The sequence below is a fragment of the Sceloporus occidentalis genome, unplaced genomic scaffold, assembly GCF_023333645.1.
Source record: "Sceloporus occidentalis isolate IW3139 unplaced genomic scaffold, rSceOcc1.0.p SCAF_61, whole genome shotgun sequence".
In the NCBI taxonomy this organism is placed as follows: Eukaryota; Metazoa; Chordata; class Lepidosauria; order Squamata; family Phrynosomatidae; genus Sceloporus; species Sceloporus occidentalis.
The window spans coordinates 5,717,591-5,789,679 of record NW_028317041.1 but is presented as its reverse complement, the minus strand read 5'-3'; the positions used below and the strand labels follow the sequence as shown (position 1 = coordinate 5,789,679).

The following is a 72,089-nucleotide window of genomic DNA, read 5'->3' as shown; positions in this document are numbered from 1 at the left end:
CAGATGTCAGGCTCCCACCACAGGACCAAGGCAAGAGAAAATGAGAAAGGGGATCAAAGAAAAAGAGATAAAAAAGAGATAAAGAGACATGGGAGAGGGATAAACCGAAATTCTAGGGATAGGGAAAAGGGTGAGGCATAGAGAAAGAGGAGAAGAGATGAAGAGAAAGGGGTTATAGAGGAGGAAATAAAGAGAACACAAAGAGATAAAAAATGGGGAGCAGTAAAGAGAAAATACACACTTTTGTAACATGAAAAATATTTGCACAGCATAAGATTTCTGCGTACACCAACTACTAAAAATTAGAGAGGACATTGCCTCCAACTCATCATATCCAGTGCACTCATCATTGGTGAATGTTGTAGTTACAAGATGTTGTAATTTCTGTTGCATTAACAAATCAAGGTGACCTTGCATGATGTAGAATATGGATTTTATATGTGGAAAATAAAGAGCTGACAACTCTATATTTTTATGTTTTGTATGCAGGTAAAGAAATTAACTTGCCTATGGTCACAAAGCCTTCCAAACATCTACTACTGAATTTCACTTCTGGTACATTTACATTTATCACACATTTTTAGGGATATATCTATCTATCTATCTATCTAATTTTACCCATGTACGTAACTGCCTGTAAAGACATAAAAATATGATGGAAAACTGCAGCTGATTTCATAAAAAACATGGATTTTATGTCAATCTGCACGTGAATATGAACTGCAGGAAATCTCCACCGATAATTCATTTCTTTGCTTCAAACTGTGCTTTAAGGAAAGTCACACAAAAATAACATAGTGTAGAGTAGAAATGTTAAAAAAGAACTGCACACATAAGAAAAAAATAAATCAAATAGGAAATGAATAGTTTAAGCGACTACCAAAAAAATCAATTTTCTTTGTTCTGTTCATTTTTTGTATATGGTTAAATAAACGTATATTAAATATATATTTTATAGACATATAATTGTGGCACAAAAGGTTCTCTCTGAAAAGAAAATGAATCATTTTGTTATGCTAGATCAAAGAGCTATTTGCACGAACACAGCCTTCCAAACATCCTGGCCAAACCATGACATTGCAATTTGTGCTTCTGTAGAGAACACTCATATTAATTCTAATTCAGGTGCTTTGATGTTGCCTGAACAAGGCAAGAGAGATGCTTTTGAAATGCCTGAAAGTCACATTCTGTCTCATGGAAAATATACTGATTATTTATGTAATATATAATATATATATATATATATATATATATATATATATATATATATAAACTCGCATTATATATATATATATATATATATATATATATATATATATATATATATATACTGCTAGTGACATGTACCTTGTCTTGTATATACCGTCTTTATTCATAAATGTCAAATTTTCATTCATTTTCTAGAAACCATACAGGACAAATTGAAATGAAATGTATTTTGGTTTTATATCTAGCTGGTGCTACACAATCTTTTTTGTGTTGTACAAAACAAATGTTCATTGTGATATTATAATAACAGCTAAAGTAATTTGCAATAGTTAGTAATGAATAAATTAATTTAGTAATGAATAAATTAATTTAAAGTATAAATTACGCAGATGATTCCATCCTTTATTATGGTATTTATTTTAACTACCTTTCTTCAGATGGTTAGTACACGTATGGTAAAAAAATATATAAAACCATCATGACTCTTTAACATTTATTTTCATTTCTAAAGTAATGCTTTAGGAATATGTAAACATCTAATAGGGATTATTCATTAAAGTGAGATTTTGAAAGAGAATGGAAGTTTCAATTTATGACTTATCTATGCATTTTGAAGAGTCAAGCCCAGTGAGCTTCCCCTGCATGAAGATAATATCTGGCCTTATATAATTCAAAGCTAATTCCGTGTAATTTCTCAAAAAATGCTTTCCTCAGGGCCGTCTATATAACTGAATATGGGGCCTGGGGAAAGGTTTACCCTTCTGTGTGTGTGCGAGTGAAGTCATGTTACTGAAACGGCATCTGTCCTGGAGACTACCATTTTAGTGAATAACTCCCTATGGTTGAATTTCGAAAACAACACAGGTAATAATTAAATGATATTTGTAAATGAAATGGCAGATATTTAGCATCATGACAGGTGAGGAAAGAATAGTTTACTTCCCTGATCTCCATTGTTTTACTTGATGCTTTTCTACTATGGTTAGGAGAAGTTAAGTAAAGCTATACAATTGTGGTTATTTTTGTGTCCATAATACTGTATTTCATTGTTTCCCTTTAATTATATGAATTACTCCAGTCTTATGCTTTATTCACATATATATAGCATAGCTTCAATAAAATGTATTTTATTTTTTTATGAACAATTGCTTTCATCCAAGTAGGGACAATATTTTCAGTATTAATAGTATGTTAATAGTTTACTTGAGAAATCTCAGGTTCTCTGAGTATGCTTATTGTCTGGTAAGGGAGAATGGTGAACCTTCTCCCTCTCACCCATGTTAAGCCCAGACCCTCTCACTCCTTGCCATTTTTCCACCACTAACCGTCCCTTTCAAGCTCCCGGGGGCAAGCTCTGCTCCTGTGTGTTGCCAGCCCCACCAACTTATCACAACCATTACCTCCTATTGAGTACAGGAGAGTGACAACCATACATATTGTCCTCATATAGTCATTATATATTATTCAAATTTTGTTTGTTATTATTATTATTATATTATATTTGTTCTTTCTTTTATTGTGCAAATGTGCAAAAAAAAAGACAGGACACAGTACTGCGCTTCTCTACAACCGTTACCAACATAATACTATGAAATGTATTCAATATTATTTGTTATTAAATTAAAAAAAATCCTTCTTAAAAAAATGCCATTTATTCTAGCTAGCTATGAGTCCGCATGTGTATTGACAACCCCTCCCAACCACCTGCTCTGATATTGTTTTTCACCCATCCCAAGTCCAAAATTCACTTTCCCAATTATAGCTCATCTCATTTTTCTTAATGATGACATTTCCCACTTGAGCTAATACTGACAGGTTCCCTCCCATCCTTCTGTCAGATTATTTCCCTTACTGCTACTCACATCATGTCTATGTTACATCAGAGCTTTTTTGTCATTAATACTTACTGCTGTTATATCCTTTTGCAAAAGTTCCACTAGATGCTAAAAACCAACATCAGAGGCCACGAACAGCATATATAATTCATCTCTGACTGGTATATGTATGTATTTAAAATGTTGTCAGTAATGCCTGTGTTGCATGGAAAAAATACTGTGAATCTATGTAATTATTTTGGCAAAGGAATATATTCTCTAATCAGGAACGTTTTAGCTTTTTGATGTTTATTCTCTAAAGAAAGTCGCCAGGAGAGTTGGACATTTCCACTAGCTGATATCACAATGCATTATACAGGGCAAAATCACTCTAGTGAGTTTCACCTGTGAGAAGGATTGGGTTGGCCCTGCATAATGCATGGGTTATATGGGAGCCTTCTTAAAACTGGTGTCACACATTTAGGTGTACATTATGAAGGGCCAAGTCAACCCTTCTTGTAAGAAATTCCCTTTGAGATTTGCCCTTGATAATGAATAGTAATATCAGCTCCACTAAGACACAAGACATAAGGATTGGGCTTGTATCTCTAAATAAGAAATGATACCTCATACATGCACAAACCAATGCTAACAAAAACAAGAAGAACTGAAGCCACAGAGAGTCGAGTGCCACTCCAATACTGTTAAGTATTTCTTTTCGACACATTTTGGACATCAGTGTTTAGTCATGAGCTTATGACTAAGTACTGAAGTCTGAAAGCTTTTTTTTGTTGCTGCTGTGTTATAATTTATTCTATGTGCCAGTCAGGGTCTAGTCAGGCATATATGTTTCAAAAATGGATAAAATGCTCAAGAAAATTTCACTTTTGTATTATTCCAATCAATACCTGATGTTTTCTTTGCAGTTAATTCTGGGAGCTATTATGTATTGCTATTTTGTATGTATATATATATATATATATATATATATATATATATATATATAAGTATTATGTTGCACAATTTTGTACATATTGTCACATTTAGGCACCAATGGCACTAAATTATAAAACTATTAATTTATAAATTATTCTTGACTGTGGCTGTAAGATCTTTTGTACTAAACAGTGGCATAATCAGACTCACCAATATTAATAAAATAATTTTTGATCCATTCAGTATAAGTGAATTGAGGCATACAGTTACACAGCAGAGAGCAACATTTTAATAGGGATATAGTAAGTGTTATATATACCCAAACCAAAATGTAAGGATACAAGCAAAAACCTAAAATCTTTTGGGCAGGATTGAAAAACTGTATATACAGTCATGTGAAAAAGAAAGTACACCTTCTTTGACATAATAACAATCATCTGTTCCTTATGAGGTCTAAAAATTAGGTAAATGCAACCCCAGATGAACAGCAACACATGACATTACACCTTGTCACAAGTTATTCAACCAAAATGGAGAAGCCATGTGTGAAAAACTAAGTACACCTTATGATTCCATACATTTGTAGAATCGCCTTTAGCAGCAATTACTTGAAGTAATTGTTTTCTGTATGCTTTATGAATCATTGTGAAGGAATTTTGGCCCATGCTTCTTTACAATGTTGCTTTAGTTCATTGAGGTTTATGCACAACTTTCTTAAGGTCCTGCACAGCATTTTGATTGGTTTGAGGTTTGGACTTTCACTGGGCCATTGTAACACCTTGATTTTTTTTCTTTTTCAGCCATTCTCTTGTAGATTTGCTTGTGTGCTTGGGATTAGTGTCCTGTTGCATGACCCAATTTTGGTGAAGCTTTAGCTGTCGGACAGATGGCCTTACATTTGACTTCAGAATTCTTTGCTACACAGAGGAGTTCATGTCGACTAATTTAATGCAAGGTTCACAGGACCTGTGGCTGCAAAACAAGCCCAAATCATAACCAATTACTTCTCTAAGATCATTGTTGATGTCTTTTCTCATTAACATTGTATTAACACACACCTGAATGCTCCAGACCAACAAACTGCTAAAATGTCTGCTGATGATCAGTTAATCAAGGACATTTGATCAGCAACAGTTGTTTTCCACTCAGTTTCTAATTTCCTGTGGAAGCAGTAACGGTGTACTTTCACACATGGCTTCTCCATTTTGTCTTTATTTTTACTGAAAAAATTATGACACTGTGAATTTTTATCATGTGTTATTGTTTGAGTTTGTATTTATCTAATTTTTAGATCTGCTAAGAACATATGATTATTATTATTATGTCTAGAAATGTAAAACCTAGAATCCAAAGAGAAAAAAATGCTTACTTATTTTTCAATTATTAATGTAAATATAGTACAATTTTCTCTGACTATATTTTAACTTCAGTAAAAAGTGCTGTACTATGATGCTGTTCAAGTTGAGTTCAATAAAACCTTATTTCACGCATGGATGGGGCAAACCTTTCATATCATATCACATTCCAAATGCAATGTGCTCCAAGTATGTCTGATTCACTTAAGATTGGTCACACAGTGAGGTCATCAATAAATCCATGTTTGCTTCCAAGTGTCATGTCCTTCATACATGAAGAATTTTCTTTGTACATATGACTTGAGAATGAAACCTGATAATAATACATGACAAATTAATCATCAAGCTCTGATTTTACATTTGGCTATTTGATTGATTATTGATTTGCGTATTCTACAGACCATATATGTGAATAATTTACGCAGGCATGAATGAATAAAAACAGAGTGCTCATCAATCCAGTTGCCTTTAACTCCTTATTGGGTTATAGATCAAATTTATGTTTTCAAGTAAAATACTCCTTTTTCCAATTACATAGATCAAATCAGGTTCCTGGCATTTTAACTTAGTTTGTGAAAGCAACCAACAGTTCTGCTTGATAACCTTCTGGTTATTGAGTTTGGTTGTTTTTAGCTGAATCCATGGTCTGCACTGCCTTTGGGATGGATTGGAAGGCCAGGCCTTCTCATCCAAAATAAGTACCTGACCTCACAAATGCTTTTGGTTGAAAGGGCACAATTTCCCTCCAGACAAATTATGTCTTGTGGAAAGCCTTGACAGAAGAGTTTTCAGCCTTGTCCAATAAGCTCATATATGAGTTATGCTCGGGTCTGCACATAATTTTGATCATATAGTGTAGTTGAGCCAAGAAACCAACAAAAACACTTTATGATGATGAAACCTATGTACAAAGTACCGTATTTTTCGCTCTATAAGACGCACCTGCTGATAAGACGCACCTAGATTTTAGAGGAGAAAAAAAAGGAAAAAATATTTTGAGCTAAAAAATGGGCTATAAAAAAAGGACATCATCCTCCCGTCATGCCTGCACAGAAAAAAGCTGGTCAGACATGATGGGAAGTGTAGTTGGACTACAAGCGCCGTACTGCGCATGCGCCGGCGCCATACGTGACACGGCGCTTGCGTCAAATCCCCCCGTCCTCTCCATCCAGTCCGCCCTTAGCCGTCGCAACGGACCAGAGAAGAGGAGAGGCGGCGACAGAGGCGGCGGTCTCCAGATGAAGACCTCCCCTGGACGGCGAAGCGAGACAGAGACTGTCCGGGACACTTTTGGTGAGTACCGTATTGGCTCGGATATAGGCCGCCCCCGTATATAGGCCACACCCTAAAAGTTTGGTGCTTTTTTAAAGAAAAAGTTTTTTTCTTTAAAAAAGCACCAAAAAACATACTGCCACTCTGCCCCCCCCGCCCCCCGAGATATGCTACCACTGTCCTCCCTCCCCGAGATACGCTGCCACTGTCCTCCCTCCCCGAGATACGCTGCCACTGTCCTCCCTCCCCGAGATACGCTGCCACTGTCCTCCCTCCCCGAGATATGCTACCACTGTCCTCCCTCCCCGAGATACGCTGCCACTGTCCCCCTCTGCCCCCCCCTCCCCAACTTACCGGAGCAGACTCCCGGGTGTCTTGCGGGGCCGGCGGGGGACATCTACGCAATACAACTTCCGGTGCGGCACATCCGGCACCGGAAGTTGTATTGCGTAGACGTCCCCCGCCGACCCCGCAAGACACCCAGGAGTCTGCTCCGGTAAGTCCGCGGGGGTGCAGAGGTAAAACGCATCCGCACGATGCGCTTAGACAACCTCCCGTGCCGGCACCCCCCCCCGTGGGAAGTGCTGGCAGGGGAGGCTGTCTGAGCGTATCGGGGAGTAGGATGCAGGTCCCCTGCACCGCTGTGGGGGATCTGTATCCTAACCCCGCTGCCTGCCCGGCGCCCGGGACTGCATGTCCCGGCGTCGGGCGCTAGACCCCGAATATAGGCCGCACCCCCACTTTAAAGTCTTAAAGTGGGGGAAAAAAGTGCGGCCTATATTCGAGCCAATACGGTATATCGTTGCCCCCCCCCCCTCCCTGCCTGCATCTTCGCTCCATAAGACGCGGCTGATTTTTCATCCTACTTTGGGAGGAAAAAAACTGCGTCTTATGGAGCGAAAAATACGGTAAGTAGCAACAAGAAAATAATGTACTGCTTTAAACAAATCACGTTAGATGCTAGCATGGCGGTGAACGTGACACAGCCTGGCTTGTGAAAAACATGTCTAATAGCAGCATGAAGGGTGAACCCTGCTCCCACTAAAACCATGCAGCCTATGTACTGGGAACAATAACACTCAAAAAAGTAATACTTGCTAACAGATTTTAAAGATCCTTGTAGAAATAAGTGCATGTCAAATATATTCAAATACTACATTAAGGTTTTCTAGCGTGACCACATGTTAGTATAGTAGTAGTGACACATTGACCTTGGGAGTTGTCTTAGACCTGACCCATGGAATCACTTCCAGTTCCCTCTCTGCTGAAGTCCTCACTGCTGAGCACTGGGATATGATGTCATATCCTTGGGGGTCTTAAAGTCGCACAGCTTTTTTAACTACATGCTATGGAGGCTGTTCTCACTCAACACAGTCCTTCGTACTGTAAAGTTCTGAAATCTCCCTATTAACCAGCACATTTCTTTGTACAATTTTACATAACACCAGAGTAGCTATTGTTAATTACCAGGATATTTTTATCCATGGAACTTGAACTTTAGTAAACAAAATGCTTGGAATTTACTATTTTTCATAACTATTTCTCATTTAAAGCGTGACATTCCCTCATGTCATCATTTTATATTTAATAGTCTTTTTGGACTGTGTAAAACTTGGCAATTGGGCCTCTCTGATATTAGATTTGTTAAGTAAGAAAAAACAGAACTGACCTTGCTATTTGGACACAATAGCCAAAACAATAGAACAAAGAATACATCCTAGGGCCAGAATCCAAAGATTGCTTTCTTTGCAGACAACAGCATTTCAAGTGCAACAGCTGCTTGCATGTTTACCTAGTGAAGTATGCAGCAGGAGCTAAAAATATTTTGTCACTTTTGAACCTTTAAATTCAGCAATTCTAAATAAAAAATTATGAATCTATATTATTATAATTTTTTTTTTTTTATATAGCACCATTAAATTCCGTGGCGCTGTACAATGGGTAGACAGGACATAACAAGTAGTATGTAACATATGACGTACAGAAACAACAGGTGAGGAGGGCCCTGCTCAAAGGAGCTTACAATCTAGAGATATTTGTATATTTACTGAATGCACTTAAAAAACACATCGACTTTACGTTACAACACTTTTCTTGTTACCCTATTATAGAATATACGTGAATGTGACTAAAAGCAATTATCATTTTTTTTTTTTTTAAAGTGTATATTATATCCCAGATTTTACAGTAAGTGTCCATGCCCATGAGGTCAGTCATATCCTGCTTTATTTGAACTAGCCAAAAAAACTTTTTTGCTCCAAAACGAGAAACATGATTTGTGGTTGATCATACTTGACATTTTTTTAAAGCAAGGTCACATAATGGTAGACATTAGATATTAGCTGCCCATGCATTCAAATGTTCACCACAATCTGTTTAACCCTTACTGCACATTCCAAACTGCCATTTAAACTTCACAGACTGGTTGAGAACGGACAAAGCTATAAACTAATTTTGTGTCATGAAAAGTCTCTAAAAAACATAGTACTTTAAACATGTGTCTACCATGTGTAACGTATGAGAAATTGTGTCCCCAGACCCATGTTGGTGTTCCAATGACCCATTCATTGTTTGGTGCAAATAAAGATTGCAAGTGAACAAATTAATTGTTTAGTATTATGGAACAAATGGAAGAAACTGTAAATACTTCCGTTTTTTCAGAGGGGGCACGTCTCAGTCCTGTTTGAGAACAATAATCACATTGTCAGACTTAGTGGTTCCTGCAAGTGACAATAAATTAGGAGAAATAACCAGACACAGTTACTCATATGCATATGTAAAAAAAATAACAATTTGACAATACAATGTATTTCATAAAATATCCCTGTGTATTTATTATGTTTTAGAAAATTATCATTTTTTACCACATTTGTATGCAAACAGCAGGTACAATGACACTGCGTGTTATTTTTATAATTATATATGATCCAATAATCTCACTAAATACAAGTTTATTGCACAATATTTCACAGCTTATTAAAGAACTAGTCATGCATATATATATATATCTATATATATCTATATATATATATAGATATATATATAGATATATATATATATCTATCTATATATATATATATATATATATATATATAGATATATATATATATATGTACCACTTGGTCCCTAATCTAATGTTCTTTTGTGGGGGGAAAGAAAGTAAATGCTTGTATGAGATAGATAATTATTGAATACAGTTTTGGATACAATGCTTTTTAGTCTTCAAGAAAAGCAAAATACCAACAGCCCCCCTCCCTAATATTATATACATACATTTCTAAAACAAATACAATCATAGCCAGCCTTAATGGTTTACCATGAGGAAGGCGTGCCTCATGGTCACTGTGATCATGTGATGACCCGTAAGATCAGCAATGATGCCAAAGAGGATTTGTTGTAGTTATAACGTAAGAAATTTATGACTTCAAAATGTTACAACACCTGTTAATTTGAATATTACTATTGGTATAAGGAATTTGCAATAAAAGAGGATTCTTATTTTATTCTCAATATATCCAATGCATAGCAGAGGTTTCCAAGGCTTTTGCATGCATTTCTTTCATATTATATGTGTACAAATAAATTAAACCACAAACAGGTCTTTTCACTAAAAATTCTAGTGAGTTAACTCAAATGACCAGGTATGAGAGATGTTGCCTGCCCTTACGTGCTAACACTTGGGACATTCATATGAATGCTTGGGACTTTAAATTGTGTGAGTTTCAGGCAAGGGCATGCAAGTTCAATTAAATCTTGCAGGTCCACATACATATACATTTTAAACAAATATTTAAAAAATAATGTAAAAAACAAAAGGGGACCCAGGGCCCTCTATTAACCAAAAGAGGAGGGATGGAATAAGGTCTGTGCCTCCAATAGCATATCTCTACACATTTTAATTACCTCCATCCACCTGAGCATGGATGAGGGTAAGGGTGGTATACTGGGCCACTATACCACTTAGGTTGATTTCATTACCCTCTTCCCCACTATGCAAGGGGTTGAAGAAGAGGGACACAATGATAAATAGGGGGATTATGGGGATGTCTGTTTCATGTTAAAATGTTATTTCCTTTTTAATGTAATGATATTTGTACAAAGAAAGGAGGACAGATTCTTTAGTCTCTTTTTAACACCCTTGTCACTACAGACCTTGTAACTATGGAGATTGTCAATCATGCTGGTAGGCCTTAAAGCGAATCTACTATGATGACCAACAATTCACACCAAGGCTCTGCTGGACTATCTTGTATGCTAGGAGGCATGCCTGGGAACTTTCTGGCTCCAGCTACCCGGAGTCCCCTCTTGCGGGATGCTGGTAGGAGTTTTCACTGATGTTGTGAGACACACACACACTTTTGTTAATGGGGAAGTGGACAGGAAGTTGGGTGTGCCACAACCCCGCTCCTGCTACCTGGGGTTTCTCCATAGTGACCCAGAGACTCTGAAGTGGCAAAACTTGAATAGTTCCAAGTTATGGTGGGAGGACCGGCTGAATAGTGTTATGTGCAGAGAGGGAGAAAGGGAGGATCTACCGAATCGTATCTGGGGTGGGCTGCAGGGCCGTGTTGCATGTGTCGCCTGAAAGTAAAGAGAGAAAGGGTCAAATAAAATGGGGAGAGGGTAGAAAGCAAGTGGATCGAGAGAGCAGAAAGTGAGGAGAGAATGTGCAAGTCCTATCTATGGTGAGAAAAGAGTACAGAAAGTACAGAAAATGTGACATTTCCCTTTACATACCTAATAAATATATCCCATAGCAAAGAGCATAGCAAATGTTTAAGGCTTCCACAGGACTTTCTGTTAAATTATTTGGTAATGCATATTTGTACAAAAAAGTCAGAGAAAGGGATATTTACTGAAAGATAAACTGACACACACGGGGGGATGACATATTTTTAGATGAGCCTACATTGTTGGATGGGTATAATTATATGTTTATGTTTTTAATAGCCGAAAAAAGAAAGCATGTCTGGAATGTATAAAAAAAGACATGAAAAAAAGAATCTGTAGTTATTTCAGTGTCTCACACCTGTTGTATAAATTCAAGACCCAGTAATAGAATCTCTCAACTAAATGTTATCATATAACACAAGTACGAAGCAGAATGACATCTGTAGAAAAAAAAACCTGTAAAGATATATTTGTGTTCTAGTACTCTTTTATCAAATCGATGGGTTTAGATGTTGCCAAATTGTAATATTGTATACATCTGTTTCATTACTGTTTACTATTTGCAATTGCCAGACATGAAGTAGAAAAAGTGGTGTTTATTCAGATGTAATTAACACATTTCATTACTACAGATTATATTTTATGCACACATATGGTCTTGTTTTTTAGTTACATCGATAGTTACCAGCAGTGTTTAGGAAAATACAGTGTGGTATAATCACAGGCTCTTTTGCTGACAGTGTGAATGACGTGGAAGAAAACCAACAAGTAGGTTACAATGTCTTCTGTATCTGAAAATGGAGTGATTCATTAAAATATGTCTTTTATGAACTTCCAGATTACAATACTTTCAACTTGTCAAAATACAAATGTGTACATACACAACACCCACTTGTTTCATATAACTTCCTCCTCTGTGTTTTAGTTGCTTTCTTTATCCCCATATAAGCTTTGATAAATTACTACCTTAGTGAATTCAAGTAATCAAAATGTCAGATTTCCATTTTACAGTTTCTGCCCATATAATAATTTCACATAAATACTACAGCACCTGTTTCCAAAAGGAAGACATTTTTAGTGGCATTGCAAGCATAGCGGACATAAAACTTATTTCCAAAATGTGAATGCAGAACACAATGCAGTGAAAAAACAGAATAATAGTTCTCTATCTATGCAAGCCCTATACAAAAAGTATCATACAAATTAATTATTTATAATAAGGTATTTTAATCTTTTCTTCTATTTTTGCATAAAATACCCTTTTTTAAAGAAATGAAACCTACACTAGCACCATACACTAACACCCACAAAATGCTAAAAATAAATATTAAAACACATTCATGCTAACACCATATACACTAAAATCATACACACTCTAATGCAATACAACGCACATTTGCTAGCACCCAAATCTCACACATTCACTAACACACATGCACACTCTAACGCCATGCAGTAACAGACACTCATTGTAACATCATACACAGGGTGGCCGTTTGCATTAGACAAAAAATGGACAGTTGCCCCTGGCCACCTGGCCTCCTGGCTCTGTATAACACGAGGTAAGCGGGAGGGGTGAGAGAGGGAAAGCTGTGAAAGCAGAAGAGAGATAGGGAGTATCAGGGATTTGAGAGAGGGTGAAAGATTGAATGAATGGGGGGCTGCAAAAGAGGGAGAGAAAAAGAGAGATGAATGAGGACTGTAAAAGTGGGAGAGAGATAGGAAAGATTTGGTCTCTGAGAGAGGAAAAGAGATAGGAAGAATGAGGGCTCTGAGAGGGGGAGGGAGAATGAGAGCTGTGGGGATGGGGAGAGACAGGGAAAATGAGGACTGTGAAATGGGAGAGGGAAAGAACTGTAAGAGAGATGGAGAGTGAATGTATATGTATGTTTAACTGTATGGTGTTAGAGATTGTATCTATAGTTTATTAACATGTATGTGATTATATGTGTTAGTGTGTGTAGCTGTGCATATGTGTTACTGTATTATGTTAGATTATACATTTTATGGTTTGAGTGTGTGTCAGCATATGGTGTTACAGTGTATGTAGTGTGTTTTATGTAGCAACTAAGAGGAGAAGACGGGGAAGAGAAGAGGGATGGTGGCATTTCACTTACATCAGCAGCATCTCAAGGTTTAGGTAGAGAAAGGTTGAGGTAGACCATCACTATCAGCAACACCAGCACTGCACTAATGGATACACACTAATGGACTGATTTCTTCCTAAAATTGGACCATTTTAATAAATTGATCACTCAGAGTAAGGAAGGTGATAATGCAGCAGCAGCAGCAGCAGTAGTAGTAGGGCATTGGGAAGACACTAGCATGAAGGCACATCCAACTTCACAAGTCTGGACAGTAAATTTCCCCTTACATTATAAAATATTGAAATAATTGTTCCCTCTGAGTAAGGAAAGACATTGAGCCTTTAGCAGAGGCAGGGCTGGGAACAGGGCAGGCACGGGCAGATAGACACACCCAAGCATATGGGACAAGAATTAGATACCCCCTTTATTAGAGAAAATAACAAGAATTAATCTCCTAGAGTAAGGAAGGACATTGAGTTGCAGCGGCAAAGACAGGGCACAGAACAGGCACTATTAGACAGACAAATCCAGATTGTACAGAATTGAACAGGACCAAATGTCCCCAAATATTAGAATCTACTCCCATGTATTAGAAAAAATGGATTCCCCAGAATAAAGAAGACTGAGCCAAAGTAGCAGAGGCAGGGCACAGGGCAATCTCTACCATACAGACACATCCAGATTGTATAGGATTGCACAGGACTGCATTTCCTCTAATAATAGAAAAAGAAGAATTGATCCCCCCAGAGTAAGGAAGGAGATTGAGCTGCAGAGGCAGGGCACAGGGCATGAACTGGCAGACAGGCACATGCAATATTAGAAAAAAGAACAATTGATTCTCCAGAGTAAGGTGTAGCTGCAGAGGCAAGGTAGCTACTTGGTACAGGATTGCGTTTCCCAAATATTAGAAATAATTAAAAGAACTGACCACTCCAGAGTAAGGAAAGTGAAAGAGTAGCAGCAGCAGCAATAAAGCAGGTGGCCAGGGCAGACACAAGCAGGACTTTACCCAATATTGAAAAAATAGAAGAATCGATCACCTTAGAGTAACTGCTGCCCGTTTGCACCATGCAAAGAATGTACATAAGTGTTGGTTCATACCAGAATTGGTGAGATATCTTAACAACTTATCCATGCTCACTTCCTTATGACACAATTTGCACCTTACAGTGTGCCCATCTCCAACATTCTCAAAATAATTGCACACTTCACTAAGGTGCTGAACACCAGGAGAGGAAGTACTGGTGCTAGCATGTTTTTTTGAATAAGAGTATTAGTGATGGTGGTGATGATGGTTGTGGTGCTGCAAGGTGTGTCACTTAACTCCTCCTCCTCTGGCTCATAGTCTAAATCCAGGTCATCATTGATATTGTCAATTACCACATCCTTTTCTACTTGTACACAAGGCAGATGAAGACTTACTTCTGCTGTAAGGGTTTATCTCCCCTCTTCTTACTTTCTTCTGGCCCAAACAAAGATCTGCTGCTATCTTCTGACAGTACCAGTCTACCTTTACCCTTGTGAGTTAGATACATTTTAGTGATGGCAATGACTGTTGTAGCCTCGATTTTCCGCGCTAGGCTTAACCCCCCTATTAACCCCAATAATGACACCACACCTCATTGAATATGGATAAGAAAAGACCACAGCCAATTTTATTTATTAGAGTCATTGTCACGCCAAGACCTGAAACAATAAACATAGGTGCGTTAACAAGGACAATGACTCACAACACAAACATATAAATATATACAATAAGCACAATGAACACACCAAGCTTGCCAAGTAATCCAGGTACCATAACCAAATACCACTTAAGGAAGGGACATACCCGGATGCCCCCTCCCTGACCTGAGGTTCCCAGCACTGACAGCCAAGAACCTCCCACCAGTTGTTACCAACAATTCATTTACCACCACATTAACCCCCTGGACACCTGGCAAGCTGCCACCCCAAAAACTGTGACAAAAACACCACAAACCCAGAATACAAATATAAAGGGAGGGAGAGTGGAACACACAACCAGGTAAGCTAACCACAAGATTCCTAAGCCTGGGAAAACAGCCACTTAAAGAAATCTACCCCAAAATCCACCACCTAATTTCCCACCAAAAAGCCTACCTCTCCTCTGCACAACAGTCACTGCCCCCTATAGCCCATGTTGGCTCCTCCCCGTGGGCATCATGCTTGCTGTAGTGGTGGCACCTGTGATGGTTGTGGTAGCGTTGCCAGTTGATTTATTCTGTGCTTCACCATAACATAGCTTACAAGCAATGTTTACCTACCAGAACCAAGGCACCTCTGCGAGTCCATGGTAGTGACTAAAAATTAGCCTCATGGTAGATGAGGTAGCGAATATTTTACCACTACTACAGCCAGGATGCTTGCTATTACTGTGGCTGCATGCTGCTGGTTTTGTATTTCTGACTTCAGGTAAGAATGTTTAAGCCTATTTGGGACTGGTTTATCATGGGTCATCTGACTAGGTTTCATACATGGCTGCCACCAAATATCAGGTTATTATAAATTAATCATTTTTGTTTTAACACTTTTTTTTCACCCTAAGCGCACATGGATGATAGTATCTCTGTATCCATTTGTATTCTATGTATGTTGTGAGGATTTGGACACAAGTCCCTTTAGAAGCTGGTGTGTTCCATTGGGCGCTGGGTTCTTACAATACCTCTACACTTGCAGCATGGTAGATGAGTCTTAATCTCAGCGTCAATGCTGTTACTGTCACTGACTGTCTCACTTTCCCTAACACCCACCAGTCTGCGGCTGCTACTGACAAGTTACAATGGCTTCAGTCAACTTATACCTCAATGCTTGTCCCTTCCACTTGTAAACAGTAGCAGTGTGCTGGTATGAGCACTCAGATAAGTCAAAGAGAAAACAGGGTAAAACAAATAAAAGCACTTGACATTTCTTGATACATACATAAAAATGTCATATACAAATGCTAATAAAAACCTTGTACAAATGATTTTGCTAGTTCATGGCCAAAGCCGTAATGGCTATTTCAGAGGTCACTAGCAAATAAAATTGTTTACACCTGTAATGGGAAAAAGGGAAACAAAATGAGAAGAAAAGAAAAAAAATGGTGATGTTTCATATTTCAAATTAATTTTTGCATGACAGCAACATAATAAAAACATACAGCGCATGCACAAGTGTAACAAAGACTCTATATCAATTACTGATATAACACATGGTATGAGTAATTTTATTCGTGATTATATAGTTGTGACTAGTTCTCTTTTGTATGCATGAGTTACAGAAGCTCACCACATTATCTAAATTTCACAATGTAGGCACAATATACAAATACATGTAGTCACCCTATAAGCTCCATATGACATTAACAATAACCATAACAAACGCATAGTGTACAAAACAGAAAAGAATATGCAGCAGATGATAAATAAAACGCTGCTTGTAGTTTCGCCCACGTATAGGTTAAACATAGGCGACAAGCAGGAATGTGGCTCTTTTGCCATCAAGAATGTATGTTGTAACAGATCGATAACATAAAAGCAATGTTGCGAGTAAAGACAATTAGACAATTTATCCATGACCCGGTTGTTAATGTTAGATATTTATATTGAGAGATATATTGTGCATTCTTTACAAAAGGCAGATAATGAACTTAATATGGTTAACTCAATACATGGAGTGGATTATAGATAAATGGCGTACTTTATTTAGAAGGGAGCTGTCCTTCCCAATTATTAGGTGTTGCTATGACAAAACGGTATGCGGCTTGTTATATTAATAGTTCCAGCAGTTTATAGAAGCTATTGGCTTCCTGCTGTCATAGTAAAACAGAGTGACTCTGCCTTACAGTGTGTTTGCATTTGTATGGACATTGTTCGTGCTTGCCCAATTCTAGACACAATAATCATATTGCATGCATTACAGTAGGCACATTGCTCACACTGGAAATCCCATTGTAATTGCTATTTTTAACTAAATTAACATATAGCTCAAAACAGTTAATCGAAATTGAGACAAGAGAGAAATTAGAAATTGAAAATTAGTATGAGATGATCAACAGACAAGTTAGGCTGGAAAGGGAGATGTAGAGAGACCAAATCACCAAGTTATAAAAGAGAGGTGCAAAGATGAGGAAAGGGAAAATAAAAATCTCAAAGGTTCTGTGGACCTCAAGTTATTTTTTATCGGGAGTCTGTTCCAAAAATCCACCACCTCCTCAGTAAAGTAAATCTTCCTTACATTAAGCAGGACTTCATTACATTAAATAAATGTACAAATCTCTGAGGTTCTGTAGACCTCAATCTTCTTCTGCTTCGAGGCTGTTTTATATATCAAACACCCCCTAAGTAAAGTAAATCGTCTTTACATTCAGTAAGACTATATTACATCAAATAAAAGTACAAATCTGGGGAGTTCTGTGGACTCACCTTACTTTTGCTGGTAGGCTGTTTCACATATCCACCATGGACTCTTGTATAAGTTTATTACATTAAATAAAAGTAAAAATCTCAAGAGGAGCGTGATTAATATGCAAACAACAATTAACCATTCAGTGCCTGTAAAGAAATCTGTGCATTAATTTACCTGCACAGACAAGCAAGAATTATATTATAATTTAGAGCAGCTTCTATTGCAGGCATTGTGCGTGTTACTCCCCTTATCCTGTCATTTTTTTCTATGCAGCAGGAAACTGTTCCCTCAATCCCTATCAGTATGGTCTCTGAATCTGGCAAAAGATCAGAGGAGATTAAAAAAACATCTGGAGAAAGCAAGTGTCAGGGCACCGGGTAAGCAGGTCGGGTAGGAACACAAGTGCAGGGGATACCAGGGGTTCTGTTTGTACCCAATGATGCAAAAAAATGGATAGGTAGGTACAGACAGGCAAAGAGAAACACAGACAAGTTGGCTATTCAGGAAACAGTCTGCATTGGTGTGTGCTAGCAGAACAGATAAGGTTAGCAAGTGTGATAAAGGCACAGGAACAAAAGCAGAAACAGAATACGGACTTCGGGTAGGGGAACTCGGAACAGATGGGATAAAGACTTCAGATAACGGACCCATAGTTTGGAAAGTCCACGGACAGGACACGGGACTCATGTCAGGGAGCCCTCAGGCAGCGCATGATGCTGGACAGTAGACTTGGGCACCAGGGGGCTCTTCGTGTTCGTCTTCGTGCTCGTCTTCAGGAAAAAAAAAAACTTCGTATTCCGCGAATATTCGCCTGGTCCTGTCTTCTCTTCGGGCGAATATTCGCGGACATTCTTCGTGTTCGGGTTTTCTTCGTTTTCCCCTGTTAAGGGGTTAAAACGGGGTTAAAGCCGCTCTGGCGCCAGGAGTTTAAATGTTCGTATGAGCAACTCTATTGGTCGTCAGCAGGGGGCTCGTCTGCCATTGGTTGATGGCAGACGAGCCCCCTGCTGGCGACCAATAGGGTCGCTCGTTCAGACTGTTAAACTCCTGGTGCCGTAATTGTCCGGCAGATCCCTGTTCTATCATTTATTAACTGATAGAACAGGGAGACCAGTGGGATCTGCCAGGTAAATTGCAGCATTGGGATTTTAAAAGTCTGCACGAGCGACTCTGTTGGTCGCTCGTACAGACTTTTAGGGTCCTGGTGCTGCAACTTACCCGGCACATCCCACTGGTCTCCCTGTTCTATCAGTTAAATGTCCGTACGAACGACTTTATTGGTCGCTCGTACGGACATTTAACTGATAGAACAGAGAGACCAGTGGGATGTGCCGGGTAAGTTACAGCACCAGGACCCTAAAAGTCTGTACGAGTGACCAACAGGGGAGACCAGTGGGATGTGCCGGGTAAGTTGCAGCATTGGGGTTTTAAAAGTCTGCACGAGCGACCAACAGAGTGGCTCGTGCAGACTTTTAAAACCCCAATGCTGCAACTTACCCGGCACATCCCACTGGTCTCCCTCCCTGTTCAATTAATTAAATGTCCGTACGAGCGAACAATAAAGTCGCTCGTACGGACATTTAACTAATTGAACAGGGAGGGAGATCAGTGGCATCGGCAGGGTAAGTTGCAGCATTGGGGTTTTAAAACCTCAATGCTGCAACTTACCCGGCAGATCCCACTGGTCTCCCTCCCTGTTCAATTAGTTAGGGGTTAACTTTATTTTTTAAAGGGTTAAGGGGCCATGCAAGTGAGTCTATTGGTCGGCCCTTTAACCTATGGATTTCCGCTCCCGTTAACACCTTCAATGCTGTGTTAGATAAAGCAGCATCAAAGGGGTTAACGGGAGCGGAAATCCATAGGTTCGCTGGCAGGGGTTACAAAGACCGTGCGAGTGAGCCTATTGGTCACCTGCAGGGTCTTCCTCTGGCATCAACCAATTGGTTGATGCCAGAGGAGGTCCCTGTAGGCGACCAATAAGCTCATTCGCACAGCCCTGTAACCCGTGACGGCGAACCTGCGGATTTCCACTTCCGGGAACTGCCGCGAAGCCGCGAAGACAAGGTAAGTTAGAAGAGGGGGGGAGAATGGTAGACGAAGACGAAGACAATCACGAAGATCTTCGTGGTGTGTGTCTTCGTCTTCGCCTTCGTTTTACCGCCGCCGTCTTCTCTTCGGCGTGTCTTCGGAACGAACACGAAAACGCACTCTTCGTGTTCGTTTCCATGTTCGCCCGAAGACGAATGCACAAGTCTACTGGACAGACAGGGCACAAGGCTTGAGGCCCCAGCACAACACCACACTATTACTATTTACTTATCTCCCCAATAAACATTAAGAGCTGTTAGTCTTTTGAGCTTCCATTTTAGTTTTACTATACTTCAATTCTATCCCTCTCCCTCTTGGTGTAGAAATATAACTAGTATCCTTTCCTTTGTAAATGCTGATTGGCCAGAGTGAAAATAATAAGATAACACCACAAGTTGTTGGATCCATCTATTACTGGCATAACATCAATGGTTATATAAATATCTATCAGTCATTTATATGTACCCTCCTATACACAGTCCCTTCCCTCTTTACCTCATAAAATAATTTAACAAATCTTAATGAAAATTTGAAAATCTTGTCATTCGTTTCTTTTTTGCTCATTATTGGGGAATCGTACGAACACACAAATTTGGTAAACCTATTTTGAGAATAAGTAAGTTATCAGTGGGGCAGCTCTAGGTCAGTGCATTGACTTTAGAATGCCAAAGCCTAAAAGGGGCATCACACATGATGAAGGAATAAAAAATGGAATTTTACCTTGGCAGTTTTAATTATACTTTTATATTGCTGGAATAAATATCGTTTGTTTCATAGATTTGAAAAATGTTGTTCAAATAAAAAAAATGGTGGACACTTTACTTAGGTTCAATTAAATCTAGAGGGTCAATATCACTACAATCTGTGTTTATGCTAGTAATATAAGTAGAGGAGTCAAAGCAATTTATGTTCCTGGACCATTTTCTTGTGACCATGGTTTCAGATGAGATATGGATTAAATGCCACTGAACTTCTTCCTATTTGTCCAAGCTGTAAATTGAACTGGAACCATCAGGCAGTGTTCGATATGTAACCAATACTAGTTGTAACAGCATGGGCGGCATCTGTCTTTGCTGATTTGCCCTGTCTTCATTAGCTTCTTGTCAGAATCTGGAACCAAAGAAATATATATCATCTCAGTATAAAGTACATTAAGTTTAGTATTGTTTTCAAATGGGAAAGGATCAAGCATTCTCATTATGTATAAAACTAAGCAATTTAGTTTTAGAACAGTTTTTGCCAGTGGTGCCACAAACAGTCCACTGTTTTGGATTTACTAGCTTGAGCATAGGCATCTAACATAGAAATACATTAAAGTACGTTAAATTCCGACCAAGGCTGTGCCAGACTGTACAGTGTAAAGGAACAATATGGTCTGCTGGATCATGTGTACAAGGGGGATTGAAAGTCTGAAGCATTTTGTTGTGTGCAGGGGGCTCTCGGATTGTTGTGTGCTGTGAGTGGAAGAGGCTGTCAGATAGTGTTTTGTGTATGGGGGAGTGTTGCTAGTGGAAGGACTGTTGAATAGTTTTATGAGGGCTACTGGATAGTGTTGTGTAGATGCTAGGGGCTGCCAGATAGTCTTGTGTGCATAGAGGGTCAAATAGAGTTGTGGAGAAAGATGCCCTGCCAAATAGTGTTATTTGGGGGGTGGGTGAGGGGCTGCTAGAAGGCAGGAGTGGATACAAAAATAGAGAAATACGTGAGAGAAGAAGGAAAGAAAAAAAAATAACAAATTGGGTTCCTGTTGAATGCCATCTGGGGAATCTATGCCTCACTATTGTGTGTTGCCTATATTTATTCAGCTCTCTGAGTTTAAAAATAAGTGTGTTTGTAATTTGGACAGGTTGCAAATCTGCAGACATTTTGAAAAACATAAGCAAAACATTAAGATCAGTCTTTGCAGAAGATGTCATCAATATGGCATTGTTCACCAGTAGTCTTTTATGTAAATGTATTAATACATACTTGTAATGCCTTCTCAGACAGCCTTCCAAATTTTGGCCATTACAATTGTTTTTGTTGTTTTGTATACATTATTTGAGTGCAGAGAGAATAATGCAACACTTGTGAATTTAAGATATTTAAATTCATTTAAAAGTAGAACAATAAATCATTTACAAAGTGTGTCTAAAAAAAAGTATGAACTCAAGAGTTTTGGTTCTAGCAAGCATTCATACCATAACTTTTTTTGTGGCAAGCCTAGGACTAGCTTCAGCTCATATAACATACCTGCTGGTCACCAACCATTATAAATTCATGAGTTCCAAATGTTTTCTAAAAGCACTGATTAGGGTTTTCATATTAACCATTTCTTCGAGGGGCTCATATACAGTTCACAAGTTTCTGACCCGCACATGAAAAACGCTGTCTTTCAATATGTTGTGTATATTAATTCAGAGGGGGGGTCAGTTACTCAGTTATACCTTAATAATATCCTATATGACTTACCATGTGATTTACCACAGCAAACAAACCTCCCATTTTAGGCAAATGCCTGAGTTTCCCATACGAAAGGAAAATTACTACCTTCTTAGCAGCCATGAATGCTTTGTCCTACCCAACTTACTGCCAAGAAACCAATGCAGTTCTTTTTTAAAAGCATCCAGAATACCCTCTGTCACCACAAAACTCTACCGACTTTACTGTGAAGATTATTATATGTAAGTTACCAATTATTTTACTTATTTAGTAACAACAATGTACTCAATGTTTTTTACTCAGTTTAAAGGGTAGTTTAACAGTCTCTACTGTCCCTTCATAGAGACAGATTGAAACAACAGAGAGGACCCTGCTAACAATCTTACAATATGGGTTACAGATAGGTGCAACTACAGACAAAATGTCTAAAAACAGTCTAAAAACTACAGACAAAATTAACTTTCTTTCTTCAAAAATAAACTCATTTATATAATAGGAAGGAACTAGAGATGAATGATATCTACCAAAGTCATTCCAGGTATTTCAGGTATCAGGCATGCTACACAGAGCAAAATGTGGATGTTCTGCCACTCTTGTTCATGTCAACATGACCTTGTTATGGATAGTTCCTCACTGAGATTGGGGACATGGTACTTAAGATAATGTTCAAAAATTATGATTGAATACACAGTAGTGATAATGCATTTTGAAGGTATTAGTTGTGTGTGGAGGCTAATTCAGTGAGGGAATTAAAGCATGCATGGGATTGGTATAAAGCTATCCGGAATCTAAGGTAAGACCAAGGAATGATGAAGGTAGAGTCTTTGCATCAAGAAGAACGGGCAGGCTAGATGGGCTGGATGGTCCTTACCCGTTATAAGATTCTATGTTTCTATTTAAATTCAGCCATCTGCACTGCTCTTTGGGCACAAAAATGTAAATAGTAAAAAAATACAGTGGTCAAATACAAAATGCAAAGGTCCAATAAGTAGGGACACTATACTGGTTGTTGTTGTTATTAGACCACTTCTTCCCTAGTGCTACATCATACATAGATTTCTAGATACCTTTCACACATACTGCGTTGTGCTATGATTTATAATTTGGAAAAAATAACTATAAACATAGATAGCTACAAATAAATATATTATCAAATGGCATTATTTTTCTTGTGTAATAATAATAACCTGCCCTTAAGAATATATCCAATGTCTTGATGGTTGAGTTCATTGCATAAACACTGTTAACTTTGTAAATCAAAGTCCAAGTTTTAATTATGCTTCTCTAGTGTTAAATTTTGCAAACTAAAATGGTCATAATGCATTTCTTCCTTCTAAAATTTATGATCCATTAAAAGTTGCATTTAGATCATAAAATGAAGCAGTGTAAGCTCAAAACACATACAGCATATTAGGTGACCTTGCACGATAAAAGGATACTAAATAGAGATAAAACATTTGAAGACCAATTTAAGTCATTTCAATAATTAGCCAAACTAAAAAAGAATGATAATTACCTTAATTACTTAATATACAGCAAATATGCATAATATAATAATTTGGCAGAGAAAATTGCTAATTGTCATATTTTCAAAAACTGGTAACTTTTTAAATCATTCACTAATCCTTTGAGTGCTGGGAGTTACTAATAGTTTTGTTCAGTTAGATTTAGGTAACAGGCATATAAAAGATTTATATTTCAACCTAGGTAAACCTATATTTTTTATCTGGGAGGGTTGAAAAGTGGGGCAATTGCCCTATGGGCTGCTCTGCTTTTAAACCTTTGAGCCACAGCCTAAAACTTTTTTGAGTATTTTACTTGCAGGGACACATCTAACAACAAGGGGCGTTAAGAGTAATAATGACTTTAAGCAGCATTCTGACTGGATCCTTTATGTGTTTTCCTTATTATGTCTCCATACATTCAATGACATATAAAAATCAGCACTGACAAACTAATTTTTTAGTTTTCATTTTTTCTATCATAAATTGCACTAACCTAATCTGCAATCAATGAAAGGCCTTGCACTAGGAGTGCGGCTAAGCTAAAGGCATGATATTATTAAATGTGACCTGATTAAGCGTGGAGTTTCACATGGATACAAAGGGGTGAATTAACATTGTTTACATGTGTTTCCTCTGTAACTGCAATTTTGTCTGCACAGCTCTAAGTGCATAAGCAGTTTGATATTCTGTTGCAGCTTTTATTTACAAGGCTTTGACTTAAGCTTCTTTCAAGGACGTTTCTCCTGCAAGTTATTAAAATTGTTTTTCCTAAAAAAAAATTTGATAAAGTTTGGCTGAAATTCAAAGAAATTAGCTACTCCTATAACATCAGAATCAAAACAGAAATGTTACTTTATACGTATTTTTCTTTGTGACAATATTTTCCAACATTGCCAAATTATAAAAGATTTCTATGCCCCCCCATCACCCACTTTATGATCCTCCCATAATCTCTTTATGAGAGCAAGCTTAGGGTAAGTGACGTCTAGCTCCAATTACTAACTAGTATACATTCTAACTTGCCGAATAGCTGTAACTCCCACCCACTCTGACACTGTACACTTACTCTTTCTTTGGCTCCTTCTCTCCATCTCCCAGGCACCAGTAACCCTGGCCTTACCCGAGATACTCCAACACCATAGAGTAGCACACACATAACATAACATGACACCTACTATTTCTATAGTGCCTTTTTCCCAGTGGGACTCAAGGTGCTTTGTAGAGAAAACTCTTGGAATTAACCGCATCAGAAGCTGAATAGTTGTTATTATTACCCAATAAACAGCACTCATTTGTCTTCGTCGACTCTGTCGGGATTTGAACCTGCAACTCTAAGGTCTGAATAGGGCATTTAACAACTATGAAATAATATGCACATATGTCCTAACACCACACTCTTATACACGTGCACACAACTGGGAAGATCCCTGGGACACTCCCTGCTCTGGGGAGTGGCTTTGGAGGGGGCTAGACACACACAGATAGGCATGGTTAGTGGTGCAAAGGTAGGGTTAGTATGCAAGTGCTGGGCTAGACAGGGACAAGGGCGGGGCTAACCCAAATGGCCCAATGGGAGAATGGCCCAAAGCAAGACTTCACCTGGAGACTTTGGGTTATACCCAGAGAGTTTCTATATATGGTAATTAAAGCTAGATTATCCAGATGGATTTTTAGGTTACTTATATAGACCACTGGGTGGTGCATGGCTTTTAAGGTCCCTGGTATTTTATTTTAAGATGTGTATGAACTTACTATGTAAATACATTATAACCAATGAAATCAGGAACACGTATTATTTGACATCAATTAAACAAAATAAAACGTTCATTGGGATTTAAAGAAGCTATTGCCTAACATTATATTGACCATTTATCCACAAGTAGGTTGAAAAAAATGCAGCAAAGGACTGATATCATGGACTCTTTAGAAGGATATTCTACTTTATATAGCTTCAATTTAATTTAATGAAATTTAGACTGTACAAAAATATTCCCCTGTATTTCAACATTATATGTTATACTAGTTGCAGAGGAAAGTAAAGTTAATTAAGGCTTAAGTTAATTACAGTGACAACCAAGTCCCACTAAAACATCCTCACAAGCAAGAACAAATCAGTGCAATAATTGGGCATGTCCAAAAAGCAGGTGATTTGACTGAGTGTGTGTTTCATTTTCATTCAAACACTTTTTGGGAAACAGAAATCAAAAGGGATTGCAAATAAATGGCAGTGACAGCAATGATCTAAGTAGACGAGGGGACCAAGATCTGACTGTCTTTTCATATTACAAAAGAATCTAAATGTACCCTCCTTAAGCCTTGGCTACATAAAGCAATGACTGTATATTACTTTCTTTTGTTTTAAGCATGCCAAGATCTTTGTGCTATTATTCCTTTATAACAGTTCCCAGCAACCATTGCAGATTTAGAATATTAAACAGCAAAAGCTCCCATATGGTAACAAAATGATTCAGCAATAAATGGATTAGAGAACCCGAAGACACTAGCCACAGACTCAATTCATAGTAACATGTTTTTTATTTAAGCTCGTGCTAACAATACAACATTGTAAAAATGTGTCAGGTCACATTTTCCAGCACAAAACTATGACTCTGTTCTATAGAGGTTTATTAATTGTTACATCGCGTGATGGGACATTTTAATCTGCTCTTAACGTACCCTCTTTTGGTTCTGCAGCAGATTTATCTCTGCCTCTACAATCCAAGTAGAGAATACTCTGATGAGTAAACATCACATTAAAGGTAAACCCTCACTGATAAGGTATTCTGGACTGCTGGTGGTGTTTAGATACCAGATAAAGTGGCCTTGCTATAACTATTTGGCACCCGAAAAAAAACTATTTTTTCTATGTAATCAAACTTTTCTTCAAAGCCTGCTGTTTATTCCTTAAGTTTTGTGTGTATCAGTATGATTGAATAGCTGATGTCATCAACCTTATGTTTGAGTATGGCAGTGTGAGACCCAAAGTTATTCAGGCCTTACATGGGTGACCTGACTTCCTCTCCGGAAGGCTAGCAGGGAAGCAATGTCACAAGATGTCCTGGTGAAGGGCTGAGTTTCTCGTCATATATGCCTACAGGGGTTCACCTACAAGAAGTCAGCTGGATTAGGTTTGTGGGAGTGCTTATGATGCTTTAGCATTGTAACCATTAGCCTTCTTGTGAGTTTACTTGACTTGCCCATAACGTATTATTCATGGGAAGGTGTTTTGAAGAAACCTACAGCCTAAGGGCAGGGAGTCTCCTGGGCAAACAATAATAAAGCCCAGGGTGAGGAAGGTGATAAGAAGACTTGTACATTTCAAGAAACATCAATTCAAACTAATTTTTTGATTCATTCTTGGCACAATTATTGACATACAACAAATACACCACAGTGAGCTAATACTTTATGGCAGTGCTAATGAAGTCCTTCTTAATTCTAACCTCTGTAAGGTGTTCATTAGATTGTCCAGCTGTATGTTAAACAGCAAGGGTGTTTGTCTGGTGGTTGAAATAAAGTAATTGTATTATCTATAAACTGAATCTGTTTTAAAAGAGAAAATAATACCAAACAATACCATATTTTATAAAATTCATTTATAAAAGAAGTACTTGTAATAAAAACGTCGGTGGGAGTTCTTTAAACATAAAACTGTCCTGAAGACAATGGTCAAGCACCAAGTAAAGTCTAAAATTTTACAGCAGGTTGAAAAATATGTATGTATAACATGTTAGATGAGTCAAATTGTTCTTATGCATTCTATATTCCAATTTAATCAGAGAAAAGCCTGCTAGATCCACTTTGCAAAAATAGATGTACCTGCAATGCATGGTAGAAGTATCAAAGGAACTTGTAAGACAAGGTGTTGCCCCAGTAGGACTGTTTTCCCAATATGCCCTCACTGTGATACAGTTAATAAAGAATGTGCTGCCGTCAAACATTCTAATTGCTTCTTCTTGGGCAATGTAAAAAAAATATTTTTTTTATTGCCAGTGGTACTTTGGAACATTCCAGCACATTGAAAAAGGTTAGCCACACCAGAAGTGATTCATTCTCAAAAATATTTTTTTTTTAAATTTATTCAGTAAATGTCAGAAAAATAAGTATGATACTGTTTTTTTTGCCAGTTTGTACCTTATCCTTGATCTTTACCAATGTTTGTTCTAAGTTCCTGGCCATTTCTTACATTTACTTGCTTATTTCCTAATATTGCTCAAATACCGCATTTACTCGAATAAAAGACAATGTTTTTTTCAGAGCACATGCTCTGAAAAATACCCCTCATCTTATATTCAATGTCATCTTATCAAGGGAGGGCTGGTAGCCTAAGGCCTGGGGGGGCAAGTCACACACACCAGGAGAGGCTCTGCAACACTGACACACCAAACACACACACCAAGACAGGTCCTGCAACACCGACACACCAAACACACACCAGTACAGGCTCTGCAACACTGACACCCAAACACACACCAGGACAGGATCTGCAACACTGACACCCAAACACACACCAGGACAGGCTCTGCCACACCAACACCCAAACACACACACCAGGACCGATCTGTCACACTGACACCTGCATCAGTACAAAGCATACACAATCCTTTCCATAATGGTTTGTTTTTTTGTGTGTTTCCCCCTTGTGTATTGATGTCCCAGCCAGGCCCCCCCTTTGGTTTTAATGTATTCCCCCCACACACTTGTGTATTGCCCCAGGTGTATTTGTGCCCATAGCCGGCCCCTTTATGCATTTATGCCCCAACACCCTTGTGCATTAATTTATGTGATGTCCCCAGCCAGCCCCCTCCCTTGTGTATTGATGTCCCCTTTTGTACTGGTTAATGTACCCATGTGTATTGCCCCCAGCCACCTACCCCCCTTTCTGTATTGATTTATGTGATCCCCTTTTTGTATTTAATTGTTGTCCCAAGGCAGCCCCTTTTTTAATATAGGTCCCCTTCCACCTCAACTATTTTTTAAAATTGTTTTAATACTTACTTTTTTGCTGGCGATCGGCATCAGGGGCCATGTCTGGCCCCTCCACGAGGTGTCTACATCTGCCATTTTAAAAGAGTTTAGCCTCGATAGCAAGGCATTCATCGACACCGAACACCCACCCCAGGACGCGCTGTTACCGCTTCGGAGAGCCGTTTAATTATGACAAGGACTAACATTTACACCAAAACACCAATGTTTACATTAAATTAACAAACTGGGGATTTGGGGAGGCTGTCACTTTAAGACAAGAGGACACTTAATGAAATACATGGTGCTGTGGCATGTACGCTTTTTATTGTGCAGAGTGCAGCTGTGTGTGTATCAGGCCCAATGCCGCATATTCATGAAACAGAACTATCTGGCCATTTGTCCTTGATGACACATTGGGAGGTACAGAATAATCTATAAAAAACTTATTGTTTTACTGTTATTACTATGTTTTTGTTATTTATTATGTTCCTGCCTGGGAAACACATTCATGTCCTGGATGCCCAGTCTCTTAGCGGAGGCACAGGATCCCCATGTAACAAAGGACAAAACTCCATTACACTACAATGATTACTTTATTTTATCTTGACATATGCATGTGTATTAACACTATCTATCTATCATCCATTTCTAAACACACATAGATTTTGATTAATTTAACTTATATTGTAAAGTGCATAAAGTACAAAAAAGTTGAATTTCTTAAGTGTATAATGAAGTTCGATGTAGATATGTAAGTGTTGTATTTTTGTAGTTCTTACTGACCCCAATGTGAACTAAGGCCATAAAATATGTGCTCTAGATTTCCATGTTCATATTTTAATCTAATCTAAATTCAGAAGAGTCTTATTTTATTTTACTGTACTAGTGCAACTATTTTAGATAAAGGCTAAAGGAAAAATCAGCAGTCAGGAGGAGGCTTGGAGGCAGCTGCTGGCAAAAACAACTGCTCCACTTGGACATTTTTATAATCGAGACGTATCAAAGGCAAAACCATCTGCTTAGTCTAGTAAAGATTTATTTTTTTCAGTCTTTTGCCTATTGTTTTCCCTTCGCTTGTGTGAATTTGTAGTTGTACTACAAATGTGGCTAGCAAAAGCCACTGAGGCTAGAACAGATTGAGAATACAATAAAATCTTCATGTGATCCACCATGATTTTCACAGTTTTAATATGTATGCAAACATTTTTATATTAAGCTAATTAGTGGGATGTGGCCAGTTCCTGTTAATCTATGTGTTATTATAATGTATACATTACTTATCAGTTCATTAAATGTGTAAATGTAACCTTTTGGAAACCAGATGGATTAACTATATTATTCAACCTTTTTCAATTAAATCAGCGTATTATCAAGAACTTAAAGTCAATGTGACTACACAACTGCTGGTTCATTTTAAAGTTTCATGTTCATGTTCCTGTTTATAACAGTTTTGATTTTTCACTAAAAGCAACTTGTTATAAGCCAGCTTGTTTGTGCATACTAATGTTGTCTAATGGCTAATACATATGGCAGCTTCATAACCTCACAAGTATAATTAAGAGGTGAAACTCAAAGAGGTCTAAAACATAGTTTCAGCTCATAAATTCATATACACATGAAGTGGGTACTGTATCTGGGAAATCCATTGTATGAACAGGAATCTTGGGATCCCATTATAAATGGGTACTTTCTCACTTGAGCATGACAGTTGAAATTTCTAATTGAATACAGGTTAGTTTAGAATATCTTTACCTCCTGACAACTTATGGTTTTCATGAGGACCAGCATCATAACCATTCGTTTTCTACCATAGAAGTAAGTGCTTAACATTTGACAAGTCTCAGGGGCAGCTCATTTTGAAAGACTACGACACATTCTATGTTAGACTGAGCAATAATGTGCAAACTACCTCAAGTTCAAAGGTTCACAACTATGACTGGTCATCAAGGTTTGATGCAAGCTTTTCTATATATTGTGGTCATGCATGAATTGATCTTTACTTAGAACTCAATAGATTGTTTCATAAAACATACAGTATCCAATTAAGCACTGTGCTTCTTGAACCACTCTGGAGCTGTTGGTTTTACCATGGCCAGGTTGTTGTATGTATTTGAAATAATGATGGATCAGTCTATTTGTTGAACTATTGACACCACCAGCTACCCGTTTCTTGTATACAATGTACTTACTGCATATCTTTTTCGTCTTACTAAGTATATAACTATGACAGATTATAAGGGTCGTCATCCTTGAAATCTCAGTTTGTGGCTATACGCTTCAGTATTTTCCCAGCTATTCTTCAACTGTATACAATAGCTACTGGTTACATGTGTTTTTCTGTGTATGTTAGTATGGGCAAGTGTTATTTTATTGTGGGTGTATTTGTGTATGTTAGTGTGTGTGTATGCTATTGCAAGTGTTTGAGTTTGTGGGTATGTTAGTGTGTGCGTTTTCCTGGAATATGTTAATGTGTTTGGGTGTAAAACGGTGGGTGCCATAGAAAATGGGTGTGGTTAGAAGTGTTTGTTAAAGAGAGGTTAGCAATATAGCTGCACCCAGGAGTCAGTGACCCTAAGCTCGGCCCTGCCTGTTACCACACACAAACTCAAAGGGCAAACAAGCCAGGTCCCTTCCTCAGTTCCTTCTGGAATTCAAGAGCACTTAGGGCTATTGATGTCACCTTTAGAACAGTCCTCCAAGGAACAGAGGATATATTTAAGATGCCATTCCTCAACTTAGTGATGTATTTATGATGAGTGACAGGGCAGCATCCCCACCCATCCCACTGCTGCTGTCCTCACTGCTGAGTTTATTAAATGTACACACTGCCCAGTAAAGATCTATGGAGGTGGCGCCAAGTCGACATAGTCTTTCATAGTGTAAATGAGCCAGATAGGGAGCTCAGTTATCCCCCTTTAACCAGCTGTCAGGACCCGGGCAAGCAGGTCAGGTAGGAGCCCAGTTGCAGGGGATATCTGCATTATCTAATTACCTCATTTTCACTTTCTCATATCTTTAATAATAGAGAATTATGAATTTCAAGAGGTTTATTTCACAATCCTTTATGTAGAAAGGAGGGAGTAAATATCAACATGAGTAACTAATAGGGACTATACCTTTGTTCAGTTTTTATTTTTAGTTATTATATTAAAAATTATTGTTAATTATGTTTGCGTTTAAAATAATTGTGTACATTAATATGCATATGGAAAAATGAGCCCACAGTTTTTAGCAAAATATACAATTAACAGAGAAAATGCATACGTACAGCTCAATATTAAAACTGCACCATATTATTAAAATATATAGTTTTAATCTACTTTGGACTAATTAACATAACATGGATTAACTACTAATTAAGTATAGAATTCTTAAATAAGTATAACCCTTAACAATATTTCCATAAATTCCCAGTGCAAGGAAACAATGTAGTTAAATTCTATCACTTGTTTAAATGATATAATGAAAGTTGGTTCTTATATGGTTGATGCATTTTGTCACAATATGACTTAGATTTATATTACCGTTTTCCTGTGATAGTTTATGTGGTTGCTATCATAGTATGTGTTTATAAGCAAGTCCCTAACATGAAAAAGTAGTTTGAATATCTGAAATGCAGTTGACTTAGATGTGATCTCACACTGTTAGTAAGGGAGATGAAAGTGACAAAAACAGTAAGCGATCTCACATGTAAGCAAGCGTGTTTTCAGTCACAGTGAAATAAATCTAGATATTTACACGTTGTAGAATCTTCATTTTTTGGTTAACATTTCCTTTGTTTACAGGGCAGAATATAAATATCATGTGCTCCTAGACACAAATAAAGACACCTAAATAGTACTCATGGCCAAGTCCAGACTTGGGATCACGGGGCAGCCTCTGCACTTTAAGGCCAGCAGATCGATATGCATGGCCATGCTATATTTTTATGCTAACGTAGCATCCGGGTGTGCTTATCCAACTGTAGGACCAGTGGGCCAGATGCCCAGTCCGGGTTTGCTCATTGCTGAACACTTGATATGATGCCATATACCAGTGCTCTATCTCTTAAAAGCATATGATGCAGGGTAAAGCTCTATGGTGGTTGTGTGGACTTGACACAGTCTTCTGTAGTGTAAGTGGGCCAAGTAGGGAGATCAAAGATCTCCCTTGTAACTACCCCACTGAGTGGCTGCCTCCCCAGGCTTAGTCAGTCTAGGCAATAATATATCACCAGGGAACATTAGCCAATAGTTAGGCATAATAAGTTAAGCATCCTTAAAATGGGTAGAACTTGACCAGTTGGAGTATAGGCACAAACATGTGTGTCATAGAAAGAGGTGATATGGGTTATCATTAAGAATGTACCCTTTTTTACATGCTATGGCAAACCTAAAAGTGGTAAGCTATACGCATGTCTAGTCTTTCTTTGGTATAAGACGTTTTGATGTTCTATTCCCGTCTTATGTATACTCTATGTTCTTATTCCAACCAAGGACGTTGTGCATAAACTCGCCGTTATGGTTGGAACAGTTTATTTTTAATTACTGAATCATATCAATGACAATTATTCTTTTCAGTGGCCTTTGCCTACTTTGTCCATGTACATATATATAGTAAAATTCCCCCGGCACTCTATTGCAATAAGCTTCAGTAAAACACAAAGGAATGTAAAATGATAACAACCGTATGCTTATACATCCATACCTGTACCAAGAAAATGTTTTCTCAATGTGGGCTCATGAAGCCATAAGGAGTCAAATAAGTTTAATGCATTGTAAGTCACTACTAATGAACAATCTATACCTCAATATCACATTTTACATCTGGCAATGCTATTATAGTAACCAAAATATGTAGGCTCCTTTTTTTATAATAAGGTAAACTTGTGTTTTCAAGTATTTTTAAGATTTTTTAGATTTTCGTCTCAGGTACATTTATCTGAAAATTACTTGTGACCTATTAGGGCCATCTGCTCATTGAAACTTGTCCAAATAGTTCTTAATCATATGCAGATTTGATGGCAAATACTGCGTTAAGTGACAGCTGTTACATGTATACATGTTAAGGGCACTTAAAGGTATTTTTTAATGGTAGCAACTATAATTACTTGGGTTTCTATACATTATATATAACTGACATTGGGGAAGCTCCTATTATTGCAATATGATCCAAGTCAGGGTTGAGCCAGATTTTTACAGCTGCAAAAGAGGACCAATACACTAATGTTGAGGAATTTTAGCTGATTTAGGGCTAAAAATTAATTTAACCCATTTGTGCAATACAACATTCTATGCCACTGTGTAAACCATGATGGTTAAGTACCATTGCAATAACGTCACATTCAAAACATACCGTCACACGTCCTGATGTTTGTTAGGACCAGGTACCGAGGTACACTATATGGACAAAAGTATTGGGATACACCTCTTAATAATTGAATTCAGGTGTTTCAAGCAGACCCATTGCCACAGATGTATAAAATCAAGCACCTACCCATGCAGTCTTCATTTAAAAACATTTGTGAAAAAATGGGTCGTTCTGAAGAACTCAGTGAATACAAGTGTAGTACTGTGATGTCATCATTGCAATAAGTCAGTTTGTGAATTTCCATCCCTGCTAGATATTTCACAGTCAACTGTAAGTTGTATTATTGTAAAGAGGATGTGTTTAAGAACAGGAGTAACTTAGCCACAAAGCAGAAGACCATGTAAAGTCTCAGAGCGGGGTCATTGAGTGCTGAGGTGCATGGTGTGTAAAAGTGGCCAACGATCTGCTAATTCCATAGCTGAAGAGTTCCAAACTTCCACTGGAATTAATATCAGCACAAAAACTGCGGCAGGAGCTTCACGGAATGCATTTCCATGGCCAAGCAGCTGCATACGAGTCTCACATCACCAAGTACAATGCCAAGCGTCGTATCGAGTGGTGTAAAGCACACCGCCAGTGGACTCTGGAACAGAGGAAAAGTGACGAATCACGCTTTTCTGTTTGGCTGTCTGATGGGCGAGTTTGGGTTTGGCAGATGCAAGGATACCGTTGTTCATTGTGCCAACTCTTAAGTTTAATGGAAGAGGGATAATGATATGGGGCTGTTTTTCAGGAGTTGGACTTGGCCCCTTACTCCCAGTGAATGAAAATCATAATGACCAAGACATTTTGGACAATGCTTCCAACTTGGTGTAAACTGTTTTTTTTTTACTTAGCTTCCATCCACCTGGGTAGAGGGATTATGTCAATAACAGCCCTAATTATAGATGGATGCAATAGAGGTGATAGAAAGTGATAGATGTGTATGCACAAAATTATTGGTTTGAGTACCTGAGGGTTTAACACATTTAAAGAAATCTACTACCTCAGGATTTCAAGTCTGTTAGGTTGAATCATCTGCTGATTGCAAATTTTCACAAACCTTGCCTCAAGGGAACTAACTCAGGGTGTTATATTTTTCTAAAAAGAAGAAAGCAAATAGAAAAGTAATTTTACATTATGCCGGTCGGACTACATCATGTCTCAAAATCCCTAATAGGAGATGCTGGCCAAATACTGACGCTATCTATTACATTTTCTGGAGTTGTAAAACGCTTATTCCACAGTTAGCAGTATTCATATATGAAACCTGTTGTGCAATAGTGGAATCAACAGAAACCACCTGTACATAGGTGCAGCTCCGTATATTTTGTCCTTTTCTTGTTGGCTGAAATGTTTACTGCTACCAACGCATGTTATGCACGGAATGGGAAAACTGTGATCTAACACATAACAAAAATACCAGATAAGCTTGTCTATGGGATTTTCCAGTTCAAAACATGCTTGTTCATGAATGGGTTAATAATGCAGTCCATTTGAAACATATGGCACTCATCAAACAGAGTGGGGCTGTACAAAGACTCTTCAAGTAAATATTCAGCCAATGGACCTCCAACAGCCCCACAAAGAGCATTACTTTTTCACTAGTACATTATTATTGTTGCTATCAGGATTATGTAATTTTTATTTTGTATTAATGAGTAGGTATAACAGAAACATATTATATTTTTCACTTTTAAAAATGGCATAAATTCTTCCCAAGGGGTTCTCGTACAAGGATTTTTCATGTTGCTATTCAAATAAGGTTTATGTTGCTTTTAAACTCTATTGCAACATTTTCTTTACATTTAGAACATAGTTGAACATTGTATGTTTACATACAATAGAAATCTCCAAAAGGAAAAGGGGAAACAAACTTTATCAAGGCAGTATTCACTAATATGCTCAGTATCCACAGCTTAACTTTGAATTACTGAGCAGACATATATGAATAAATGTTATATTTAGTTTTTTATAAACTTTTCTCCCCTAAAAGTCAATGTAACTGCAGATAACCAAGTGTTTCCAAGATTTTCATAGTGGTGATTACCAACTACACAATCAGTGAACTCATGTTCAATATACATATGAGCAACCACCAAGAATTAAAACAACAAATACAGGGTACACTGCCTGCATTTTATATACTTTCAGTTCCTTCATCTCAACAAATTCCAAACCTCCTTTTTTTTCTAATAATTTCCACCCCCTCTCGGATCTGTTTTCTTTAAAAGGCAGACGAGGGATGAAATTACACTCATGAAATGGACGTTTGACAAACAGTCTCCATGGAAAGTAGGAAATTGGGCTTTTGCTTTAATGAAAACCAGATGTCTATTTGAAAGCTTGAAAACTCAATAACTTTGACCTACTTTGCAGAACTATTCAGTTACATGTGATAAAAAATGGCAGAATTGCTATACTCATTTATGATTTTAAAGAAAATGTATTAATGTAAAACTGCTAAAACCGTTCTAGTTACCTAAAACTGGACATAAAGTACAGATGGACAGATGGACACTATTTAGAGTTTAGTTTGTGATAATGCAAATCGCTGAGTGCATAGAAAGATTCTTCGCAAGTATAGAAAAATAAACAAACATCACTGGGAATCAGTCATACATTCCACAAGAAAAGAAAAAAACATCAAAATAAGGGTCCATGGTGAAAATCAAAATGTTATTGTTAAAAAAAATGGATCAAATTGAATAACAAAGGTTCCTGGGACCTAAGCCAGAGGTCCATCCTGCACTGATGTCACATCTGCTTCTAGAAGTGGGACATTGCCACCAGGAACCTCACGCTCACCCATAACCTTTCAATGACTGCTCTGTGGAGCATGGACTAGCGCATAAAAAGAAAAACATATGTAAGCATTGAATGAATTCTTGTCTTGACCTTTAAATATAGATATTTATGTGAATTCATGAAACAGGGTTATCTCGGAATGTGGCTCACAGTAGATGAACTCTACTATTGCATGATGCTGTTAAATGTAGTCAGCAATTCATATTAGTGTTATGTTAAAATAGCAGTTCAGTCACAAATTGCGAAAAGTGGAGCAATTGGCAGAATCTTTGTATTGGTTTCCATAGAGACTTAATCACATTGACTATATAGCACCTTACAAATTTACATGTAAAGTCTGGTGCACCCATTATTTTCATATGTTGGTTAATATAGCAAATAACTGGAATCCTATGGCAAAGTATACATTGTGTTAATGATTACTATGTGTTTAGCAAGCATTGCTTTTGATTCTTTTGGCTGTTTATTTGGTGGTTTCTTGTTTTATTTCAGCAGATCTGATTAGATCATTGCAGCCAACCTTGAGCTTTCCAGCTGTTGCTGAACATCAACATTCATAGTGCTCAGCCAACCATAGTTCAACAAAAACTACAATGTGGCTTCAGCTTATATACATAAAAGGAAAAAAGATCTTTAAAAAAAAAGATTAAAAAAATATCCTAATAAGTTGACCTTTTATTTCTTGAAGTACATCATTTTGTGGCATGTGCTCAGCAGTGTTGTTGCTGGGTGGTTGAAATTATGTTAGGTCAAAGGTGAAATGCAGTAGAGCCTACTCAATGGAACACACTGCTGTCTCCATCAATCAGATCTACAGCTGTCCAGCCCTCTTAGGATACAACAAAAGAGGCCTGACTTTCCGTCTGCTAAGAAAATGTGTGCCTTTAATGTGAGTGTGGGTTCCTGCTGCATTTCAGATATTTCATATTTAAAGCCATGTAATGCAGGCTCTAATGTCAATCAGATATCTGGTTTCTTCGTATGCCATTGGGTATCTGTAAGTATCTGTTGGGTAGGCACTTGGGTATCTGTAAGTATCTGTTGGGTAGGCACTTGGGTATCTGTAAGTCTTTTTTCCCAACTCCAATCAATATATGTGGTAAATAATGATAAACTGTAATCAGCTGAAGAGTAAGCATGTAAAGCCTGCTTAAAGTCCTTATTACTTTCAGGTTTCAGGTAGTGGCCCAAAACCTAAAATAACCCAGTCCAGGGAACAATTGCCCTTGACCCTCCTTACCAGCCCACTTTGACCTCCAAAAAAGCTAATGTGTTATAACAAAAAGTGCTCAGATACATTATTTAAGATTACTTAGTTCTTTTAATGTCTCAGTTGCTTGCAATCTTGTGTAAATCAGTTAGCTAATAAAGGTATCATCTTTACCAAATGTGCTTATTTTTTGTAGATACACACATTTAAGGAACTGTACTTTTTTCCTACCAAGAAAACACTTTTTTTAAAATCACAAAGCATTGCAACTAAACAGATCGTATCATAATGTAATTCTAAAATAATAGGTCAAATGCTACAGAACATATTCAACAAGTTAAGCCTTCCCCATGTGTCAAGCATTGTCTAATTATTTAATATTATTATTTATTGATTTATATAGTGTCATCATATTCTGCACTACTGTACAATGGGAAAACAGGACATGGCAAGTAGTGTATAACATAGCAACAGTCAGGGCCGGCCCTGCCATAGAGGAGAGCGCCTTATTTTTATTTATTTTTTAAGCAGAGGAGAGAGAGCTCTGCGAGCCCGCTAGCTCGGTGCCGGCTTGTAATCCTGAGCTCCGGAATATGATGTCATTTCCGGCGCTCAGCAGTGAAGTAGCACGCACCGCAGCAGAGCAGGGAGACTCTCGCTGCAGGACTGCTGGAAGGTAAGTGAAGCACAAAGTGGGGCAAGATAGGGTAGATAATAGGGAGGGGGGTAGATAATGAGAAGGTAGGGAGAGGAAGGGTAGGTAAGGAGAAGGTAGGGAGAGGAAGTGTAGATAGTGAGCAGTGGCATCGGGGGGGCGGCATTTCAAACTTCACCGCAGGCGGCACTATATCTTGGGCTGGCCCTGGCAACATGAAACATAAATTAAGCATGGCCCTGCACAATGTCCTAACAATCTACCGCTATACGATCTACCGCTTCAGTTCACAATGAGAGGGCTTTACTATCTCAACTTATCTCATAAAGGTGATATTCCCTTGGCTAATTTGAAACTTTGAGTAACACAAAATTCAGAGTGTGTCTCTTTGCATTTACTGCTCATAACATACAGTTGCAAATGCCACTAATTGATAAGCAGAAGCATACCATTCTCGCTAAAGTACAGAATTCTTGCTCCACATAAGATAGGATTATGCTTCCAGGATTTGTTTCACCTCTTTCACACTTTGATTGACTTCCCTGCCACATTTATGGTGCCTTCAATGACAACTTTTCATCTAGACTCCAAAAGGCCTGATAGACAATGCCCACAACAAAATAGTAATTTAACCTTTTCAAGGTAACTGAAGGAAGGTACTAAGCACATAAAGTAATATGATTTGTGTTAGGCGCACCTAACATAACATCCTTTAAATCCTTACCAACAGCTCTAGGAGAGATGGTGTCTTTATCAGTAATGTTAAATTTAAAACAATATTTTAGAGGGTAGAGGAGCATTTGCATTGTGATAGTTTGGTTGATTAATTGCTTTTGGTTTTAAAGCCTTTACAAGTGGTATCTAACTCCTGCCTTGGAGAAGGAACACATGCACAGCCTGGGCTTCAATTTGTCTCCTTTTGTGTTCTGGTCTTTTGTTCTTAAAGCCGCACATGTCATCTTTGCAGACTCCTTTTCTTCCGTGAACTAAACAAGCACACACATATTTGTTCTATTTGACTATTCTCTGCTCTATTTTTATTTTGTTAGAAAAAAAAAATCATTATCAGTAACTTATTGTATAAAATTATGAATGCATTGTTATTGTACCATATTTTACTACAATAATTTATGGTTTTGTTTTGTTTTTCAAAAATTGGAAAAAAATCTTTATAGTACAGCAAAAATAATATCTCCCCAGGCATTGGTTCCTAATCTCAAAGAAGAAGCAAAACTTGTGAAAAACAATGAAATATTTTTTTTTCCATGTTGATTTACATTCTGCTACAATGCTGTCACCTTATACTAATAATGTACACTATAATGTAATAATGTAAACACTATAGATTTCATTTTCCAATGATTGATTTTATTTTGGAGTGGAGGGGGTTTAGCATATTACTGATTCTGTATTATGTTTAACATGCCTTGCCCCTGCCCCTGTTTAATTTATATTGCTCCTAGCTGTAGTAAACACGTGTTAGAATAGGCACAGAGATTTTCCCACATAAATCAAGCTGCGTGAACATCTTAGCATAAACACACAATAGCTGCAGTAAGGAGTGACATATGTCCTAATCTTGTATTGTTTCCATCAATATGCTTCCATTCTTTCAAGAGATCACAGAGGCTACATATATAATATTGTTAACGGTTTATTTTGTAAGAAATGTAAGTTTGAGATGTAAGATTATTTTAGGGGATTTTTGCCATGCTTTTTAATTCAATTTGCCAGTGGTTCCCTTTTATTTACCGTGTAATGTGGGGCACCTGCCCAGGGCTCATTGACCTTCAGGGGCCCACATCTGCTCTTTGTACCTACCACCTGTTATTGAGTAATGATGTACAAAAGACACGGGGTATCTTCCTGTTTCCCAAAAGCTCTAAATGTAAACTAGAGGACCCAAAGGTGATTTTGCAGCCTCCCCAATAAATATAAAGAGCCTTGCAGGAGAAGTCTACCCCAGCAGCATTAAAGATGCCCCTACTACAATGTCTAGCATGCCTGAGGTTTTCATCTATATCACCATACCATACATCTTCTCCCATCAACAATGCAACTTTGGTCTCTATCTCCACATCAGCCAAGCTTGATCAACTAGTGGTTTCTTTTTTATCAGAATTCTGATCCAACCCTTTCATAGCAAGGTGTAACTCCTTGTATATGATGTGATAATTATTTAATAAATAAATGATTTAATTATATTAAGATATTGGCTGGCTCATAATTGGAGTGCAATTGTTAATGTTGGACTTTATATATATATATATATATATATATATATATATATATATATATATATATATATATACCACAAAACAAGACCATGAGTCCATTAGAATAGTCAAATCAAGCTGATAATTATTTAATAAATAAATGATTTAATTATATTAAGATATTGGCTGGCTCATAATTGGAGTGCAATTGTTAATTTTGGACTTTATATATATATATATATATATATATATATATATATATACCACAAAACAAGACCATGAGTCCATTAGAATAGTCAAATCAAGCTCTGGAGAAATGATTAAAAAAATATATGAAGTAATGGGACATTCCTCAATAAGGACTATTATTATATAGTGCTCATATGTTTTCACACTTTTTTCACAATGTCATTTAAAATATATGAAACTAATATGTACCACAATGCACACAAACTGTATTTTCATAATGAGAAAAGTTTCTTTTTCAAACATCTGGTCGTAGAGAATGAAATAGCGACAGGACATATGTTATAGATAAAAGTGTAAGACATTTATAGTGTATTCCTTCTCTGAACTATAAAAGAAATACTAAGAATGTTGAGCTATGCATGATCTCTGAGGAAAAAACCTACATGAGGGCAGTTCCATTTTCTCATGAGTAGTTCATTTGGGTTAGATTTCTGTTTCATTCCAGTTGTGCACTCAGAATGACCTGCCAGATGTAACCCTTCTGTTCTCAGATACAAATTTGTTTGCATTTTCCTCTTTTGTGTTTGTTAAGCTGATTCTGGGCATCTGGCCTGACTCTGAGAATGATTTCAGGGTCTTTAGCTCAGGCATCAAGTAGAACAAAATTTCTCCGGAATAAACACACATTTGTCTTTTTGAAAACCTTTTCTGGGCACATTGACGCATGAATAGCTGTGACGAAAGTAATAGATACCACCATTTGTAATAATAAAATTATTTTTTTTTTTAAAAAGGATTTTATTTTTATTAAAAGAATTAGATTAGCAGAAACCCCAACATGTACAATTCTGCAGAATATGATGGCGCTATATAAATAAATAAATAATAGTAGTAGTTATAAAAATAATAATAATAATAATAAATAGTGCAGTGTGTTATGTGATCTATTAAACAAGACAAAATACATTAAATTGCTATGGCATTTCTATTACATGTAACCTATATTGAGCTTCATAGAATCTGACTTCAGTGATGTTCTGTTTGACCTTATCTTGATATGCAGGTACAATGCATCCTTTTGTTAAATGTCTGCCAGTAGCATAACATGTTAAAATGTCTATGTCCAGACAGTTGAAAGATTCTCTGTGGATTCATCAAACTTTAACGCCAACATCATTCAAAATTAATTACTACAATTGTATACCATATCACCATTTAAATGGCTATTCATCAACCCTTTCAGCAGTCATAAAATATGATTAATTACAGTGTGCAAGTGATTGTTAAAAACAAATCCTGCTTTGAGCGTATTTTAGTGTTTCAGTGGCCTGTAATAACATTTATATGCAGATACATTAATATTCATAAGGACATTTGATGGCCCAGTTTGACAAAACAGTTATGTTTTATTGATGAAATTATTAAAAATAATAGCGGTATTTCATTCTTAAATTAACCCCTGCTCATCCTTGGTTACAGCTTCCACATGAATTGATATTATATATATATATATATATATATATGTTTAAAATTATTTGATTGTAGATTATATAAGTGATGAGATTGAAGAAGAAAATTCAAATTAGAATTGAATGGACTGAGAGTTGGTAATAACAAGGAGAACAGGGTGCCTAAGAAGCATTTGACCTGAATATAATAGAGGCTTTTAATAATTTCCCTTACACTGGTGCATTTATTTTCTGTTTTAGCTTACATATTATTTAGGTATCATTTATTTTGTTTAATTGTTTTGCCACTTGTATTTTCCTGAAATGATACAGTTTTGATTTCAGGGCATTTAAAAAAAAAAATAGAACTGTGGCTATTTTTGGTAAAAGCTTCACATATACTTAATTGATGCTCTGTGTTCTCGTGTTTCAAAACTCTTTATGAATCATGCATTCAGATATCATTTTAAGTTCTCCGTGTGGGAAAACTGTCAGCAGAACACATTTAGTATATGCTCTAAATGCAGTAGTAGGATAATTCACTTTGCAAAATGCCTCTGGCCAAATCTAAAACCATGACCAATAGAGGAAATAAAGAACAGATTGATCAATACTCATAGAGTGAATCCAATACATCATATCAATAGACAGATGATTTAAGGTAGGCAGAAACTCCCCTGCTGTCATCTCTAACACAAATCACCATATGGTCCTCTGGAATATAAAATTGAAATGTGTGCCACCTATGGATCTCTTTTCCAAATCAATAGTACAGTATATATTAGTTATATTTAAAATCTCAGAGTATTGGATTAGTATCATAAGTGCTATATTTTAAGTATTGGTCTCCAACTAGTTTGGCAATGACTACACAAGAACTTTCTTTATTTTGTTTATATAAAACAATTCTATGGCAATGGGCAAACATATTACATTGATTTATTCTGATTTTTAGTGCCTTTTTTTGCAAATCATTCCCCCCACAAACACACACATTCTATTGATTGTAAGAAGCCTACTTTGTATTCTTTTAGTTTGTAACCTCTAGCAGGCATGGCCATCACCTGATCTCTGACCTCTAGCAACCCACATGCAAAATTCTGAAAAGAAATGTAGTACCCCATTCTGGCCTCCTTTCATCTTAGTCTCTAACTTCAGCAGTTAGACCTACACCCACTCCGCAGAGCTTCCACATAAAATTTCTATCAGAAATGTTATTCACTAGAATTTCTCTATCCTCTGCGATAACGTTCTCAAGAAAGGAGTTTTGCATAGTATTCAGAAACTAAGATTTGTTAACCTTACTTTGGATTACCTTACTTTCACTCAGTCGAACTCCTTTACATGTATTGATATACTTTCTTTATTCATATTAAGCTCTCAGTTAACAATGGGGTTAAAATTGTTTTTCTTTCTGAGAGCCCTGTATCCTGGATGGACAGATGGATGGGGGGTGAATTGAATGGATTGGGTGGGTGGATGGACAGAGGCATCAGATACATGACATCACTTAGGTAGGATAGATATATTTCCCATAAGTGATTTACTCGGAAGCTTTGTCACATTTTACATTGCTTATCTCAGCTCTTTGTATTTGGTTGTATCAATAGATAGATAGATAGATAGATAGATAGATAGATAGATAGATAGATAGATAGATAGATAGATAGATAGGTAGATTATAGGAGCAATGTATCCTGTCAGGGTAATTTTGACATACTGCATGCAAAATTCATGAATTTTTAAATATTAACATTATCATTTATTTACACCGGTATATTTTGCAATATACAACTGAACAGGGAATCAATCAAAACTGTAGAAAGAGAACAGAACTGACTTCACATTTCAAAACTGAAATACTCGGTTCAATAATCTATGAAAGGACTTCATCCATGGACTATAATATGATAGTTGAAGATAAAATCAGTCACAAAAAGTACTATATACATATAATCCAGCACAATGTCACTGTGTGTACAATAAATAAAATAGTAAAATAGGATATTTAAATATTGAAGAATAAAACTGTGATTATATTAATTATGGCAGGAATTCATACAATGAATATAGGATTGCAGAAAAGGAGACAAAGGTTGATTAGGAATTATTGAGGAAAAAATAGTGATCATATCTACAACTTCAAAGCAATGTCTAAAACTTATACTAAACATTTTTTATTGTTATTTTAATGTGTAGTAATCTGAATCTATGAACCAAGTTATTAACAATGAATTTTGGGTCCCCTAGTATTGGCAGCCATATTTCTTTTGTAGGCAACTATAGCTGGTGGAAGACTTCAGAATGAAAATACATTTTGGATTTTTGTCCTTTTAAGAGGCTTGTTAAAAAAATTATAGAGCAAATTATATATTGGTTCACAACAAATATTATGAGAAATGCTTCCTGAATTTTTTTCTAAAATTATAGGAAGATGATAAAGTTTTTACCAGTTCCAGCTAAATGTGAATGGAATGATCATGTGCTTAGAAATAACAAGTCACAGAAAAAAAGATATTTTAAGCCATTTCATTCTGGTTCTTTGGGGGGGTATAAATCCTTATGGGGTTGAATATATAATGTGACTTCTTGCAGACACACAAGTTTAATTGCACAACTCAAGGTTTAAACATGTAGTAAAACATGCCATACAAAATACAAAAATATAATTTATTTATTTTTAAATTACACATAAATATAAGATACAAATGTATTTTTAAAATACACAAAGTGATAGTCACACTTGCATTGTGTACATATGAAAATTATTCATTTTAACTATTTGAGCTCCACATAGGTGAGTAAACCAAAGTATCCTTATTGTCCCATCTGACACTCAAATAGTTAATATATAACATACACAGACACATTTTTAAATGCAACCAACTGTCAATAGTTTTTTTGTGTTTATTGTTCCAAATTTCCACTAATATGGAAAACATGGAATCATTTACTGCTAGTTTTGCCTTACATCTTGAAGGAGTTTGTTAATTTCAGCCACCAGTTCACTGGCATCCATGAGTTCATGTTTTCCATCATTGAGATGATTGAGGACATTGTCAAAATCATCCTCTTCATAGTTCTCTGGAATTTCCTCCATAGCAGGCAACCACTTGGAAGAAGGCTGAGCACCTGAGTGGTTGCCTAGAGAAGGTCCAACATTATTTGGGTTTTGAAAGTGAGTGTTTGCTGCCCAAGCTGCTACACCTTGGGGGTAACTCTTAGTTACTACTTGTCCTTTCCTACGTTCTAATGAGTTTGAACGATCCAGATCATTGCATTCTGTATAGTTTTCTATAGATGGAGGTAACAGGCGTTGGAAAACATTGTTCATTTCAGTGAGAAGAGATGATGTGCAAGCTTCAGCTGATTCCTCATCTTGGGACTCTTTACCAAAAGTTGAAAAGCTCTTTTTTTTCTCATTCTGGTCAATAGGGTGTATGTCATCCTCTACCAGAGGAGCCTGTTGCTGGACCTGCTGCTGAGTCTGTGATTGTTGCTGGTTGTGCTGTTGTTGTTGTTGTTGGGATTGAAGCTCCTCTCCTGGAATGTACATATTATTTCTGTAATCAGACGATGGAGAGGGTAGAGGTGGCATCCAACACTGATCAGAGTGTCCAAGAATCCGGCATTCATCTGTGCAGTACCTCATAACTGTTAAACAAAAACAGATAGAATTCAATCCACCACCATGTTATATACACCACAGTATACCCTATTATTATTTCAAACTAATTGTCAAAACAGACAAATTTTAGTTCCAATGTACTTCTCAAACTTCCTGCACTTTTTGTTTTCTTATATAGAAATAAACCAATGAGGACAGAGGTATAAAGGTGGTTGGGAACAATTAACGGATGGGTTTATTATTTCAGATGGCAATATATCATGCAGTTGCTCTGATAACAAAAGATAGATTATATTGTGGTCTGGCTCAAAATAGATACTATATATATATATATATATATATATATATATATATATATATATATATATATATATATATATCTGTTACTAATATTAAGTAGCAGTCACTAGCACTATAGAACTATTCAAAACTTCCCATACATGATCTATCATTATGTGTGAGCAGCCTTCCCAGCCACTGGAAAAAAAGTAAAAACAACACAATTTTACATAACTATTCAGTACCTTTGGATGTGCAATACAAGTATCTGTTTTATGAAGACAACTATGTTTCCAGTTTGACTGCAACAGCTAATGTTTCATTATTGCAATAATAGTAACAGCTGGCCACACATTCTCACAAACACATATTTTACAAGAAGACACACTATAATACGTGACTGGCTCAACTAGATGCCTCCTAAGAGTGGCATTCGCTGCAAAACACTGCACAGCGCAGCTTCTGTCACAAGATATTGCTATTCTGGCTCAGTCACTGTGTCGATCTCTGTCTTTAACGCTTTGTTAGAGACCCATGCATTGGCTACCCTGGCATTTGAAGAGTTAATAGGACCATACCAGATGGATTCAGACGTGTCATCATTCTTCATAAACAGGGTAGCTTCACAAACCTACTAATCTCATTTGCTAATCGCACGTATATCAAGGTCCTTAACCCTTTGGGTGCTGGCTGTCTTATGCCACCACTCATATAGTCCTCAGGGGATGGAATAATGATCACATATGCCTAGCTTTTTTTTTGTTTTTCTTGAATTTTATATTGTTTGCATTAGTTGGTTAGGAGAATAAAAAAATAATAACCCAGGTGAAACTGGCACCTAACACCGTAGTCAAATTACCGAAGCAGTGCATTGGGGAGAATGAAAAGCAAAAAAAGAAGACAATACAAGGGGACAGATGGCCTGGCTGGAATACAGCATGAGACCGTATTGAACATAGGTTCCATCTGCAGGAGCCTTACAACCAAGGACAGCAGGAGCTGAGGGTGCACACAGGGAATGCTTTCACGATCTGTGGGGGGAGGGTCCCCGATTTATTGTTCTTGAAAAACCCTTTGCACTTTGCTGACATTCTTAAATAGATTAGTAAACTCCCCTCTCTGATACCTAACTTGCCTGGTGCCACAAAAAAACCTGCTGTCATCTTTATGAAAGAGTTGAGGATTCAACAAAATAGGAGGGGGGGGGGTGTATGAATGCTTTTCTTAATGACCTTGGAAGGATGGTGGATAACATTCAGTATTCTGAGAGGTTTAAGCTTTTCTGGGTTATACAGACATATTTTCTTCTATCACATGAATATATACACAGGCAAAGTCTTTCATTCCTTCAGATATGTGCGAGGTGTGCATGTGTTTCTCCTGACATGTGAACAAGTACTGATTGTTCAAATACAGAAATGCTAAATCATCAGGCAATGGCTAAAATAAAATAAAATATATATATACATGAGGATATGTGATGCTAGCTCTGATTAAAATATGCTTAACTCATTTAGCTCTTTGTGCTGATCAGCTTTCCGGCACCAAGGGGGTTAATGCTTTCAGATCCTACTCCGGCTCAAGAAAGTCCACTGCAGTTCTAAAATAATAAGTATCTGCTTCTCAAGCACAATGATGCTAATATTCCACAAGGTGCTTTAAATTCCCTATATAGCACAGCAGGCCTGGGATGACGCAGAGTGACTCATAAAAATAGGGAAAAAAACAAGTTTGTTAATGTGGTTAATAATCTGCTAAAATATGTGAACTGGGCATAAGACACACAAAGCCCTTATACTGTTTACATAACTGTTTAGTAGATAGAGGCCTATGTGTGTGTTGGGGCAGATGTCCTATGGAGAGTGTATAGCAAAGACATGTAGAGTTAACTCTTCATGTGACATACCCCCCTTATGACTTAATTGGTATGTGGGTTCTGGATTTCTCTTTAAAGTTTAAAAACAAATGATGGACCCGTGTGTATGTTGATTGTGCCTGTTATAGAAGGAACACGTTATATAGAGGGAAAGAAAATATGGGAATGCTTACTTGGAGGCATTCTGTGGCCATCAGTAAGGAAAAGTTCACTGAATCCTTCTCCTAGAAGCCTATCAATGGGAGAATCCCTGCCCAGATCATAATCACTGTCTCCAGCTTCGCTGTCTCCACGACCACTGTCTTTCAGACTGAATTTATCCATATCTTGAAGAGCATACCTGGAAACCAGAAGACAATATATTCAGGAGTTACTGTTATATAGAAAAACATATTAAGTCTGTCTGTGATTATAAGGAATATTTGGTTTATTAAATATGTCACCTGTAGCTCCTGGAGTATTTATTGCCACGAAAGCTGGGTCTAGGCTGGTATTGGCCTTGATGAAGCATTGAAAGCAGTTGAGATACCTACAAAAGCATAAATAAAAAAAATAAGCCTATACAGTTTCTTATTTAAATGTATACACCTATCTATATCAATATTTCCAAATAATAACCCTTTTCAATCGTTTACAGTGACTTTCTTCCAGTATGCTGTATGCCCCTAATAGTATTTAGGGTAAGTTCTGGTAAGCATAATATGTTTTGATATATATTTATATATATATATATATATATATATATATATATATATATATATTTATATATATATGTATATATATATATATGTATATGTATATATATATATATATATATATATGTATATATATATATATTGAAGAATGTGAAAGGTAAGTCATATTTACCTCTACTGCAGGAGTAGCAGTTGAAAGCTCCAGTGAGAAGTTATCGGGTACGTGGTTAGAGGAAATAGTCATGAGGCTATTCAGAGACTGGCGACTGTGTTGACTTTGCCTACTGCTCATTTGGCCCCTCTCTAAAGTTGGAGATGGTGAAGGAGAAGACCTATGGTGAGACCTGATAGGAAGGGTTCCATTGATGGTAGGCACTAAAGTAATATCCCCTTTGTGTATCTGTCTGGAGGGTCTTTTTGGGTGATTTTGGTAAGTTGATTCAGCTACTCTGCAGTTGTAAGATTGATTGTCCTTTTTTTCCCGATTACATCTTGTGGCAAAAAGAACCATAATGACCAAAAGCACAGCACAGATAGCCCCTAGTGAGATGATGATGATCATGGAGACATCCATGGACGCTTGTTTCACATCAGATGGCTCAGGGCTAGTGAAAGCATTCAGACTTTCTAAATTATACCTAAAAAGTGCCTTTGTACTGCGTGGTGGACTTCCCTTGTCTTGAACTAAAATTAAAAGACTCCATTCGGGATTAGAATAGGCATCCACACTTGTATTAATGTAAATCTCACACGATTTGGAATCAATAATAAAGATATTGTCTTTGTTGCCCCCTGAAATGTAACAACTTAGCTCTGAATTCATCGCAGAATCTTTGTCGGTGGCTTTTATTTTGGTAACCAAGGATCCACTTTCTGCATCTCTAGGGATTGAGATATCAGCTGTGTTGTTGTGTAAAACAGGTGCCACTATCACAGGGGAATTGTCATTTTCATCTACAACAGTAAGTATCACCGTGGCATTAGTGGCAAGTTGTGGAACACCGCCATCTCTGGCTTGGACAATAAACGAGATCTGATTGACCTCTTCATGGTCAAATGATCGAAGTGCATAGATTGCTCCATTTGATGGATCAATAGTTACATAGGTTGTAATTGAATTACCTTGGATGAGGCTTTCGAGAATAGTATATGTCACTTGACCATTTTCTCCTTGATCGGGATCTGTGGCCCTAACAGAGGTAATGTGGGCTCCTGGAGAATTGTTCTCCATAATGACAACTTCATACTTGTATGTTTGGAAACGAGGGGGGTTGTCATTTTCATCACTTACATGGACAGCAAAATACTTCACCGTGGAGAGACTTGGGACCCCCCTGTCTTCTGCTATAACGGTCAAGCTGTACTCAGACCTCTTTTCTCTGTCAAGTGTTGAATTGGTTAAAATTAAATAATTGTTTTCATATGTTTTTTGGAGCTTAAACTGACCATGCCCGTGAAGCTTACATACCACTTCCCCATTGAGGCCAGAGTCCTTATCTTGCACCCTCACCAAGGCCACAAACGTTTCCAGTGGGGCACCTTCTGAAATAAATGCGATTTCTTTCCCAGGAGACATTAAGTTAATATTGATTTCTGGTTTGTTGTCATTAACATCAACAATATTTATAATGATCTTGCAAAGAGCTGGCATAGCGTTGGGTCCCAAGTCCTGGGCCTGTATGTCAATCTCATAGGATTTTGTGGCTTCATAGTCCACTTGCTTTATGAGCGTCAGATGGCCATTGTCTACGTCTATCTTAAAAGTGTCGGAAATTTGGGGGGACACGTGGCTGCTAAAGGAATATTCAACCTTGCCATTGTCGCCCTCGTCTGGATCGGTGGCATTGAGGTCTATAAGCAATGTTCCTACAGGGGAAATTTCAAGCAAATTGATGACATACGATTGCTGTTCAAATACAGGGCTGTTGTCATTTGAGTCAGAAATACTTATTTTGAGAAGGGATGAGCCAAATCTTTGGGGTACCCCCATATCGGAAGCAGTGAGCTGGAGTTCATAGCTAGCTTGAAATTCTCTGTCCAGCTGCTTGTCCACAATAAGTTCTGCATACTTGGCGCCATCGGTCCTGGTCCTCACCTCTATCCTAAAATAATCGTTTTGGGATAGAGAATAAGTGTAGAGCGAATTCTCTCCCACATCGGGGTCGTAGGCACTGTCCAGGGGGATCCGGGTTCCTACAGATGCGCTTTCAGAGATTTCTATGGGGATCAAAGCTCTGGAGAACTGGGGAGCGTTGTCATTGATGTCTAGGACCTCCACTACAACATGGAACAGCTGCAGATGCTGCGTTGGCAGGGTAATCACATCGAACTCTATGGAGCAGTTTAAGTTTTTCTGGCAGAGCTGTTCACGGTCAATCTTGGTTCCGATGCTGATCTCCCCGTTATCCTCCCGGACCAAGAGCATAGAACGCTGCATCGCTCGAAACCGAATGGAAGCTGGGTTCGGTAACTTAGCCAGAACATCAGCTACATCCTCCGATAGCCTCGCGACAACGGATCCAACCGCCTGCTCCTCGTACACCTTATACTTCAAATTCTTGCATATCACGAATCGATTCAGACATACGATCAATGTAAAGAATACAATCAAGTTCATTTTCCCGGGGATCCGATGCCTTCTGACGAAGCAGCGATCCATCGTTTCCCCACCAAAGAAAAAATGAGAACGAAATCCTTTTAACTTCCCTCGGTTAAAATGAACTCAGAATGCATTGAAGGAAAAGCCGATGAATACGATCTCCTTAGAAATAAAGTCAATGGATCACCCAAACTTTCTATATACACACCGTTTGTAGGGTGTGTATGCGTGTGTTGGGGGGTAAGTCTCGGATCAACACCAGCGCTCCACTTCTAAATCCATAACCTCTCCAGCCCACGATGCGAATGCATAGAAGTCACATCAGGATTTCGTTCACGTGCAGATTTGTATCCATGGATTGCAGGGGTCTTGCTGAATCTGCAGTCTTCTTTCCCCCCTCTGAGATCCTCTTTCTCTCACTGCTCTGCTGCAGACTAAACACCCTTGATTGCTGACTCCTGCCTAAAAAAAATCAAAAAAATCTGTACAACTTCACTTCAACTCAGACAAAAGCTCTTGCTCTGCATGTGTTGAATCCCTTCCAGCCAATCAGCTATTTTCCAAATCAAAGGACAGTGAAGTCACATAAGTACCAGGAGAATGTGCTATAGGGGGTGGTGGTGGAGGGGAAAGAAGAAGAGAGAGGGAGAGAGGGTGGGGGGTGCTCCTCCTACTGCATTCAGCCCTGCGAGTGTGCCTTAACAAAGAAGGGACAAATTGCAGAAAAAAAGGTAAAAAAGGATTGAAGACATTGCCCCTTCACTCATGATCGCAGGGGTCCAATTCACGCCCTGAGGTACGGAGTATTCACCTCTCGTGGAGATATTTTAGGAGGCTGTTTTTAACCGTTTAAGTTCCTTAGGACAATCCAAAAGCTTGTCAGTGGGGGTTAACGATCCGTCTCTGGTTGGTCTGTAGTTTCTGCGCTGCAGTCCTCTGTCTGTACTCCATAGCATTTATGCATCATTATTCCTCAAATTTTACTAAAATCCGTCGTATTACTCATCGTGGAGGCAGCTAACTTCAAAAGTGGGGTGAAAACTTAAAAGAAGCACATTCGATTAAATTGATTTTTTTTATTTGCAGAACATTTAAGGGATTTCAAACAAAAAGTGTGCTTCTAAAAAAAACTGGTAGAGATTCTTGTTTGTCTTTTGTTTTTAACCCAATAAACTCTGATAAATATACTGACTTGCCTTGTACTTTCCATACAAAACAGATCTGGCTTTCACTGGTTCTCATTTATTTTCTCCATCATCTTTCTTTCTCTCGTGTGGTTCTTCACCCGAACAGACTTGATTTACTGTACCAGTTTTCAGACCTGAAGACTGATATGACCCATAAATTGTGAGCAATACATATCATTTATCTGTTTGGCACATCACTTTATCAAGGGTAAGTGAGAATTCTAGGATCTCAAGCGACAGATGCTTTAGAAAACACTTCAAGGTTTAAACTAATCATTTTATTATAATGTCAGTGAGTCATTTGTTTGCTTCTTAGATACACTCACTGTGATAATAAATGAGAAACAGGAGTGAAGGCAGCTTTTATTGAGAGATTCTCAGTGAGTGTGACTGTTTATGACACCCAGTGACTTTTTAGTGACACTAGAGCAAGGTGTATATGAATGACACATCCCATTGAATAAGACCACCTTCTAGGGAGTGGAAGTTTTTGTGCATAAGTGATAGTTGCCCATGAGTGAAAGTGTTTGCCTGTGAGTAAGACTGATTCCATTAAAGAGAGTGCCTTCCAACTAGAATGATGCTGATCCCACACTAGTAAGACGGATTTAGGCATGTGTTGGCATAGACTGGTTTTCAAAGTGTAAGACACATTCCCTAGTAGTGATTAAAGTAGAGCTTTTAGCTTTTAAAATTAAGTTCATGTGAATTAATTTAAGTAAATGGCTTTTATTACAATAATGAATCCAAAGATACTGAACCGTTTTGTGCAAACTAGAGGAACTTGGCTAAGCAGTTGGACTGGAGATAAGTTGAGATCTTAGTTGTCTACCATTGACATGCAGCTATACAGTAAGTGGGAATTACTTTCCTACGGCAGATTTTACTTCCAGCTGAGTAGGACAACTTTATAGAGCTAGGGTAACATAGTGGCAAATAGTTTAACAAATGTTCACTATAGGACCAGTGTCCCAAATGATAGTAGTAAATTGGTTGAGATACCCAAAGTAAGCTGTCCATTGGGTGGGACTGTTTTGCAGTGAATACGAAAACTTTTCTATAGTGAGTGAAAGTAATTGATGGTGAAGAATAATGCCTTCCAGGGAGGGAGGCATCAATAAAAGTTAACCCCTGGAGTGAGGAGTGAGACCACATTGTAATGAGTGACGCTAACCCCTAATCACACACACGTGGAAGACAGTGGCTAAGACCAGGCAATCATGAAACATAATATATACTTTTCAATTAATTTCCATAAACAAAAGCTTATGATGGCCAAGGTATAAACATAATAGCCACACTTAAGTACTATAAAACTTATTGCTGTGCTTTTACCAATTTAGCATGTTTAATAAATGGCCCCAGATGTGTACTAGTTGTATCACGAACATCATAAGAATCAAATGATGGAACTAATGCTGTTAAATTGGGCTTGATCAATGTAAGAGAAATTGCAAATAAATGACAAGACGTTGGCTGAAAGTGCCTTTTCCTCAGTAGATAAATACCACCTCTAATTTACCTGGCCACATTGGCAGAAAGTACTCATTCTGAGCTTCCATTAGGTAATTTCACAGCTACACACAGTGTCAGTAGATTCTTTTTCTGATGGCAGCTTATCAAGTGCATTATTTTCAATGACATTCGAATGTGCAGGGCAAAAAGTAAGAGCAGCAACACAACAGATGAAGATTCACCTTCTATAGCTCAGTCACACAGTGGGAGGTTTAACAAACTTAAATAAAGCCCAGCATGGAATTGTCACATAATATCTTCAGCTGTTCTTTTACTTCTTTGTTTTATTTTATTGTTACAGAAGTGATTCTGTGAGTCTTCAAAAACATTGGCTTGGTTCATAGGTTGTATGCAAAATCCTTTGGGTACATGGGCAATGATACATGACCTTAATTCAAGAACATGCTGGAATTCTCTGCAAGACTATGACTGGCAAGTAGGATGGCAGCCCTCCTGGCATTTCCATATATAGCCACCAGGGTGCCTAGCATTACAATGGTTAATGGTATATGCCTGGAAAATAATTATTTGCTCATATTTACTGAATATGCATTTCTTACAGTCTGTGTCAAAATTATTTTGCACTAACTTTTTCATCATCCTATTCTTCTTCCAGAAAGTATTTTTTTTTCTTTGATATTTTCTTCCCTTAGGTTTCTCTGCATGATTTTTTCCTTCTTTAGCTATATCATAGTCTGGTATTTCTTCTGAGGGGGCTGAGTAGAAGCCCAGCATGGAGCCTCCTCTCACTAAGAATTCTAAAGCATTTCATACGCTATTGTTCCTCTTTTTAAGAAAGCGGTGCCGTGTGGTAAATTGTGCAGAATAGAAATGTCTATAATGAATGTATTTAGCATTCGGTCACACTGATGAACATTCTACGCTCATGAATAATACTGCTTTACAAGTTTGCAATGCTTTCAAAGTGTTGATCCCCCCACCAAACCCTATAGGCAAACCTAGCATTGGATACCACAAGCAACTGGGACTGTCATTGCCCAAAGCCATCTGGCTGAAAACTCTGACAATTCAAGTCCATAATTATATCACTTCAGGCTTTGTTGCCCTTCTTTAAAACCATCAAAAGAAAAAATAAATAAATAAAAGTGATTCAGTGTGCAGTCAGAGTATTGAAGAGGATTGAAAGATAATCTAATTTTACTGTTAACACTCCAGTTGCTTATTCTTTTATACAATAAATGGAAAGATTGGTTTATTTAGGAGCCTTTATATATATATATATATATATATATATATATATATATATATATAATTATTATTTTTATTATCCTTTATTTATATAGCGCCAACAGTTTACGCAGCGCTTAATACAATACATAAATTCAAGGGATATGACAAGACAAGAATTGACAGACTAAGACAAACCAATACATTTGGTGGAGAGAGCCCTGCTCGCAAGCTTACAATCTAGAGGGAAATGGGGTGACAAACATAAGGCACAGAGAAAGGGTGAGAGTTAGTGTGGTGGTTGTATCGATGACAAGGAAGTTCTAGCAGCTAAGATGGTATGCTTCTCTGAAGAAGTGGGTTTTTAGATGTTTCTTGAATGTCGGGAGGTTGAGTGAATGCTGAAGGTTCCTTGGGAATAGATTCCAGAGATATGGGGCAGCTCGAGTGAAATATTGTAGACGGGAAAAGGAAGAGGTGATAAGTGAGGAGGAGAGCCTTAGCCCATGGGAGGAATGTAGGGATCGAGTAGGAGAGTATTTGCTAATAAGGTCAGAAATGTAAAGAGGAGCAGTATTATGGATGGCCTTATATGTCAGTACCAGGATCTTAAATTTAATTCTAAAGGCAATTGGGAGCCAGTGGAGGGTTTCACAGAGGGAGGAAGCAGAAGAGGAGCGATGTGCAAGGAAGATGAGCCTAGCAGCAGCATTTATGATAGACTGTAGAGGAGAGAGTCGAGACAGTGGAGTGCCAACCAGAAGAGTGTTGCAGTAGTCAAGACGGGAAATGATAAGTGAATGAACAAGAGTTTTTGTGGATTCTTGGGTGAGGAATGGGCGGATACGAGAGATGTTTTTTAGGTGCAAGCGGCAGGATCTGGCGAGGGACTGAATGTGAGGGATGAAGGAGAGGTTTGAGTCAAGGATGACCCCAAGGCATCGGGCCTGGTTAATAGGAGAGATAGTCGTGTTGTTAATGATGATAGAGAATTCAGGTAGTGGAGTGGAGATGGAGGGAGGGAAGATAATGAGTTCAGTTTTAGAAAGATTAAGTTTCAGGTAGTGTTGTGACATCCATGAGGAAATAGCAGACAAGCAATTGGTAATACGGGACATGAGAGATGGAGAGAGATCAGGAGAAGACAGGTAGATTTGGGTCATGTGCATATAGTTGATACTGGAGGCCAAATGAGTTGATTAGTTTGCCAAGAGAGGAAGTATAAAGAGAGAACAGCAGAAGGCCAAGGACTGAACCTTGGGGGACACCAACCGAAAGTGGAAGGGGTGATGATGTCTTGCCAGAGAAGTTGACAGAGAAGGAACGGTTAGACAGATATGAGGAGATCCAGGAGAGAGCTGTATCTCGAATGCCTATAGAAGCAAGTGAGTCTAGAAGAAGGTGGTGATCCACAGTATCGAAAGCAGCAGAGAGACCCAGTAGTATTAGAATAGAGTAGTGACCTTTTGCTTTGGCAGAGAGCAAGTCATTGGAGACTTTTGTTAGAGCTGTTTCAGTAGAGTGAAGGGGTTTGAAACCAGACTGTAGAGGGTCAAGGAGGGAATTAGAGGAGAGGAAGTTAGTGAGGCGATTGTGCACAATCCGTTCAAGCAGCTTAGAGGTAAAAGGAAGCAGAGAGATAGGGCAGTAGTTAGTCAAACAGACGGGATCTGAGGAAGGATTCTTTAGAATTGGTGTGATTAGCGCATGCTTGAAGGCAGATGGTACAGTTCCAGATGATAGAGAAAGATTAAATAGGTGGGTAAGTGATGGACCAAGGGATGGACATAGAGACTTTGTGAGGTGTGAAGGGATGGGGTCGAGGGGACAGGTTGTTGGGTGAGAGGAAGAAAGAAGAGTGGCTATCTCTTCTTCAGTTGTAGGGGAAAAGGCAGTAAGTATAGTAGGAGTGGAGGGAGTGGTGGTGAGTGGTGTAGGAGGGAGTTGTAAGGAAGGTCTTTTCTAATAGTCTCGATCTTCTCTTTGAAGTGGGTAGCAAGATCTTGGGCAGTGAGAGAGGTTTGTGGTGTGGGTGTGGAGGGACAGAGAAGGGAGTTGAAAGTAGAAAAAAGGCGTCGTGGGTTGGAAGAAAGAGAGGATATGAGAGTTTGGCGAGAGAGAGGGCAGAGTTGTAGGTGTGAAGCATGACTTTATAGTGAGTTTAAATCCTGGATTTGGATTTTCTGAAGTAATGCTCAGCCGTGCGGCAGCACTTCTGAAGAAACCGTGTGGTTTTGGTATGCCATGGTTGGCGTTTAAATTGTCGGGGGTAACATGTAGTAATTGGAGCTATGGTGCCACACCACCACCCTTTCTGCCATCAGGCCTAGGAGTGTGGCAGAAGTGTAGTTTAATTTATTATTAAAGAGAAGTAATAGCCATTGCTTTTCAACAGTAGTTGTCTGGGATGCATAATTCATGGGGTAGAAATATTTTCAGTGTTACATACTAAAATATTTTAAATTATGTGTTAATTAATTTATGGCATAGAATATGTATTATTTTACACATTTTTTTAAAGTAATTTACCAATCTAGTCCAAAAATAGTTTTTCATTATATTCCTTTTAGATTACCATCAATTAAGAAAAAAGGGGACCTAAATGGGTTGTTGTGCTTTGTAGAGAAAATTACATTATATTACTTGAGCTTTTTCATGAGCTAATATTTACTGCACTATTAACATTTCTACTTAATATAATTATTCTTTTTAAAGTTTTTTTTTCCCCAAGATTCCACTAGCTAAGCTAATGGGCAAACCTGTTTCATTAACTAGATGGGGTTTGTTTTAATCAGCTTCTGAGTCTTTCTCCCACTCTTGGTGAAAATGTGATTGTCCCAGAGAGCTCAGGGCACCTTTGACACTTCAGCCATAGCTGACAATAATAGAAGGGGACTCCACGTGCAGGAGCAAGGATGTTATGGAGTGCCCCTTTGTAATGCTTGTTAAGCAGTGTGAGTGGAACACTGCTGTTCTCCTAGATGAACCATGTCATTGTACAAACTGGCTAGCAACAAACAGACCAAAGGCTGTGGCACGCTATTCATACAATGTAACATTAGTAGGCCATTTGAACTCTATACTGTTGAGGATTAGGTGACTAGCCTTGATCACTTCTTGATCGTTTTTCAACTTTTTTTGAGGTATTTAATGTTTTTTATATGAAGATGTGTTCTTATGACGCCTTTGAACGTCTACATACCATACTATCGTATGTCTTACATCACAAATGTTTTTTACAAAGCTTTTTTTTATTGAGGTATAGTGTAACCAGATCATGTGGCAACGTTGAGTGAGGTCTTCTACTGGAACCATTTGCTAAGCTTTCACAGTGTATACATTGTTTGGATACTTCAAAATACATATTAGTATATTTTATAAATATTAGTAATGAGCAAGAATACGCATATCTTTAATTATTTGAAATATCAAATTCCAACCACTTCTGCTATCCATATCCATTGCATATTTACTTGCAATACCCCTAATTTCATTTAAGTAAACTGGACTGCTGGTTTTATTTATAGATTACCTCTTGTATTTCGATATGCCAGTCACCCACAAGATAAAACTATATATTCGCACAGATATAGTAAGATAGATATGTATATGTGTTTTAGAGATATAAAGATAGATGAATGATAGGTATATAGATAAAAAGCAGATAGATGATATATAGACAGAAATACATAGCCTGCATATATCTACCTATCTAGCTATCTAGCCACATACAATGATACTCAATAATACTTTTCACATGTCCTGTCTACTGAGCATAACTTTCTTTTTAAATATTAATTTCAAATAATTGCAATATTATTATTTAATTATTAAACTGAGATATCACAGCCTTATGTTAATAACTATACATACATTTAATTAAAGACATGTAAAATATGTGTCTGTTTTATATTTATCTGAAGTATCTCTTACAATAGACAATGCATTCACAAGAATGTGACGGATCTGAATGAAAACATCCACATAGTGTACACTCACTACAATGTTTAACACACAGCATTGTGTTCATTCATGCGATCACACAATACACACGTGTGATTGTGCCCTAATTAGGGCGTTCTGTATAAATACATATGTAAAACGACCTAATTTTCATGAGTCATCTCATAGAAAAATGCATGGGGGGGCACCAAGAAAGAAATGGAAGAAAAAGGAAACCCCAGGATAATGTGTTACTGAGAATGCTTGCTTTAAACTGTTGTCCTTTATGGAATCAGATGTAGATTCCTTTTTCCATCTCCTGCACTATGGTGCCATAAAGTCATTGCAAAGGACAGCAAACACTGAAAAAATGAAACAAAAGGCTAAGCAGGTGGCAGGCGGCAAGGCTGGGTCTATCACCATCTCCAGGGTGCCAAAACATCCCTCAAACTTTCTGTCTGAGGAATTTCTTGGTAGGGTTGGAATGTAAAGGCACGAGATCATCTGCCTTCTGCTTTGTCTCATTACCATTTATACAATTAACTCCTGCAGGTCTCGCTTCAGAGGCCAGTGCAAGACATCCAGCCATGCTTATTAGCATAAATCAATCCCCACTGTCCACACTTTCACTGACATTAAATGTAGTCTTCGCAAGGCAATCCTCTAGGAGCCTATTCCATTAATTCTATTTAAAGGAGGAAATCATTTTTGAATTTCTTCTTCTTCTTCTTCTTCTTTTATTATTATTCTGTAGTAGCAGAAGTATTATTATTATTATTATTATTATTATTATTATATAATTCCATGATTAAAATAGGATATAATTTTTCTGTTTATTATTATTATTAATAATAATAATAATAATAAAGTATGAATACAAATAATAAAATATATGCAACAAATATGCAAACAATCTCTGAGGCTATTGCAATGCCCAATTTTGCAGGAGGTTTTATCAAATTCCATTATTTCATTGTGTTGCCTGGCATTGTTATGATTTGAAAGGATTTTGTTTTTTTGGACAATTTTATAAACATCTGCTTCCAAGAAAATCTAAAGGTCATTTGGAACAACACATTGCAAGTGTTTTGAGGCAATAATCACGTATTATTATCTAGAAAGACATGGATCATTCAGCTGCTCGGACTATCCAAGTGGAAACATCTGTAATGGAGTCTATATAAGTATAAGTATATGAGAGTTCAGAGTAATTGTTCACTATGCTGTTAATGGAATAAAAACAAAGAATGTTGCATGACATTTAAAAATAAGCCCACAATTTTGAAATGGCAGAACACTGCACAGTTCGATCCGTGTATATTCTGTTGAATATTGATTTTAAAGGTGGTGGAAAGGACTTTCCGGGTCAGAAGAAGACAATATACAAGAATGTGCACCTTATGTCTGTAATTCTATAATATTGTCCAGCTAATAGGTATTTGGATAGATGTACAACTCTCTATCGGCTATAGTTGTACATGTGACATGTATATATTAATTACCCTAGCATGACTATTAAAATTCTTCTTCTCCTTTATTAATATTATTATTATTATTACATTTTATTTTTATAGCACAAAATATACATACAGCCCTTCTTAGAAAACATAGTTGGAAAGTGTATTGCAGAACTATCGGAGTCTCTACAGGCGTTTAAACAGCAAATGGATGGAAAACATAATATTCAGGGATATAATCTTTAATTATGGGGAAACAGCTTATTGATCCAAGGAGAAATCTGACTGCCATTTTGGGGTCAAGAAGGAATTTTTTTCCCTGGTTAGTGCAAAATTGGAAAGAGCGAAACTGGGGTTTTTTTGCCTTCTTTTGGATCAACAGCAACAGATATAGGAAAGGCTGAACTTTATGGACGCATGTCTTTTTTCAGCCTATATAACTATGTAACTATGTAACTAGAATTGATAAACCATGACAAACCTATACATTAGGTAATGAGGCCCCCGTTCCCAAAATTGCAATCTAGGGGACACCAATCTTTCTTGTTTGTACTAAACTGAAAATATAAAAATACATCTTTTATTACTACGCAATAAATAGACAATAATATTTCTGGGGGTTGAATATTGTGTTGAATACATTTTCTTACTTGTTTCAATTCTAATGTATAAAATGTATCTTACAGGTAGTTGTAACACTACAAGTAAACCATTCTCATCTTGTACCCCCAAAAAATATGTGCAAATGTATTGACTGATTATAAGAGTTACAGTTTCTGAGAAGCGCTGCTTTTTCATAAATATGGTTGAAAGTTTTTTTCTTCTTCATGGACTTTTACAGCATTTCATAACAAACCCAGATTAAGACAGTTATTTTAATGTCATTTGAGGAAACATTTAATATGACAATCTGGTGCAATTGCTTTTTAAAAGGAGAAATTGACTTAAGTCAATGTTTACATTTGAAAAATATAGAGCAATCACTTTGCATTATAACAGCCATAGCAGCCTTGAAGTCAAAGAGTAATATATTCTAACATTTATGTTGGTGAAGTTTAGCATTACATAGGAATTGGGCTAGGGGGTGCTGACTGAGATCAAAGGGACCTATTTGAATTGTGCCCCTGACATTTGAGCTGGAAATGGAGATGGTGAACACATTCAGCCTAGTTCCACAAAGACTACTGAAAGAATCCCATTTATAACAGATCAGCGATGTCAAACTCTCATCCTTAAGGGCATCATGCACATCCCGGTCTTCATGTTAACACTGGACACTATTCTCATTGAACCACAATACATTATTTTACAACATGTTAATTATATAGTTAATTATCTTAAAAGTCTGAGTTTTACACCTTGAAGAAGAGTTTGGCACCACTGTAAATATATTCTTTACGTTCCATATGTTCTTCAATTTCCATTGGCACCTGACACCATAATTATCATCATGCTTAAGTACATTATACATCTACCACACTTGGTATAAGATTTTATCAAAGCTCATCATTACTGCAGCAAAATGTTAATCTACTTCAAGAGACATTGTGCCTCTGTTTACAGAAATTGCCATGGTCAATGTTGCAAATTACAATTCAGGTTTTAACATTTCTTTGACGAATTTACAACATAAAAAAGTCATAGGATTTTGGCATTGGTTTGACAAAGTCTTTAGTTGAAGTCAATATATTTTTTTTATATTTTTTCGCTCCCATATATATAGGGAGCGAGTTACATAAACGTTTGAGAGGTTTCTTCTTCAGATGGATGCATGTGCGTTACAACGTATTGTTACTGGAATTGCTGTGAGGAAATCTTCTCCCATTTTATGACTGGGTCATTTAGTATGAGTTTTCAGTAGATGTTATCTCATTTCTATTGTGTTGTATTATTATCATTTCAAAGGAGTTTTTCTTTCCTTCAATCAAATTGCTAAACATCTGCTTCCAAGCTAATCTAGAGGTCATTTTCAACAACAGAAGTGTGACTATTCACCCTCTCCCAATTACCTAAACCCTATATCATAGCTCTTATTCTTCATATACAATATATTCTTTTTAGAATAATGATGTCAACAGCTGGGATTGGTTTTAAAAGACACAGCTGTCTAAAATACACAGAAGTAATGAATGATATGAAAAATGCAAGTTACCCAACAATTATATTGGAAGTTAAGTTTATGCCTCAGTTTACTAAAAGTAGTATAAAGAATGATGTGATTTTCCAAATAGCAAAACTCATACAAACCTTAGAGAAGGGCTTCCAGGCATCTCATTGCACCCATGTTTATTCCTTACAGAGGTTAAAAGGGTTGTTTTATATTATATGTGACTGCACCTATGTGGATTTGGCAATAACATGTAAAAATATGTTTAAGGCAAGAATCTTGAACTTAACTTCTAATAATCAAAACATTAGTCCTTAGCTGAAGAGCTCTCATCATGCCACCTTTGCGTGTATCGAAAGATTTGGGTGGGGGTTTCATCACTGGTATTGGAGGGCTGTTAAAACTCTATGTAGAATTTATTCTTACTGCTTTTTTCCCCTAAATATAAAGATTTCAGGAATATCAAGTTACTGGGTCCTCCACTGTCTTTGTCTACTACTGGACACACAGATGGGATGCATCAGCAGTAACTGCTATACTTCTCCATGCCTATCACATTAAAATTTCAAACATGTTGAACTTTCTAAAGCAACAGTATAAGTATAAGCACATTTTGCTACAAATTGCTGTTTGATACAAGAGCATCTTCTATCAAAATAGATTTTTTTGTGTTTATGGCTTGCTCATGGGGTTTATTGCCAATTGATGTGGGATATGATGTTGCTGTTACCACTGCTCCAGAGACCATTTCTTAGGGGTGGGTCTGCAATGGACTAAGTCAGGGGATGGCTGGCAACATTCAAGTCTATTCCAACCAGACAGCCCAGAAACAAAGCGCTCCAAAGCACACTTGAAAGAGAACATGCCTGATGTGTACTATCCAGTATCATCTAAAACACATTCAGAAAAAGAGAATGCATTTAAAACATTGGGAAGGATTAGGTTTCTAGGATTCGGATCTTTATTTTAGAATCCCTGGTGAATAAATGTGGAATTATGAGTAAAACATATAAAAAGCTTCAAGCCCTGCCCCCAATGCTTTAAATTAGAGCAGACCCAATCCTGTATTGCTCCGATGCCATGAAAAACAGTTTGGGACATCAAAGTCTTATAAAAACAGTATTCTTTTTTAACATATGAGACCATCACTATCTAAATACGACTGGATTCCTGTTTTCCAGAAGCATTTGTTCCTATGGAATACTACGTTTAGAATAATATTGATAAAACTACAGCTTCAGACTTCAGAAACACACAAAGTTGAACTTTTGAAACTAATTTTGCATCACCTTTTGTGCTTGATGTCTCTAAATTGGAATTAGTGCGGTTCTTAGAGGCTTTCTCTGTGAAATGTAATTGAATGTCTGTGTATTTTAGCATTAATTTAATGCAGCAGACTGCAGATGAACACAGCTGTAGTTCTAGGTTTTTTGAAATGAGATGCCAGTTGGGGAAAATGAATATACTTCATAAGCAAGTGTGGCATTTTAATAAACCATGTCATTATATCTGAAAATGTGTCTGCTAAAGCGAAAACTACCTGATGCTCATCCTAAAATACCCAGGTTCTGCTTGTGATTGAAAAATCAAAAGTTTGAGAAAAGACAAAACTGGAGATGAAAATACTAAAAAAGCTAAAATACGAGAATATGAGTTAGGGCTTTATAATGTATAATTATGTCACTGAGAAAAAAAACGGAACTCTCCTTTAAACACACTTGCAAACTCCAGCTTTAGTAAATAATTCCATAAATAATAATTTAGTAAATAAACCACATAATGCATAATTGGTAAAAAAACTAGATGATCAAACGTCAAATGGCAGTCTACCATTTCTTTTGCCAAGTGTAAGACAATGGGCATTTACTCTAACACTATTTATGTACATTTCTCAATAAGGCTTTATTGCTATACCGTAAATGATAAATATGATTGTAAATAAAATCCTATATTATTATTTTGATATTATGATAAATATTGCTGTGGAACTCCTTTATTGACAAAAAAACAACTATATATATATATATGATTTTTATATGCTATCTATAAAAGCAGGGTGAGCTGGCCCAGGGGATGGTGGGCAAAATTGCGTCATGTAAATCAATGTTACCATTTGCAAACTGCCCTGTAGAGAGGCTCAGTGCAAGGCAGGTTATTGGGTCAATGTGTTAGAGTGAGTGTGTGGTAGACTATATGCATCAGTGTTTTATGTTTGTGCGTTATTTATGGTGGGTAGGGGGTCGACAGAGGGCCTCTTGGCTTTATGTGCCTCCTTGGCCAGAAGGTCACAGCCCTACCCTGTAGAAAAGCAATATATTAGCCTGCTGCAGGAATACAAAAGCTTATGAATGACTTCATGCAGCAAGATTTTTATTCCTATATTTTAGCAAGTTTTTAGCAAGTTGGTTTTATACCCATCCTTATCAATTAGTATATCATTATATATCCTTATATGATTTTGTGTGATCATAAGAACAATATTGCCACTCTTATCGGATTGTTTAATTACAATATATTGTTGATTTTAAAGTTCCTTAATTGCATCTCCCTTCTTTTGTGATTTATTGTGGAGAATGATTCTGAGATTCTTCTGATCTAAGTTCTCAATTTACAAATAGGTCAATATTTGGATATCCCTGTATATTCTGTGTGTATATTCAGTGTCCTCACTGTCCCCATTATTTATCTAGCAAGTTCTTCCTGTATCTGCAGGAACAAACACCAAAAATGTGGCAGAGTCAGTCATCTGTCCAGTATCCACTCTTTTTATTAATCTTAAAAGAATAAACCTAACCAATAAACCAAATTAAGGAAATTCCTCTCTCACTCACGCCTATACACAACATTCTGGGAATGAAGTGGTTTCAGGGGAAAAAAAACCCCAAGAAAATGAATTAAAATATATTTTCAGGACTACATTGGATTTCATTATATATAAGTAGCCAGTTTTAGGTAAAACAGGGATTCAAGAGGTTAAAAGAAATAATTAATACATTTTGAATCAAGTATGTGCACACAGATAAACATCATTCCTAAAATACAAGGACATAGCCCACATTTTTGATGAATTATTTCAGCAGCGCAAACACTGTGACCTAATGCATTAATTATCTTGACAGTACTGGCCCAAATAATGTGTGTCTCAGCATGCTGTAAGGGCTAAATCTCCAAGTTTTGCATAATTATATTCCACATTGTCCATTAGGTCCTTTAATTTAAACCTTCACAACAAATTACTTTGTATTTGTCATCCTTATTTGCAAATATACTTCAGTGTGGTTCATACTTTTCGGAGAACCTGAAACCTCCAAACCTACATACCTACAAACCTACACACACAAAGAATTAGTGTTGTCATACTACACATTCGCTAAACTGAGTAACATTTCAGATCCCTTATACACAGGTTCATCTCAGCCTTTCTCGCAGTTGAAGCCCTCTGGGGTCGGCCCTTCATAGTACATAGCGTTGGATTATTTTTTTAGATAAACCATGATCATAGACATCAGAATAAAAGGAATATCCAATGCTTTCCAATGCATAGCAGGGAATCCAGTGACCATGATTTTTGACATAATACCCAGTAAAAGCCATTTTAAAGGAACATGGGTCAATTTTCTGTGCTTCTACTAATTAAATAGATTATGAATATCACATCCTGAATCAAACAGAACTTTTTGGGGTTTGGGGTGCTGAAAGCCACTCCCCACCAAACAAAACTCTGGATTTGCATTAGCATCAATAAACCAACTCTCAATAAACCCAATAAGACAAATTTCAATTATAACCATCCCTTTCTCCACTGTATATGCAATTACTGAATATGACAGATTATGCTAAATGGAAGAAAAATTTTGCAGCTAAACTATTCAAATTAGTCATCAGCAATGCTGTGTTTCTGCATTCATTTAACTTGGTGCGTATTGTAGAAACTTGGGAAAATGAATTAATGCATTTTCATTCAATTTATCACTGTTTACCAATTTAAATTATAAACGCTGTGTATTTTAATTTTATGCTGACAAATAGTTAATTGCAAATGCAAACTATCTCTCAGTGCAACATTTCAATGCCCCATTTAGTACTCAGTGTTGGCATAAATACATACACAATATTGATAACTATAAAAGCATAGTCTTATATACAAATGTAGTGAATTTATTGGGTGATTTTATCTGCTACATACATATATACAGTATATATATATATATATATATATATATATATATATATTTATCTACTGTTTTGAAGAGATTATGCATATGCTTTATCCAATTTTTTGGCCAAAGCACATACCTGCCATAAACTGGTAATTGTACTATTTATGGAAAATTTACCATATGAGTTGGACCACTTGTAGTAGTAATGAGTGAAACTTTATAAGTTTTGGGGAACATGAGTGTTTGAATTGAAAGGGGCTGACATCGACTTCCACAACAGCTGCCCAGGACCAGAAATATGTTTAACGCAATCAGCATATATTACACTTTTTTTAATAATGTTTTAAAACAAATAATCAAAAATCTACCTATCTATCTATCTATCTATCTATCTATCTATCTATCTATCTATCCATCAATCCATCCAATAACCTGTCTAACTAAAGACAAATGTACATATGCACTTAATCATTTAAAAAGTTTCCCCCTTCTTTATCCCTTTAAACAATTGACACACACACACACACAGGCCCAGCACAAAGAGCTCATTTAGTATAACGTGCCCTGCAGGTATTTACCACCAAAGTGCTCCATGAATAGAGTTTTACTTATTTGACCCTGATGACTGTCCACCTGTGATTGAAATGATTAGAACACAGTAAGGAGAAAACAATACATTTGTTACAGTCCATTCAGTAAGTACATGTTTTGGTCTAACCCTTAAATTCAGAAGTTTGTTTACCCCCCTCTAGCTGTACCTAGCTTTGTCCACAAAAATAATTCAGGAAATAAAAGAAAAATGTTTTTTTTTTCCTATAAATATAAGGTTTCTAAAAAAAATAAAATAAAAAACACAAAAAAAAGTAAAACATAAATAAATAGTAATAACATTAATTTCAGGCTACAGTTTTGAAGGGAATCCAGTTATTAAATAGGATAGGGATATTAAAAGGTAAAATACAGGAGAATGTTCACTTGATACAACTCTTATATCATAGTAAAACTAATTATGCAATTCTTATATTATACCAGTTTCTAAATCAAGCTTTATAGAATTACAGAAGGATGCTTTTCAAAGTGATCCTAGATAGATAATATTTTTTCCCATTATGGATTATTTTGGAGTTGTCACTAAAGTCAATTCATGGTTAGCCAGATGCAGCTCTAAACCTAAACTCGCTGAGGAACCTTGTAACATTGGCCCCCTAATGCATTAAATAAAAGAAGACATTGACAAAGTTACCATTTCTGGTGGTGAAACACATATTGTGTTCCTTGCCTCTATCCCCCTTAAAGAATGTCTTGATTATTGGAGGTCTTTTTTCTAGCGTGATTGCTTTCAAGGCCTCTTGAAAGAATATATAAGCATTTAGAATCTACCCTAGTACAGAGACCACTTGTTCACGCACTGCTTGTCCTTTTTTTGTTGCATTGTTACTGTACTTAGTTCCTTGCTACTTGTGTTGCAACTGTACATCTTTACATGCTGGCCCAGTAAATTGGATGATATTTGTATCAGTCTTAATTGACATGGTACCTAGTAGTCACCGTAGGTAACTTATGCCTCCTTTTTACAAAGCAAACTGGCCTTCACTTGTTGAATAGAGTACCTTTATTAGGCACTGTTGGCCTAACTGAAAGTGGCTCTGGCATCACAAGCAACTTAAAATTGTCCAATATAACATAAAAACTCATGATTTGTGAACATTTTGATAATATGAAATTATTTTAGATAGTTGTAATCCATCACTAAATCAAACTGACTGCTATTTACTGTATTCTGCAACAGTAAAAGAAATAGATGAGGTGAAAATCTTTAATTGTAGATATAAGTAGTTTTAAGATGTCAACTTCAAATATAGGGAGCGTTTTTTTTTCCCGGGAAGACCAGTTGTCCATACAACTGGACATACAACTCACCTATCAGATTGCTCTTTTTTTGCTCATGAACAAGGAATGAATCAACTGGTCCTACAGCCTTGTTTGTGTTGCTCCAGCTATGACAGTTCATACCTTGCTAGGGTTAGCTTGGCCACCTCCAAGTGTTAAGTCAAGGTAGCAATAGTAATAATAAGAGTGTGTATATATTCCCAAAGCTCCTAAATATACCTACGGTCCTCGACAATTGAAGATTTCCTAAAATTTACCATAGTACCTGTAACGGGTTCACCAAGAGAGCTGTAGTAACTCCCAGAAATCACCCACATGTATCCTCCTGTTGTCCCCGGAATCACTTCCAGCACCAGCCAGCATGCGCACCTTGGAACCCTGCTATCTGTACCCAATAAGCAGACACAACTACCTTGAACTGAGTACAGCAGGAATGAACAGTTTATTGTTGTAAAACATAGACTGATATAGCCACAGAACTTCATTAACATAAATTAACATTGATAAACAGGTAGATAACCCAACCTTTAATCCCCTTTAGCTACTGAATATCCCCCTGGTAGCCATGCTGTAAATGGGATTAGTTTAACAATGGAGTTCCTGCCTGTTTGGCAGCCAGGCTGAAGCCATCTCTGAGTACCTTGGGCCCCTGTATGACAGGTCATTCTGTCACAGTACCCTCTTTAGAACATAGAGATATTTTATCTAGTCTTAATTCACTGGCCACCCCACAATAAAAAAAAAATGCTGCATGATATTATAGATCTCGTAGGACTGGCTAGGCTGATCGTTTCAAGATATTTAGAAGAAATATTCCTCACTGGGTGGGATACAGAATTATGCTTATGACTAATTCATCACTAATAATACCTGTATACTTTAGCCTCCTTAAGAAAATTATTTTTATATTGTTATGGTGTAAAATAAAATATTAGTGTTCAGTGAAAAAAAAACTTTTTATGTTTTCATTTATCTGTTTTAATTTAATATTACTTTTCAGGCATGTATACTAATTACAGCTAATGTAGCTTATGCGTAACATAAAAACTTCAGAATAAAATTATGTGCTGTCAGTTAATTCAAACCAGCATGGCGTTTGGAAAATGAAACAGTTTGCTGCTGTGCTTTGCCTAATATGCTAACCCAATGTTCTTTGATAAATAAAACAGCCAAGAATTCCTGAGTGTAGTTTTAAAAATAACATTAGTATGTAATACTAGAAAATGCAAGTTAGGTTGAATACAGTCACCAGAGAAAGAAAAACATACAAATTGTGTAACATCAGAAAGACCACCACTGGTGTTATCATCCTCTTTACACCAAAAAGGCCATTGTTGAGATAATGGGAAGTACTGTTGTCACCCTCTATTTATTTCCATAACAATTCAGCCATTGTAATATAACACTACTCTACTTAACAGTGTTTTCTTCTTCCTTCTTTCTTTGTATTTTTTCATCAGTTTTAGTGCTCAGTGTGACAGGATGCATTTTGCCTGTTTCAGCGGCAGAAGGTTGAGTGGCATGAGCTGACATATCATTGATGTTCACAATCCAGGGAGAGAAAATTCACATGCACAAAGTGAAGACTTTTTCCAAACATATAACACTAAAACTTTTTTTCTATTTTACTAGCACTTTACCCTCTATTTCTTACTGTTGATAGAGTAAAAATAGTATTTTTACATAATCAATGGCTTAGATGGATTTTTGGACCTGTTGTGGTTAAGGCACCTTTAATCCCTTAAGGACTGGTCTGTTCTTTTTGTACCTTTTGTGACATTTAACATTTGTGCGGTGCTGCTGTTTAGAAAAAAACATGCTAAATAGATTCTAATATTTGTCCTGAGTTTAGAAATATCCAAAGTTATTAAATATTTTTTGCTTTTTTGTTTTTTTTGCAAGTTAAAGGGCAAAAAGTAGTGTTTTGCTATTTCAAAACCCCTTTTCCAAATCTTGTTTTATTTCCATACGAGTGACAACGTTTCAACCCAATAGGGTTTTTCTCAAGCCATTGGTTTATTGGCCTATTGGGTTCAAATGTCGCCACTCTTGTGGAAATAAAACTACACTTATTTATTCACATTGCTGACACCTCGTGATTCTTTGCTACATTTGATGGTGTTGGGTGGTAAACCATACATTTTTGAAAACTAGACCAAATGCTGTTATTTTAACAGTTTGCATTCACTTATTCTTTCACTAGCTTTTGTCAAAGTTTGTAGTAGTACACTGTACTTTAGGTATGAATTTACAGCTCCTGGTATGTTCAGCAACATTTCCTGAGTACAATGATACCCCCCCCATACATAGGTTTGCTGGGTTGTTTGGGGGCTAAAGGGCCACATTTGGGAGATGAGCATTTTTTTACATTTTGACATTTTGTCATTCTGTGCCCATGTCCTATTTGGGTCATCTTAGGGACATCCATTAAACCATACATATTATTCAACAAGTATTTTAACTTTTTTCATTTGAGAATATTTGGGAAGTTATAGCGCTTATATTAGGACTTTCTTGTAAAAATAAATTTTTATTTTATTTTTATATTTAATTGATTTTATTTTTACATTTTGTTGGAACTGGATGAATTATTACATGTTGCCACATGTTTGTTTATTTTTTAACTATTTTTTTCTTTTTTATATATTTTACTAATCACATTTTGATTAGTAAGCTGGGCTCCATTGACTTGCTTTGTTGAATGCAGTACCTGTATCCAACCTGCAGGGAGTCTGGAAGACCCTCTTGGGAACCCGGTTATATTTTAGTGAGCTCTGCCAACTTGAGAGAGGCAACATCTCTCGCTATGGCGCATGTGGTTGGTGTCCGGATCGATCACAGTCCGTCCTGGGGTGGATTTTTGGTGTCATTGAATCCCTTGATATCGAGGCATTTCAGCAACACCGTTTAAGCTTAGATCTTTTAAAAGTAGGTATCCGCCACCATATTGTATATGATGCACATAGATGCTCCAGATGG

At 37.1% G+C, this 72,089-nt stretch overlaps 1 protein-coding gene across 1 annotated transcript; it reads right to left on the bottom strand.

Moving 5' to 3' along the window:
* Positions 1-45,543: 45,543 nt before the first annotated feature.
* LOC149287445 (protocadherin-18-like) lies at positions 45,544-51,724 on the bottom strand. Its single transcript, XM_089492922.1, has 4 exons — positions 49,238-51,724; positions 48,814-48,899; positions 48,544-48,710; positions 45,544-46,241 (listed from the first exon to the last, which is right to left on the bottom strand). The coding sequence occupies exons 1-4, from the start codon at positions 51,722-51,724 to the stop codon at positions 45,544-45,546; spliced, it is 3,438 nt and encodes a 1,145-aa protein (XP_089349048.1).
* Positions 51,725-72,089: the final 20,365 nt, after the last annotated feature.

What these genes read in the sequence shown, in the direction of transcription:
- LOC149287445 (XM_089492922.1), bottom strand. Translation starts at nt 51,724, where the DNA reads ATGGATCGCTGCTTCGTCAGAAGGCATCGGATCCCCGGGAAAATGAAC. An exon ending in CTGCTACTCCTGCAGTAGAG is followed by an intron (nt 48,900 to 49,237) that starts GTAAATATGACT and finishes ATGCTTTTGTAG; the next exon opens with GTATCTCAACTGCTTTCAAT. An exon ending in TGGCCACAGAATGCCTCCAA is followed by an intron (nt 46,242 to 48,543) that starts GTAAGCATTCCC and finishes TTTGTTTAACAG; the next exon opens with TTATGAGGTACTGCACAGAT.